This window comes from Triticum aestivum, chromosome 2A (genome assembly GCF_018294505.1).
Source record: "Triticum aestivum cultivar Chinese Spring chromosome 2A, IWGSC CS RefSeq v2.1, whole genome shotgun sequence".
Lineage (NCBI taxonomy): Eukaryota > Viridiplantae > Streptophyta > Magnoliopsida > Poales > Poaceae > Triticum > Triticum aestivum.
The window spans coordinates 716532826-716604757 of NC_057797.1; the positions used below are offsets into that span (position 1 = coordinate 716532826).

The 71932-nt window shown below is 43.6% G+C and overlaps 7 protein-coding genes and 1 pseudogene across 7 annotated transcripts; 2 read left to right on the top strand and 6 right to left on the bottom strand.

Moving 5' to 3' along the window:
- The first annotated feature begins 575 nt into the window (after positions 1-575).
- LOC123190493 (probable CDP-diacylglycerol--inositol 3-phosphatidyltransferase 2) lies at positions 576-4135 on the top strand. The gene is made up of 11 exons (XM_044603146.1): positions 576-820; positions 1061-1193; positions 1669-1753; positions 1847-1896; positions 2166-2205; positions 2300-2344; positions 2438-2503; positions 2774-2888; positions 3205-3261; positions 3351-3449; positions 3677-4135. Exons 2-11 carry the CDS (start codon positions 1133-1135, stop codon positions 3728-3730), a joined length of 672 nt encoding a protein of 223 aa, XP_044459081.1. The 5' UTR covers positions 576-820; positions 1061-1132; the 3' UTR covers positions 3731-4135.
- Positions 4136-4693: 558 nt separating this feature from the next.
- On the top strand, positions 4694-9754 carry LOC123190494 (uncharacterized protein KIAA1522-like; annotated as a pseudogene).
- A 4422-nt stretch (positions 9755-14176) lies between these two features.
- LOC123186133 (histone H4) lies at positions 14177-14793 on the bottom strand. The gene has a single exon (XM_044597922.1). It carries the CDS (start codon positions 14727-14729, stop codon positions 14418-14420), a length of 312 nt encoding a protein of 103 aa, XP_044453857.1. The 5' UTR covers positions 14730-14793; the 3' UTR covers positions 14177-14417.
- A 14764-nt stretch (positions 14794-29557) lies between these two features.
- Positions 29558-30451, bottom strand: LOC123186134 (hevamine-A-like). Its single transcript, XM_044597923.1, has one exon. It carries the CDS (start codon positions 30449-30451, stop codon positions 29558-29560), a length of 894 nt encoding a protein of 297 aa, XP_044453858.1.
- Positions 30452-35681: 5230 nt separating this feature from the next.
- LOC123186135 (acidic endochitinase-like) lies at positions 35682-36575 on the bottom strand. Its single transcript, XM_044597924.1, has one exon. It carries the CDS (start codon positions 36573-36575, stop codon positions 35682-35684), a length of 894 nt encoding a protein of 297 aa, XP_044453859.1.
- A 3992-nt stretch (positions 36576-40567) lies between these two features.
- LOC123186137 (hevamine-A-like) lies at positions 40568-41461 on the bottom strand. Its single transcript, XM_044597925.1, has one exon. It carries the CDS (start codon positions 41459-41461, stop codon positions 40568-40570), a length of 894 nt encoding a protein of 297 aa, XP_044453860.1.
- Positions 41462-46686: 5225 nt separating this feature from the next.
- On the bottom strand, positions 46687-47580 carry LOC123186138 (hevamine-A-like). The gene has a single exon (XM_044597926.1). The coding sequence runs from the start codon at positions 47578-47580 to the stop codon at positions 46687-46689; it is 894 nt and encodes a 297-aa protein (XP_044453861.1).
- Positions 47581-51576: 3996 nt separating this feature from the next.
- Positions 51577-52470, bottom strand: LOC123186139 (hevamine-A-like). The gene has a single exon (XM_044597927.1). The coding sequence runs from the start codon at positions 52468-52470 to the stop codon at positions 51577-51579; it is 894 nt and encodes a 297-aa protein (XP_044453862.1).
- Positions 52471-71932: the final 19462 nt, after the last annotated feature.

Here is a 71932-nt window from a genome sequence, read left to right on the forward strand (position 1 = left end):
CGATCTATGAATCAACAACCAACGCAGGAAAAAAAATTCTAAGAATTATAATCCTCCAACATTTCTATGAAAATCCTTTGAATCAAATAAGCCCTTAGTAGGATTCGAACAATTATAAAAGTTTACTTCACCAAAATATACCTATTTTAATGTTGGAACCCAAACCACAAATATCATCAATCATTCAGACTTCATTAAGACATAAAAGTCTACAACAAAACACAAGGCTCAACACCACAGGCCCCACCGTCCAGCGAGACATCAAGGGAAAGAACGGACGAGAGAGCTCCACACGCCGGAGAACATTCGTGGCCACTTTATTCTGGTTCTAGCTGCACCCCAGCACACAAGTCAAGCGGTGCGATGTGATGGACCGAGAGTTGCAATTTGCACAAGCAAGGGATGGGATAACAGCATAACAGCATACTTTGAGATTTGAGATCTCGCCAAAGCGAATTATATTCCCTTAACAGAAAAAGAAAAAGAGAAAGCGGGGGTCAAAAAAGAACGAGCCGCCTGTCACGACCTTAGCCGCGTCCGTCCCCTCTCGAGTCCTCGCCCCCCTGCCTCGCCGCTTCCACCGTGCTCCTCCCACCGCCGCTCCCCAACCCCCGCCCCTCCCGCCGCGCCGCCCCCCTGCCGCTCCTCCCGCCGCGCCGTCTCCCTGCCGCTCCTCCCCACCCCGCCGTCCACCGTACCGCCCCAGCCGCGCGGCCCTTCCCCACCGACGGCATCGATTGTGCTACGACGGTGCTCCAGCGGCGGCGGCGACGACGCGGTCGGGCGCTGCTGGTGACCACGAAGCCTTCGAGGCCCCGCGGTACGTTGCCCCTGCCCCGTGTTCGTAGCGAATCGAACAGTTAATTAGGAGCGAGCCCCGATCTGGATCGATCGAGACGAGACGAGGGTTACACGGTGGTGTGAACGAATTACGTAGGTAGCTATGGCCAGCAACGTCAACACGTAGCGGTACCGTTTTGTTGCCTGGAGATGACTTATTGCATTGCACGTGAGAGGGTATTGTTGGACAATTCTGTGAAATGATGCAATGATTTTGCAGGAATCTCGACAAGGATTCCCGTTTCAAGTAAGAAACTGCCAGTCTTCTAGCAGTCGGTACATCTGACCTTCAATGGCGCAGCCTCCAGCTAAAAAGACGCTGTCGGTGTACCTGTACATCCCTAACATCATTGGTAAACCTCTGGATGATCGGCTGTTTACATATCAGTATATCATGGACTCATGGTGCTGTTGACCATATCCAGTGTGCAAATGCTATGTTAGAAGAATTATCATCACTATGCCGATTATATAACCCCACCAGTCCACATTTAACTTGCTGGATGATTCTATTATGGTCATTTGCAACTCGAGATACTGTCACCTTGCCACCACTGGATTGTTTGCCTCTCTAATCTAAGTTATTATATCTACAATAGATGTATCATCTTTTCCTGCACCAGCTTCACCATTTTGCACTAAGTAGCATCACACAGAAAAAATAGCAACCAAAAGGAAGCATGGAACAGATAATAGCAAAAAGTCGATGACATAAAAAAGCATGCCATGGAATATTCGGAAGAGTGCAATGTTTTCCCACATACAAATTGTTGCTGGCGTGTGGATTGGATGTGTATGTTTTAACATATGATTACTGTTATTCTGCAGGATATTTCAGGATCATCATAAACTTCATTGCATTTGCTGTGTGCTATACCAACAGAACACTCTTTGCTATCCTGTACTTCTTCAGGCAAGCGTCATAAATTTATCTAAAATCAGTTGTGTTAATGATCTTATCCAATTACTTTGTCTCTATGATTCTAACACTTTTGGAATATACCAGCTTCTTCTGTGATGGCTTGGATGGTTGGTTTGCGAGGAGGTTCAATCAAGGTAACAAGTCACATCCCTTTTATGTTCAAGCGTCGTAATGTAGTCTGTCCTTCTACAGCGAAGAGGGATTTGTGGCCTTTTCTGTATGTTGAAACTTTGCATTTATTCAGTGAACTTTGCAAAAGTAGATGGTAATTAATGATCACAAAAATATCTGCTTATGTCCTGTTTGAAAGAGATTTTTGTTCTTATTTAATTTCCCTGTATATATAACACAATAGGCAACTTTTTGAAACTATCTGACAACTTTATCCTTTTGCATGTATCAGCATCAACATTTGGAGCTGTGTTGGACATGGTAACAGATAGGTACTCTTTGAATAAATCATTTAATGATGTATACGCCAGGTGTAAATATTCTGCAGCACGAACTAGTTTCATTTCTCATATTGATCTACTTCAGGGTTAGCACTGCTTGTTTGTTGGCGCTTCTCTCACAGTTTTACAGGTATACAAAATTAGAGCTCAAAGCACTTCGATCTTAATTTACTTACATGCCACATTGTTCCTTGAAAGTGCTCTGTATACAATTTCTTTTCAGACCTGGCTTGGTTTTCATACTGTTACTTGGGTTGGACATCACAAGCCACTGGTTTCAAATGTACAGGTTAGTTTCTCTATCAATTTGTACAGCTCATGCCGGATTTCTCTTTTGTTCTCCTAGTAGGTACCTAATCCTGTATCTAAAGGCACCAAAAGGAAGATAATGAATATAAACACCAACTATGCTAACTGTGCAAGTATTATGTGATGGTTTTATGGTGCATAGAATTTTCGCTCATTGTTCAAGAGCTTCATTTGCTATATTTCGTTTTCTGTCTCTAGTTCAATTATGCATCAATTGCTAACCATCTTATGATATAAATTTCTCTACTAGTTCTTTCCTATCAGGTAAGACTAGCCACAAGGATGTGAAGCACACAGGCAATGGGCTTTTGAAGTTATATTATGGATATCGGCCGTTCATGGCGTTCTGTTGTGTTGCTTCTGAGGTAAATGGTTGTTCACACTTGAAACAGCTTGAATGATGAACACAAATCAAGGAATACAACATGAGCGCATTTTGGGATGTTATTTGGTTGAGTGAGCTGAGTAACACATGGGGCGTAGCATGGATAGGTGTGGGTTTTAACAGCTTGATACATGACATATTTGTGTAACGCCACCCCAATGAACAAGCCCATCATGCATCTGCAGTTATGCCCATGGAACTGATTTAACAAACATTATATATCCATCGGAACGCCATATCTGCACATCGAGCACCAATTATTCCATCTTCTCACATGCAAAAATTTCAACTTACAGGTTCTGTACATTATCCTGTTTCTCTATGCTGACGCGAAGTCCACAAGCTTGCTTAATGTAAGATAACATAATGTCTATAGCTTTCTTCTCTAATCAAGCAATTAGCATGCATGTTGCTTAGCATCTGGCATTCCTGTATGCTACAGACGTGCAGAGGTATTCTGAAGGAAAGTCCCCTCGTTGTCTTCATGTTCATTTCAACTCTAATTGGGTGGGCACTCAAACAAGTGATCAATGTCATCCAGGTATTGAACAACAACTTTAGTGGAACTAACTATTATTTGCACATGATCATATATGCAGAGCTGTTTTTTTTTTTTTTGCAATTAGGCTAACACTCATGTGCTTGTGTTCTGCAATGGTCAAGTTTTAGGCATATGTATATCACTAGAACAATGTGTTACTCCACATAATTCTGACAGTAACAATGATATCCTTTGATGCGACATTCATGTACATTTCCTGTTTGCAGATGAAAACAGCTGCAGATGCTTGTGTGGCGTACGATTCGAAAAGAGGCAAGTGAGCAAAAAGGACCATGTTTTAGTTTTCATTTGCGCGGGCATATTCAAGAAAAACATATCGTCAGGCGGGCTTGGTTGTAAGGCACATATGGCACATATGGTAGCTCCTTGATGTATCTTTTAACATGTCTCCGGTCCGAGGGTCGACATTCTGGGGGGAAAGCAGCATGTGGAAAGAAAAGGGAGAACTGCTTTTTTAACAAAAACACAGGGATCGACAAGCTCTGTATTGTGTATGTCTTTTCTACATGATGATTCGATCTTTCTTTGCGTAGCAGCCTCGTGCTTTGGTTACTAGTACTAGGCCAGAAATGATGATGGTGCCTCCCCTCCCGTTGTACCAGTGTACATGCCAACATTTACTTGGTCGTTTTCTTTGTGGTTTCAAATTTGCTTCATTCGCATAAGCTGCCTGGGAATTATTTTTCTTCATTCTGCATGTAAGTTTGGTTTGGAATTTTCTTTAGAAATCGTGTGTTTCAATGCATGCCTAGTTTCCATTTATTCACAGAAAGTATCATTTGCACCAGAAGGGAAACAAAGCCCTGCCCGTTCAACAGCTCACTGGCAATGGCCCAATGGTACTGTACACCTTCTGTGTGATGTTGTTCCGTTCAGGGGACGGTCCGGAACAACACAACAAATTTCACATGAATTTAGTCGATTGCACTCGGCGTCGAAGACATCAAACGGATCGCCGTCACATGAAAGGCGCATAGAGAAAATTAACGTCACATCAAAAGTGCAGCACCATATGGAAATAGACATCACAAGTCCACGTAGGTAGAAACGCACGGCGCACAACAAATTTCACACGAATTTTGGCCGATTTCCGCCAAACAGGTCGAGAGCAGCACGGAGATCCGTTCGAATTTCCACGGTTCCCTCCACTGAAATTTACGAAACAAAGCTCTCCCGCCACCGAGTGGCCCTCTTAATCGACCTCCCCGCCGCCAGATCTCCATCCTGCGGTCTCTCGCAGTCGCCCCCATCCTCCCCTGCTCTGAAACGCCAAATCCCACCTGGCCACCTCCCCTGCGTTCCCTCCATTCCCCCAAATCCCGATCCCCCTAACCCTAGCCAGCTTCTCCCGCCGCGCCGTCGCCATGGATTTCACGGCCCCCTCCTTCTCCCTCGGCCTCGACCTCGACGACCCGACCCCCGCCGACGCCGACGACGGAGGCGACCCGCGCGAGGAGGCGCGAGGGTACGAGGCGCCCGACGCGCCGTCCTTCTCTCTGGGTCTCGATTTCGAGTGCTACGACGACGACGACGGCGACGAGCCCCGGATCCCTGCCGGGGGCCGCTCTGAGGGGGTCGCGCAACGGTACGAGGCGCCTGACGCCCCCTCGTTCTCGCTCGGCCTCGGCTTCGACGACGACGACGGGGGCGCCGGCGAGCCCCAGATCCCCGCTGGAGCCCGCCGGGAGGAGCGGCCGCGGCGTTACGAGGCGCCCGACGCGCCCTCGTTCTCCCTCGGATTGGACGACGACGACGACGGGGGGGGGAGCCAGCGAACCCCACCACCTCCCCGCTGGAGGCCGCCGGAAGGAGCAGGCGCCGCGCTACGAGGCGCCCGACGCGCCCTCGTTCTCCCTCGGACTCGACGACGACGACGACTTTGCCGGCGGAACCCTTGACCCGGACCCCCTGCCTCCGCAACCGGAGACGAATCGACTGAAGAGGTTGCGGAGGGGTCCTGCGCCGGGTTACGAGGCGCCCGACGCGCCCTCGTTCTCACTCGGAATCGACGACGACGACAACTTCGTTGCCGGCGGAGCCCTTGACCCGGACCCCCTGCCTCCGCAGCCGGAGACGAATCGACTGAAGAGGTTGCGGAGAGGCCCTGCACCGCGTTCTATGGCGCCTCCTCCTCCTCCTCCTCCTCCTCCTCCTCCTCCTCCTCCTAGGGCAGCACCGCCCCTGGCTACGGAAGCATCTCCGGATTTCAGCCGGAAGGCGGCACCACTTGGGGATATTGGGAGCTACGAGGACGAAATTGAAGATTTCAGTGACGAGGAGCCACCACGAGGTGAGGGAAACGCTGGTCTCTATTTGTGGAATTTCTGTTCAATTCTCTTACTTAAGAGGTGTTTGTTACTAATCATGCAATTGTGATTAATTATCTCCACATGCCTGTGTAAATCAGTGAATCTATTGCTGGATATCTTCCATAGAAATATGCATAGTTGATTCCTTGTGTAGTCTACTAGTATGTGAAAAAATTGAATGAACAATGGAAATGCTGACTCTATTTGTTCAATTTTGTGGCAACGTAGTTCGTTTTTGTACACATAACCAGGTAGTGTAGCATCTAGATATTTAAACATACCTTCAGAAATCATGGGATCATTTTTGGTTATTTTTAGTATTAGTATTGAAAATTGATTCATTCTGGATCTGTATGGTGACAAAAACAGCTGAAATTTACCTAATCTGCCTTGCACACAGATTGATTTCACAATATCATCTGCTGTTTCCCTCCTAGACCAGACATTTTCAGCATAAGAAGAAAGAAACAGTTTCATATATTATGTCTGCTTGATGAACAATGATTAAAATCCATTCAATTGCAATTTTGATCCATGACAGCAAAGTGCCCAACAAGCAACTGCTAGCCCAATATACATGCAAAGTTTGCTCCGGTAAATAGTTATTTTCCACCATTTTTTTTGCGCACGTCGGTAAACACAGTTTTGCTCAGTGCTGTTATTTAACACACTTCATTTGCTAGAGCAAACTGCCTCTACTAAAAAAATCTTTTCCTAGCCTAAGCATTTCAGAGAAATTATGTAAACAGCACAGTTTCTTGCCTATTGTGGCTTAGACCACACTTGAACTGACTGAATCGACCTGCTTCATTTCTCTGGTGATATTATCAGCATTCTGTTATTATGTGGATGAACCTTTAACTACTTTCTATGCGATGTAGCTGAAACTGAATCATCTGAGTATGTTGAACCTTAATAATATGCAGTGTTTTCATTTGGTGCTCACATGCCCTGTGCCAACTTTTTTCCTGAAACGTGGCTGCAAAAAGTTGAATTATTCATGCTGAAATGTTCTCATTTTTTTGGTTAAAAATGTGTTTTGTTTAGCTTGTAGCATTCTGAAATGAAATTATCAACAGCCACTGTGAGCAAATCCTGATATGAACGAAAAAAATTAAGTGTTTTCTCTCAACTGTTAGGTTAGGAAGAGATTTTAAATTGAGGTGCTGTGTTCCAGAAAATGAATTTGTTTCGTAGTGTACTGAGCAGATATGTGTTTTTGTGTTGTCAGTAAAGGGAGTAAATAGCGGTGTGCTCAAACAAATTTTATGTAGACATGATCCTTTTCCTTTAGCTCCCTGTTTTTAATCCATGCATTGACAACATCGGCAATAAAGTTGTTGTTATGTTTTTCCTTTGAGAACCTTTAGCACTTGTATTTAAGTCATCTTCTCTTATCTACTTGCAGGCATGACACCATCAGTTGGTAGTTGCAGGACTTCTAGCAATTCAAAATTCTCTCTTCTGAACCGCAGTGTACTGATGACTCAATCAACAAGCAAAGCCAAGACAACAAAATCTACACCAATGTCAAATTCTGTTGCTTCAAAACCCCTAGAAGAAAGCTGCACGAAGAAGCTACTTCCTAAGATAACAATAAGCCCACTGAGGAAAATTTATTTTGTTGATTCGGACACTGATTCAGATGATAACAGGAAACAAAGTAAACCAAAGAAGCCCATGAGTCCTATCAAGAAGAGACAGGAATCCGTGCACAAGTATATGCAGAAGAAGCCTGTATCGCAGCAAAACAGTAAATCTGAAGGGAGCACTGTTGTCCAGAAGAGTGAAGATATACTGAAGGACAGTTGGGCGACACCTGCTCTTGATGACTTCTGCAGCGAGTATTTCAAATCTGTCCAACACTCAACACCATCCCAGCAGACAAAAACCAACAGTTTTTCTGGCTCCAAGGTTTCACGACCATACAGCTCTGTTAGTGAAATTGGGGAACATTTCCAGCATGAAAGCACTTCAACCGGAGTTGTACTCGAAGAGAATCTGACGGACAACCATCCACCTGCCATGCATTATTTCTGTCACCGTGATCAGATGGTGCAGAACCTGGTCCGTGAAAGATTAAAGCACTTTGTTCCCATTGGGGCTGGCACTTCCGAGGGAAATGAGTACATTGTAGAAGAAAATCTGAACTACAGGTAAGACACATCATAATCCATGCTTTAATTTCTTGGTAGTGTCATTTGCTAATTGTTGTTCTTTTGCTTCTTTTTAGTAGGAGCCGGTTTGGCCAGAGTAGTGGTGCTAATGATCGGTGGGTGACTCCCAACAGTAGGACTTCTGTCCCAACAGATTTTGGCAAAAGAAGGGTACATGCTGGGGGAAGTCAGTCTGGCTCTGGCCATTGGTTCACTGGAGAGGATGGCAGGAAGGTAAGAATGTTTAATTTTCAGAGTTCCAGTTAATTTTCTGTAAGAGCTTGTTTGATTGCTACCCTGCGTGCTTCATGCTGGGCCTGGAGGCCCCCTGGAACCTGCCTGAGAGCTGTTAATGTCCTGAACAAGTTTTTGATAAAATGAAGGCCTTCTAGCCACTTCTGTTTTAGTGCTATGCATTCATCACTTGCTTCATTAATCTTATTATTGCTGCAGGTTTATGTCTCTAAAAATGGACAGGAGTTAACTGGCCGTGATGCCTATAAACAATACAGAAAGGTAAAATGCTTCTCTATTCTGAAAATTAACAAAGATACATCTACTTTCTCCTGGTTTATTCTGTGCTCATATATCCGTTTTGGGAAAAAAATCTGTGCTCATATATGAAAACCATTTATCCGCCATTCTGCCTTATTATAGCCCTAGGAAATGAACTTCTTTGCAATCTTAATACGGTTACTGTAGGGATTGTTTATTCTATAGCTTCAGCATGGTAAGCTAGGAGAAGATAAATCAGTTGAGCTGCACCCCAGTGTGGCTGGGATGATTGTTTGGCTCCTGCGCTCTAAAACCTAAGCTGAAAATACTTATAATATTGAGGTTAATTTCTTCGTTAAATATTTTAGTACTTTCAGTTGAAGCTATCCAGATTCACTACATGTAATCTTGTCGGAGTAAGAAAAGTAGGGAGGATATTACCAGTTGGATGCTTACCGTAGATATGATCTCTACATGAGATTATTTAACACCTAAACATGTTGTCTGCCAGACTAGGTGAGATTTTCTCTGCTCCCTTGCTGAATGGGGAGAATTGATCTGGTTCTCCTTTCCAGGCAAGGATATGTGGGCGGTTATGAGCATTGAACAAACTTGCTTAGGAAAGCTTGTTTTCTTTGAAAAAGTATTGTTCTCTTTGCTAAGCAAGGCTAGAATTTAGCCTGTTTGAGATTCAAACAAACCACACATGTGTATATGTGATGGTGTGTGTTATTTGGGTTCCATGGAAATGTTTAAGAAAAACATTGGTCAATCAATCCTAGAATCTTTCCTGGAAGTGATAAAACCAGTGTTTTTTAGAGTAGCGTGATGCCAACGGGTCAATGGAAATAACCTTATTCCCTTCACTGCATTATTGGTACTGCTATCTGACTAAATGTTCCCTGCAGGAAAGCGGCAAGGGATTTCGCAACTTCAAGAAGAAGAAAAGTACAGTCAAGAAGGAAGGTTCTGCTAGAGCCAAACGGGGTTCTTCTACGGCAAACAAGGCCAGTTCCAGTTCCACAGCAAAGCGAAGCTCAGGAGCCAAAAGGAAGCGATGAGGTGAAGAGGTCGGTTGGTGGCCCAGTTTTTTTTCCCCCACAATAGAGAAGAGGTCACTGTAATTAGTTGCTTTGCCCTGTGCATTTCATCTCTCAGAGATACAAAAGATTATGCTACGGTCGCCTGTTCTCCTCTGTCAATATGAACACACTACAACCTTTGGTCGAAACCCTTCTTTGTTATTAAGGTGATCCGAACCACTCAACTGTGTAAACTGCTGTTGTTAAGGGACGAAAGGACGGGCGTGTTTGCTCTTTATGGAGGTGATGGATAGGACATTATGGGTCTTAATGCATGTTTTGTGATAATTTGTATTCCTTTATACTCTGCAGTATGTAAGTTTGAGTTAATATCAGTAGTTCAACGCAGCTGAACTCAGCATGGAAAATGATGGAAGTATGATAGACTCGAGGAACCGTTTTCGTTTGACATTGGAATATTTTATTGCAACTTTGAAAACGTTTGACTGATCTGCCATTGACCACACAAATAATTGTAAATCTAACAAACATCAACCACCACTAAAATTTTAAAATATTACTCCCTCTGTAAACAAATATAATAAGATCAATAAAGTACCTTCACATGGAGAAACACTGAAGCCGTCATCGGCCTTGACAAAAGTACCTCCACCATTTCTCCAGCATTCTTCACCAATATTTTGAACAGCTGTAAACTGTTGCAACATATTTCCCATTGCATTGAATAATAAAATCCTTTTGTTTTTAATCCCGCTGTTTTGATAGCCTGAGATGCCTGCTCAATGAAAAACCATCCATGCCTTCATACAACGACCTGGGAACTTTCCCCCAAGCTGATACCGTGGAAGCTAATAATTAATGCTAAAAACCGTGATGGTCGGCCGATTGCCGGTTCTTTTGAAGTCATCACCACTTTAGCATACGTTAGACGGTAAGAAAGGAGTATAATCCAAACCGTGCAAAAGCATCCCGATGACAGGAATTCAGTGATTTCAGTTTTCAAAGGACCGGAATTTCCATTTGAATTTGATTGAGATCTAACTAATATTTTGCTTTATAAACTAATTTGATCATTTGCGTACTACTGCGATTGCTGAAACAACAAAGGTTGTAGAGGGCAATGCTTCTCAACACAGCAATCCCACAAACAAAACGGGATCATTTGCTTGGGGGTCCTATAAAAAAGGTCATTAAGAGATAAATGGGCTCTAAAGGCCAGAACGAAAACCTTGTATTTATTTTAGAGTTCAATGGCTGCCCAAAGCTGGTGCAACTCGTCACTTACCCCTGTCTCCATGCCCTCGGCCACCATCTCACCAAGGTGAATGCTTTCGTAGCCATCATATCCATTGAAGTATTGTGCCGAGTCTTCCATTATGAGAAGACACCGAGAAATACTTTGCACACGCGTTGATGGAGAATGTGGATGAGGAAACAACGACAAAGGTAATGTGCGCTCCCGGTAGGCCAGGCAGTGTTGCTAAGGCCCTCAGGCACGTAGACTGGTCGAAGGCAGCATGGTATCTTCTCAAGCCTTCGCACCCCGAAGTCTCCTGTTTCCATTTCATATTGATTGTTCCTTTCCCGATGTCTCCTACTCTTAAGCTATAACCTGATCCCTTTTTTTGGTGTTGTTTTGCATTACTTTTGCTAACAATTGATGACGAGGGTGTCGAGCCTCAGTGACTGGAGAATGGAGGCAGCACACTTGATCGGTGGTCGTAATGAATTGTTTTCCCTTGCATTTTTCTATTGGTAGCTTGAAATAGAAAAAGGATGGTGAAATGACTCGTGATGCATATAGTGGATGCACCCGATCACTAGTGGTATATATAACTAGTTGGTTCTGCAAGGTGCGGTTGCTGAAACCATTTATCGTTTATCAATGTCACACTCACACACACACACAGAACTACCCCAAACACGAGTGCCATTACGTTGCGAGCCTGTGCCGATTCATTCCTCACATGTCATGTTCTTACAAACACAGGTTATGAAATGAAAGAGAAGACAACTACCAATATAACAAAGCTCACAGAAAAAAGAACACTCAACTAGAAATGCCCGGCCATTCGCTTCGCTGCAAAAACAGTGAAACGCTATGCATACTCCATCGGCTAGATTACGAGCCATCTAAGTCAAATGTCCATATTGTCCAACAACATAAAGGCCCCACACTGCCGCGCACACACACACACACACCAACAGTCGCAGCACACTAGTTCTACTGAAAAAGAAGCCATGGTTGGCAAGAGGAAGGAGATCGATAGAGGCGAAAAAGTCGAAGCGGCCAGCATTGCCGCACTATGCATTTTCCTCGTCTGATGTTGTCCTGGCAGCAGCAGGTGGCCGCCATGTCCAAGTTATATGGCCGCCATGGCTATGCCTGATCCACGATAGTGTGTTAATTTGACTTCAATTTGGCCTATCCTTGCATGGATGATCCAAACATATTGTGTATATTTATTTGCGAGGAGTGAGAAATCTCATTTTAATATATTTAAAGAATAAATCAAAATCCAAATGCTTGCCAACTCATTGAAGCTGGAGGAGGGCAAGGGGACAAAGTAGCATAAGATGATTGTGAGTTTCTTTCTTTCTTTTTGCGACTGAAGAACATGTTAAAGTTGTTGGCCTGGAGCTCACTTGATCCAGGATGGAAAATCACAGAAACATCACAGATAACTTTTTGTTGACCAAAAAGGTAACTGTGTAGCCATTAATTTGACTGAATCTAAAATTCAGATGCTATTTTATTACTTCAAACTCGTGTCTCCAGAGTTTCAGAACACAGATCAGTATGACTGATGAAAAAAAACACTACTTAAATTCAGGGAATGTTTCTGCATATAACCAAATAGAAACGCAACTCTGCATCAGATCAGTATCCCCCTACTCATTTTGACCTCAGCGCGCTGCGTGGTATAGACAGAAATTTTGGTGCCCATTCAGCAAAAAAAAAAAAAAAAAAAAAAAACTACGTCACTGAATTTGACAAGCAGCAAACAATGAGGCACGGAGGTTCATTTCTGTCTTCCTGAAGTAATGCAACAACGTCTGACCGAAACAGTGAAGAACTGAAGCTGATCATCAATTGCACTACGGAGTTTCTTGTTTCCATTTGATATTGATTGTTCGTTTCCCAATGTCTCCTACTCTTAAGCTATAACCTGATCCATTTTTTGTGTTGTTTTGCATTATTTTTGCTAATAATTGATGACGAAGGTGTCGAGCCCAGCACACTTGATAGGTGGTCGTAACTCGTAACTAACTGTTTTCCCTTGCATTTTTTCTACTGGCGGCTAGTGTGATAGAAAAGAATGATGAAATGACTCGTGATGCATATAGTGGATGCACTCGACCCCTAGTGGTATATAAATGGTTGGTTCTGCAAGGTACGGTTGCTGGAACCATTTATCTTTTATCAATGTCACACTCACACACACACAACTACTACAAACACGAGCGCATTTACACTGTGGGCCTGTCACAATTCATTCCTCACATGTGACATTCTTACACACACAAGTTATGAAATGTTTGCATATATCAATACTAAAAGTTGAGATTGCTAACCAGACCTACTGCCCGGTTACACAAGTTATGAAATGAAAGAGAAGACAACTACAAATATAACAAAGCTAGCCACATGTGTAAAAGACCGCACATGTATCAAAGTCAAGATTCTTGAGTTCAAGGCCCATCGGACACAATGAAGAAGTTGTAGCGTACTTCGGTTGAGATTTAGGTTTGAAAGAGCCATATGTGAGGGGAGTGTTCAATTGTACGTTTCTCCAACAATTTGAGATTACATTTTAACTGGCTGGCCTCATTGCATCAAAACCGTATTCAGTTTTCTTTTAATATCAACACAGGCAGCCTCATAAGGAAGTGCTATTTCAGATTCAACAAAATCTGAGTACCATGTGCTTGTGTTACCGGTTTAAGATTCAAGATTTTATTTTCGGGTGCACCATTAGAGGCTAGCTTGTGACAGTAAGAAAACAAAGCCCCATTTTGTTCCAAAAAACTGACTACCATGGCAAGAATTGGCTAGAGAACACTCAACTAGAAAATGGCGACCATTCAATTTGCTGCAAAAATAGTGAAACACTATGCATACTCCATCGGCAAGATTATGAGTCATCTAGGTCAAATGTCCATATTGTCCAACACTACATAAGGCCCCACACTGCCTCACACAGTCACACACACGCACCAACAGTCGCAACACACTAGTTCTACTGAAAAAGAAGCCATGGTTGGCAAGAGGAAGGAGATCAATAGAGGCGAAAAAGTCGAGAGCGGCCACCATGCTATTTTATTACTTTCGAACTCAGGTCTCCAGAGTTTCAGAACACAGATCTGAAACAAAAAGCAAACAAAAAGATACAAATCACTATTCAGTATGACTGATGAAAACGCACACTTAAATTCAGAGAACGTTCCTGCATGTAAAAAAATAAAAAACAGAAACACAACTAATTTTGACCTCAGCGAACTGCATGGTAGAGACAGAAATTTTGGTGCCTATTCAGCAAAACACACACGAAATTCTACATCAACGAATTTCACAAGCAGCAAACAATGAGGCACGCAGGTTCATTCCTGTCTTCCTGAAGCAATGCAACAATGTCTGACAAAAACAGTGAAGATCTTTCTGTAAGCCCAAATATCATTCACACGACACACCCATAGCAGTCTACTGTAATGTTTGCTTAGAGATTGATTCATGAATTTCCGATATTTACCTCAGCTAGTAGATTATCTCCTAATCTTTCTTGCTGGGAAGAATTTAACAAGCTTACAGAAACATATCGAGAGATGCGTCCAAGATAACTAATGCCGACTCTGATTTCATTGCATTCATATTCATGGCGTCCACTACCACACAGACCGATGGAACAGCAGCTGGCAGAGACTGGACGGAGCAGCAGCAGCAGATCAGCCGCCGAAGCCGTAGAGGGTGCGGCCCTGTCGCTTGAGCGCGTAGACGACGTCCATGGCGGTGACGGTCTTGCGGCGGGCGTGCTCGGTGTAGGTGACGGCGTCGCGGATGACGTTCTCGAGGAAGATCTTGAGCACGCCGCGGGTCTCCTCGTAGATGAGCCCCGAGATGCGCTTCACGCCGCCCCGCCGCGCCAGCCGCCGGATCGCCGGCTTCGTGATGCCCTGGATGTTGTCCCGCAGCACCTTCCGGTGGCGCTTGGCGCCGCCCTTGCCCAGACCCTTCCCGCCCTTGCCGCGGCCGGACATGATGGTGGCTTGGAGCGCCGAGCAGATGCAATTGGGTGGAGACGGCGGAGCGGCGGCGGCGGCGGCTGCTGCTCCGGAGTGAGAATCGAAGGGGAATTTAACAAGGGAGGAGGGTGCGGCCTGCCCTTGGATCCGGACGAAAATGGACGGCCAGGATCTCGATCCGAGGAGAGATGGCGCGGATCGCTGACGCGGTCTCAAATGTCATCGTCCAGCGAGGCGGGAGGGAGCTCAAAATATTGGATTTTGCCGGTTCCAAGCGCGCCATTTGCTTTCTTGCCACAAAATTCGTGTGTTCGTTCATCATCTGAGAACTGACAACCAAGGAAATTATAGATTTCATGGCATTTATAATTGCCGGCACTCTGAGGGTGCTGGTCTGCCTCATTCATAGGGATTTATTAGGGCAAAGCTTCCTTCTCTCGATCTCCGCTGGCAAACATGTAGATTTGCCCATCCAGATCTTCATCGGCAAACACGTGGATTCGCCCACCCTCTATCTGCCGTTTCAGCGGGTGGTGGCAGGGAGGGGAATCCTTGTGCCTCGGCTCCCATAAGTACATACTTCATATATTTTCATCTACTCCTTATATTAGCTTTGACCAAATTTATTGAAAACAATCTAAACTTTCACATTAACAAATATATATGTTATGAAATGATTCTAATAATATTGATTTGCTATTGTGGATGTTAACAACGTTTTGTATAAACTTAGTCAAAGTTTATAAGTTTGACTCGAGACAAAGCTAATATGTCAAGTAAATGGAAACAAAATGAGTAGGTTGGATTTTAGTCCTTTTAGAGTAACTCTAGCAGATTCCCGCAATAATTGACCCGCAAAACGCGTTCGCAGTTTCACGAAGATCGCGTTTGCGGGTCGAAAATATGCACAGGCGATCAGATACCGTATCTAAACTTGCATAATTTGAGAAAACACTTTCGCGGGAGAAATTGCACAAATATAGTTCATCACATCACATACTACAGAGTTCATACATACTACATGATCAACAAATTAAGCATACATCATCCTACATGCTACGTTAACTAGTAGTAGAGGGGGTCGGATCTGACGGCGGCGAGGTCGCGGCAAAATGGACGACGCTGTGGAGGCCGAGCGATGCTCAATCCTCCTCGCCGGAGCTGCACAGGTCGACGTACTTCGCCGCCTGCTCCGCGCGGATGCGGCGCCACTCCTCAGCCTTCTCGTTGGCGGCGAAGTTGTCGGCGACCGCCTGCCGCCACTCGAGGGCTTCGATCTCCTCGGTGTGGCGCCGGCGCTCCGCCTCCTCGCGCACGCTCCGCTCGGCGATGGCGGCAGCAACGGCGTCGAAGTCCGTGACGTAGTCCTCAGGCCCGACGACTCCGCGACGGCCGAGCGGAGCGGGCTCCTCGGGCTCCTCCTTCACCGAGACGAAGGCGAACGACGTCGGCTCCTCCGGCTCCTCCTCGTCGTCCGACCACTCCCTCTTCATGGGGAGAAAGCCCGCGCTGGAGGACGATGAGGATCTGGCGTAGGAAGACCTCATGGAGGAGAAGGACGCGCGCCGGCGGTCGTACTCCTCCATCTCGCGGTGGTTGAAGCTCGCCAGCGGCGACATCCCGTGGTTGGTCCACTTCCGGGCGCCGCGCTTCCTCACGCCGTCCGACCGGACGCGCCGCTCGCGCTCCGGGTCCCTCTCACGGCCGGATCTGCTGCCGGAGCCTCGTCCGGAGCTCCACATTCGGCCACACATGGCGGCTGGAGGCGGGGCGGGTGGTCACCGGCGGCGAGAAATGTGGAGAGGGGAAGGGGAATCGGGTGGCTCGCGGCGGTGGGGGATAGGGTTTGGACCCACAAAAGGGTCGCGAAACCGCAATTATAGTGCTCGGGGCGTGCGGTTTGCGGGCTGCGGCAAAAAAAATTGCGGGCCGGGCGAGTACGCGGGCTCTGTTCTGACCAAAAAATTGGGCCGAGCCCGCATACTCGCCGAAATTTTTGCGGGCTGGGCGTTTTGCGAGGTCTGCTAGAGTTGCTCTTAGAGGCGACACTTTATCTTTGAGTCAATTTTTGAGCTCCGATCCTCCTTAAGTTCGTCCTTTGGGGCAGATTAGACGGAGCTTCGACATAGATTCCCGTCGACTCGTCGAGGCGGCAAAGTTAGGATTCTGGTTGTGCGTACTCTGTGACGAGATTTGGCGTCAGGTTCTTTGGGCCGATTCAAGGGTTCAACGGTGACGACTACACCTCCGGAGACTTCTTGGCTATTATTGGTAAGGCCAAGCAGGCTCTGGTATGGAAGCGTCAACAACAGCGCATCAGCAACGACAATAGTCGGTCAGTAATCCAGAGCCTTCAATGTAATTTTTTATTATATTTTTATGATGATTTGTGCTTTGGTGAACATTTATGATAGATCTAAGTCACTTTCGTAAAATAAAAATAAAAATCCACCCCACACCCCCATCCTTGCGGATGAAGAAATACTATTTGGCGCTATTGTAATTATCTTTAGACGAACGGACATAGACTATACACGGACTCTCTGCCGCGCAATGGCGAAGGTTACATTATGGCGACCCTGCGGCATTTGCTAATTGTGGCCTATAGGTATGGGATAGATGAAGGAAATATGCCCTAGAGGCAATAATAAAGTTATTATTTATTTCCTTATATCATGATAAATGTTTATTCATGCTAGAATTGTATTAACCGGAAACATAATACATGTGTGAATACATAGACAAACTTGTGTCACTAGTATGCCTCTACTTGACTAGCTCGTTAATCAAAGATGGTTATGTTTCGTAACCATGAACAAGGTGTTGTTATTTGATTAACGAGGTCACATCATTAGTTGAATGATCTGATTGACATGACCCATTTCATTAGCTTAGCACCCGATCGTTTAGTATGTTGCTATTGCTTTCTTCATGACTTATACATGTTCCTATGACTATGAGATTATGCAACTCCCGTTTACCGGAGGAACACTTTGTGTGCTACCAAACGTCACAACGTAACTGGGTGATTATAAAGGAGCTCTACAGGTGTCTCCAAAGGTACATGTTGGGTTGGCGTATTTCGAGATTAGGATTTGTCACTCCGATTGTCGGAGAGGTATCTCTGGGCCCTCTCGGTAATGCACATCACATAAGCCTTGCAAGCATTGCAGCCAATGAGTTAGTTGCGAGATGATGTATTACGGAACGAGTAAAGAGACTTGCCGGTAATGAGATTGAACTAGGTATTGGATACCGACGATCGAATCTCGGGCAAGTAACATACCGATGACAAAGGGAACAACGTATGTTGTTATGCGGTCTGACCGATAAAGATCTTCGTAGAATATGTAGGAGCCAATATGGGCATCTAGGTCCCGCTATTGGTTATTGACCGGAGACGTGTCTCGGTCATGTCTACATTGTTCTCGAACCGTAGGGTCCGCACGCTTAACGTTACGATGACAATTATTATGAGTTTATGCATTTTGATGTACCGAAGATTGTTCGGAGTCCCGGATGTGATCATGGACATGACGAGGAGTCTCGAAATGGTCGAGACATAAAGATTGATATATTGGAAGCCTATGTTTGGATATCGGAAGTGTTCCGGGTGAAGTCGGTATTTTACCGGAGTACCGGGAGGTTACCGGAACCCCCCGGGAGCTGTATGGGCCTTAATGGGCTTTAGTGGAAAGGAGAAGGGGCAGCCCAAGATGGGCCGCGTGCCTCCCCCCTCCCCTAGTCCTATTAGGACAAGGAGAGGTGGCCTCCCCCCCTCTCTCGCTCCCCCTCAGCAAATCCTACTCCAACTAGGATTGGGGGAGGAATCCTACTCCCAGAAGGAGTAGGACTCCCTTGGCGCGCCCTCCTTGGCCGGCCGGCCCCCTCCCCTTGGCTCCTTTATATACGGAGGCAGGAGGCACCCCTAGACACACAAGTTGATCATTGAGATCGTTCCTTAGCCGTGTGCGGTGCCCCCTGCCACCATATTCCACCTCGATTATATTGTAGCAGTGCTTAGGCGAAGCCCTGCGATGGTAGAACATCAAGATCGTCACCACACCGTCGTGCTGACGGAACTCCTCCCCGACGCTTTGCTGGATCGGAGCCCAGGGATCGTCATCGAGCTGTACGTGTGCTAAGAACTCGGAGGTGTCGGAGTAACGGTGCTTGGATTGGTCGGATCGGGAAGACGTACGACTACTTCCTCTATGTTGTGTCAACGCTTCCGCAGTCGGTCTGCGTGAGTACGTAGACAACACTCTCCCCTCTCGTTGCTGTGCATCATCATGATCTTGCGTGTGCATAGGAATTTTTTTGAAATTACTACGTTCCCCAATAGTGGTATCAGAGCCTAGGTTTTATGGTTTGATGTTATATGCATGAGTAGAACACAAGTGAGTTGTGGGTGATATAAGTCATACTGCCTACCAGCATGTCATACTTTGGTTCAGTGGTATTGTTGGACGAGACGACCCGGACCAACATTACCGTACGCTTACGCGAGACCGGTTCCCCCGACGTGCTTTGCACATAGGTGGCTTGCGGGCGACTGTCTCTCCAACTTTAGTTGAACCGAGTATGGCTACGCCCGGTCCTTGCGAAGGTTAAAACGGAGTCAAATTGACAAACTATCGTTGTGGTTTTGATGCGTAGGTGAGATTGGTTCTTGCTTAAGCCTGTAGCAGCCACGTAAAACTTGCAACAACAAAGTAGAGGACGTCTAACTTGTTTTTGCAGGGCATGTTGTGATGTGATATGGTCAAGGCATGATGATGAATTTTATTGTATGAGATGATCATGTTTTGTAACCGAGTTATCGGCAACTGGCAGGAGCCATATGGTTGTCGCTTTATTGTATGCAATGCAATCGCGATGTAATGCTTTACTTTATCACTAAGCGGTAGCAATAGTCGTGGAAGCATAAGATTGGCGAGACGACAACGATGCTACGATGGAGATCAAGGTGTCGCGCCGGTGACGATGGTGATCATGACGGTGCTTCGAAGATGGAGATCACAAGCACAAGATGATGATGGCCATATCATATCACTTATATTGATTGCATGTGATGTTTATCTTTTTATGCATCTTATCTTGCTTTGATTGACGGTAGCATTATAAGATGATCTCTCACTAAATTATCAAGAAGTGTTCTCCCTGAGTATGCACCGTTGCCAAAGTTCGTCGTGCCCAGACACCACGTGATGATCGGGTGTGATAAGCTCTACGTCCATCTACAACGGGTGCAAGCCAGTTTTTGCACACGCAGAATACTCAGGTTAAACTTGACGAGCCTAGCATATGCAGATATGGCCTCGGAACACGGAGACCGAAAGGTCGAGCGTGAATCATATAGTAGATATGATCAACATAACGATGTTCACCATTGAAAACTACTCCATCTCACGTGATGATCGGTTATGGTTTAGTTGATTTGGATCACGTGATCACTTAGAGGATTAGAGGGATGTCTATCTAAGTGGGAGTTCTTAAGTAATTTGATTAATTGAACTTAAACTTATCATGAACTTAGTACCTGATAGTATCTTGCTTGTTTATGTTGATTGTAGATAGATGGCTCGTGCTGTTGTTCCGTTGAATTTTAATGCGTTCCTTGAGAAAGCAAAGTTGAAAGATGATGGTAGCAATTACACGGACTGGGTCCGTAACTTGAGGATTATCCTCATTGCTGCTCAGAAGAATTACGTCCTGGAAGCACCGCTGGGTGCCAGGCCTGCTGCTGGAGCAACACCAGATGTTATGAACGTCTGGCAGAGCAAAGCTGATGACTACTCGATAGTTCAGTGTGCCATGCTTTACGGCTTAGAATCGGGACTTCAACGACGTTTTGAACGTCATGGAGCATATGAGATGTTCCAGGAGTTGAAGTTAATATTTCAAGCAAATGCCCGGATTGAGAGATATGAAGTCTCCAATAAGTTCTATAGCTGCAAGATGGAGGAGAACAGTTCTGTCAGTGAGCATATACTCAAAATGTCTGGGTATAATAATCACTTGATTCAGATGGGAGTTAATCTTCTGGATGATTGCGTCATTGACAGAATTCTCCAATCACTGCCACCGAGCTACAAGAGCTTCGTGATGAACTATAATATGCAAGGGATGAACAAGACTATTCCCGAGCTCTTCGCAATGCTGAAAGCTGCGGAGGTAGAAATCAAGAAGGAGCATCAAGTGTTGATGGTTAACAAGACCACTAGTTTCAAGAAAAAGGGCAAAGGGAAGAAGAAGGGGAACTTCAAGAAGAACGGCAAGCAAGTTGCTGCTCAGGAGAAGAAACCCAAGTCTGGACCTAAGCCTCAAACTGAGTGCTTCTACTGCAAGCAGACTGGTCACTGGAAGCGGAACTGCCCCAAGTTTTTGGCGGATAAGAAGGATGGCAAGGTGAACAAAGGTATATGTGATATACATGTTATTGATGTGTACCTTACTAGAGCTCGCAGTAGCACCTGGGTATGTGATACTGGTTCTATTGCTAATATTTGCAACTCGAAACAGGGACTACGGATTAAGCAAACACTGGCGAAGGACGAGGTGACGATGCGCGTGGGAAATGGTTCCAAAGTCGATGTGATCGCGGTCGGCACGCTACCTCTACATCTACCTTCGGGATTAATATTAGACCTAAATAATTGTTATTTGGTGCCAGCGTTGAGCATGAACATTATATCTGGATCTTGTTTTATGCGAGATGGTTATTCATTTAAATCAGAGAATAATGGTTGTTCTATTTATATGAGTAATATCTTTTATGGTCATGCACCTTTGAGAAGTGGTCTATTTTTGATGAATCTTGATAGTAGTAACACACATATTCATAATGTTGAAGCCAAAAGATGCAGAGTTGATAATGACAGTGCAACTTATTTGTGGCACTGCCGTTTAGGTCATATCGGTATAAAGCACATGAAGAAACTCCATACTGATGGACTTTTGGAACCACTTGATTATGAATCACTTGGTACTTGTGAACCGTGCCTCATGGGCAAGATGACTAAAATACCGTTCTCCGGTACTATGGAGAGAGCAACAGATTTGTTGGAGATCATACATACAGATGTATGTGGTCTGATGAATATTGAGGCTCGTGGCGGATATCGTTATTTTCTCACCTTCACAGATGACTTAAGCAGATATGGGTATATCTACTTAATGAAACATAAGTCTGAAACATTTGAAAAGTTCAAAGAATTTCAGAGTGAAGTTGAAAATCATCGTAACAAGAAAATAAAGTTTCTACGATCTGATCGTGGAGGAGAATATTTGAGTTACGAGTTTGGTGTACATTTGAAAAATTGTGGAATAGTTTCGCAACTCACGCCACCCGGAACACCACAGCGCAATGGTGTTTCCGAACGTCGTAATCGTACTTTACTAGATATGGTGCGATCTATGATGTCTCTTACTGATACCGCTATCGTTTTGGGGTTATGCTTTAGAGACGGCCGCATTCACGTTAAATAGGGCACCATCAAAATCCGTTGAGACGACGCCTTATGAACTGTGGTTTGGCAAGAAACCAAAGTTGTCGTTTCTTAAAGTTTGGGGCTGCGATGCTTATGTGAAAAAGCTTCAACCTGATAAGCTCGAACCCAAATCAGAGAAATGTGTCTTCATAGGATACCCAAAGGAGACTGTTGGGTACACCTTCTATCACAGATCCGAAGGCAAGACATACGTTGCTAAGAATGGATCCTTTCTAGAGAAGGAGTTTCTCTCGAAAGAAGTGAGTGGGAGGAAAGTAGAACTTGACGAGGTAACTGTACCTGCTCCCTTATTGGAAAGTAGTACATCACAGAAAACTGTTTCTGCGACACCTATACCAATTAGTGAGGAAGCTAATGATGATGATCATGAAACTTCAGGACAAGATACTACTGAACCTCGTAGATCAACCAGAGCGAGATCCGCACCAGAGTGGTACGGTAATCCTGTTCTGGAAATCATGCTGCTAGATCATGATGAACCTACGAACTATGAAGAAGCGATGGTGAGCCCAGATTCCGCAAAGTGGCTTGAAGCCATGAAATCTGAGATGGGATCCATGTATGAGAACAAAGTATGGACTTTGGTTGACTTGCCCGATGATCGGCAAGCAATTGAGAATAAATGGATCTTCAAGAAAAAGACTGACGCTGATGGTAATGTTACTATCTACAAAGCTCGACTTGTCGCAAAAGGTTTTCGACAAGTTCAAGGGGTTGACTACGATGAGACTTTCTCACCCGTAGCGATGCTTAAGTCTGTCCGAATCATGTTAGCGATTGCCGCATTTTATGATTATGAAATTTGGCAGATGGATGTCAAAATTGCATTCCTGAATGGATTTCTGGAAGAAGAGTTGTATATGATGCAACCGGAAGGTTTTGTCGATCCAAAGGGAGCTAACAAAGTATGCAAGCTCCAGCGATCCATTTATGGACTGGTGCGAGCCTCTCGGAGTTGGAATAAACGCTTGATAGTGTGATCAAAGCATTTGGTTTTATATAGACTTTCGGTGAAGCCTGTATTTACAAGAAAGTGAGTGGGAGCTCTGTAGCATTTCTGATATTATATGTGGATGACATATTACTGATTGGAAATGATATAGAATTTCTGGATAGCATAAAGGGATACTTGAATAAGAGTTTTTCAATGAAAGACCTCGGTGAAGCTGCTTACATATTAGGCATAAAGATCTATAGAGATAGATCAAGGCGCTTAATAGGACTTTCACAAAGCACATACCTTGACAAGATTTTGAAGAAGTTCAAAATGGATCAAGCAAAGAAAGGGTTCTTGCCTGTGTTACAAGGTGTGAAGTTGAGTCAGACTCAATGCCCGACCACTGCAGAAGATAGAGAGAAAATGAAAGATGTTCCCTATGCTTCAGCCATAGGCTCTATCATGTATGCAATGCTGTGTACCAGACCTGATGTGTGCCTTGCTATAAGTTTAGCAGGGAGGTACCAAAGTAATCCAGGAGTGGATCACTGGACGGCGGTCAAGAACGTCCTGAAATACCTAAAAAGGACTAAGGATATGTTTCTCGTATATGGAGGTGACAAAGAGCTCACCGTAAAAGGTTACGTTGATGCAAGCTTTGACACTGATCCGGACGATTCTAAATCGCAAACCGGATACGTGTTTACATTAAATGGTGGAGCTGTCAGTTGGTGGAGTTCTAAACAAAGTGTCATAGCGGGATCTACATGTGAAGCAGAGTACATAGCTGCTTCGGAAGCAGCGAACGAAGGAGTCTGGATGAAGGAGTTCATATCCGATCTAGGTGTCATACCTAGTGCATCGGGTCCAATGAATATCTTTTGTGACAATACTGGTGCAATTGCCTTGGCAAAGGAATCCAGATTTCACAAGAGGACCAAGCACATCAAGAGACGCTTCAATTCCATCCGGGATCTAGTCCAGGTGGGAGACATAGAGATTTGCAAGATACATACAGATTTGAATGTTGCAGACCCGTTGACTAAGCCTCTTCCACGAGCAAAACATGATCAGCACCAAGGCTCCATGAGTGTTAGAATCATTACTGTGTAATCTAGATTATTGACTCTAGTGCAAGTGGGAGACTGAAGGAAATATGCCCTAGAGGCAATAATAAAGTTGTTATTTATTTCCTTATATCATGATAAATGTTTATTCATGCTAGAATTGTATTAACCGGAAACATAATACATGTGTGAATACATAGACAAACTTAGTGTCACTAGTATGCCTCTACTTGACTAGCTCGTTAATCAAAGATGGTTATGTTTCCTAACCATGAACAAGGTCACATCATTAGTTGAATGATCTGATTGACATGACCCATTTCATTAGCTTAGCACCCGATCGTTTAGTATGTTGCTATTGCTTTCTTCATGACTTATACATGTTCCTATGACTATGAGATTATGCAACTCCCGTTTAACGGAGGAACACTTTGTGTGCTACCAAACGTCACAACGTAACTGGGTGATTATAAAGGAGCTCTACAGGTGTCTCCAAAGGTACATGTTGGGTTGGCGTATTTCGAGATTAGGATTTGTCACTCCGATTGTCGGAGAGGTATCTCTGGGCCCTCTCGGTAATGCACATCACATAAGCCTTGCAAGCATTGCAGCCAATGAGTTAGTTGCGAGATGATGTATTATGGAATGAGTAAAGAGACTTGCCGGTAACGAGATTGAACTAGGTATTGGATACCGACGATCGAATCTCGGGCAAGTAACATACCGATGACAAAGGGAACAACGTATGTTGTTATGCGGTCTGACCGATAAAGATCTTCGTAGAATATGTAGGAGCCAATATGGGCATCCAGGTCCCGCTATTGGTTATTGACCGGAGACGTGTCTCGGTCATGTCTACATTATTCTCGAACCGTAGGGTCCGCACGCTTAACGTTACGATGACAATTATTATGAGTTTATGCATTTTGATGTACCGAAGATTGTTCGGAGTCCCGGATGTGATCATGGACATGACGGGGAGTCTCGAAATGGTCGAGACATAAAGATTGATATATTGGAAGCCTATGTTTGGATATCGGAAGTGTTCTGGGTGAAATCGGTATTTTACCGGAGTACCGGGAGGTTACCGGAACCCCCCGGGAGCTGTATGGGCCTTAATGGGCTTTAGTGGAAAGGAGAAGGGGCAGCCCAAGATGGGCCGCGCGCCTCCCTCCTCCCCTAGTCCTATTAGGACAAGGAGAGGTGGCCGCCCCCCCTCTCTCTCTCCCCCTCAGCGAATCCTACTCCAACTAGGATTGGGGGAGGAATCCTAGTCCCAGAGGGAGTAGGACTCCCTTGGCGCGTCTTCCTTGGCCGGCCGGCCCCCTCCCCTTGGCTCCTTTATATACGGAGGCAGGGGGCACCCCTAGACACACAAGTTGATCATTGAGATCGTTCCTTAGCCGTGTGCGGTGCCCCCTGCCACCATATTCCACCTCCATTATATTGTAGCAGTGCTTAGGCGAAGCCCTGCGACGGTAGAACATCAAGATCGTCACCACGCCGTCGTGCTGACGGAACTCCTCCCCGACGCTTTGCTGGATCGGAGCCCGGGGATCGTCATCGAGCTGTACGTGTGCTAAGAACTCGGAGGTGCCAGAGTAACGGTGCTTGGATCGGTCGGATCGGGAAGACGTACGACTACTTCCTCTACGTTGTGTCAACGCTTCCGCAGTCGGTCTGCGTGGGTACGTAGACAACACTCTCCCCTCTCGTTGTTGTGCATCATCATGATCTTGCGTGTGCGTAGGAAATTTTTTGAAATTACCACGTTCCCCAACAATAGAGACACTCAAGATGTGATATGCGAAGAAAAACCGTGCAAGAGCGTGGATATGATGACCGTCACCGCAACATTGGCATTGGCGTAACAACAACACTGAGGTCGGCTTAAGGATGTGTGTTTTAAATTTATTACATCATCATAGGAAGTACTACTTAGCATACTAGCGGGTACAAGCACATCATGGCGAGTAGCCCCTTGGTTTTGGAGGAGGTTCTTGAGCGTAAAAAAATCGATAGAAACAAAACAAATGCACCTTGAAACTCAAATGATTTTCTGAGGTGTTTGATATTCTTAAAAAATTATGTTTCTTCTAAAGTAGAAGTCCAATCATTGTACTAGTAGTCATGTACATCCAAATGCACATTTTATACAATTCATTACATCATACCGATATGTAATGACATTTGCAAACAAGATGAGGGAGAAAGTCTTGCTTGCATTAATTGTTGACATTGGACAGAGGCTCGATGGCTTCAGGAGGCAACTATGTCGGCTTCCCTACCTCTGAGAAAATCTATCCACCGATTCCAGGGCGAGCAACCAGATTTCTTTCTTGTATGAGATCATGGTACAATGTTTTTTTCTTTTTGCGGAAGAAGCCATCTAGCATAGTGTTGTCTGTGAGCAAGCACCGAAAGGTAGAGATGGTGGATGATGGCTTTGGCGAATTGAGAAATGAGTTTGTCCTTTTGCTGGTGAAAACTTGTGATCTAGCTATAACGTACATGTGACGACGATATTCTTCTTGAAGGTGTTAGCTTGAGGGTGAGAAACCATAGACAAACTTTTTATTGGGTTAGACCAAATAGCATCCCTGAATGATCACCTATTTCTTAGTGAAGTTGTTGTCTTCAAGTACAATCCTCTCGGGTATTTTATGTATTACTGTGCTAGTGTGTTTTGGACCTTGGCGTTAAGATTGTGCGAAATGATGGAGAAAATGACTGCCATGAGGCCAATTATGAAGATGATAGACTGAAATTTGGTTTCATTTTTGTAAAAATATTTCTTCATCTTCATGCCTAACCATTTCCAAATTTCCTAGCTAAATAATTCTACTTCCAGGAATATAAACAACAATAACTTAGTTCCTTGTACATATGCACACATTATAAAGAGTGGTCAGTTTTGTGTTGGATGCTTGAGTATGATGAATAGTTCAATTGTATGGTTCTTAATTTTGTGTCAACCATGTTTGGGTGAATTGCGATTATATTTTTGTGAGTTGTCTACGACACTAGACATATCGTAGACGGTTTTGAGAGTTATGGTACGTGATATGAAGATATCCATATGGTTAAAAAGTCGCCTGTAATATTATGGAGATATCACATACTGTCAACCGTGGACGGCTCGAGGAACCTTTTTTTTCCTTCAGGAAGAGTGTATTGTTCTTACAAAACTGTATGCGATGTCACACACATGATAGTGCACCATTGACCATATAAATAAACATAAGAAAAAAAACACCCACTATGTAATTTGCAAGACATCCTATATATGATCGGAGATTGCCTTCTAGTAGAGTTTCCTTCCACGATCTTCTCAAGAGGAAGAATGCCGACTATGCGTTCTATCCTCAGCCTTGAAAATAATGACCCCGCCATCTTGCCAACATTCTTTAGCAATATTTCAACAACCGTAACATTCTCTAGCACTACTTCTCATAGCATTGAATAATAAGATCGTTTTTCTGTAATCCCATTGTTCTCAAAGCTCGACAAAAACCATTGATTCATACCTATATGTGAGACCAACAACCTTCACCAATAAACAAATACATCCCTACCTATATGTGGGACCAACAATCTTCGAAGAAAGATAAATAAGTAAATATACTTTTACTCACATGTGTGAACTAACACAAATAAACAACTACAATAATATTTTTAGTTTCTCTTCTCAACTGAGTTCTTCCAGTTCTATATGACACAACAAGAGAGTGAAAAAATTGTAATCGGTTAGAGCTTGTCCTCCTACCCGGTCCACGGCCTTGTCCAATCAACTTACTAATGCATATTCTCATATGTTTCAACTTATGAAATGTTGTGTCTTGTAAACAACCTACTATGACCATTTAAAATTCTCAATTGACTGCAACAAGATCTGGCATTGCATGTTTTGCTTTTTTTAATCATGAACCACATGCAAAGGTTATAGGGTATGAACATATTTTAACGACTTCTTAAGGTAGTGACCTATCTAATTGTATTTTATAGTTTCATAGCAATCCACAGACATCATGCTAGTAGAACATAATATGGTGTTTTTACTATGAGGCTATGCAACAAATGAGCCAAAATGATATGATGCATTTTGGACTCATTAGGGGTAGCAGGGGATTTTGTGAGGTGCACAAGCGAGATGTCGAGACAACGATGAGGATGTATGATGATTCTGGTTGTCTCAGTGCTCGATGGTCATGGTGTCAACACGCCCTTCACCACAACGGATCGTCCAATCACCTCAACGAGAACTAATGCTACTCATGAGGTCTATCAACATATATACTCGTTTTTTTATAAATATGATTATACACATGAGACATCAAACCCACGGAAGGCATATCCATGTACAAGTCCTAAACAACTATGGAACCTCCCCTTCCGACATGTGTGGCTTATGGAAACTGGAGCAGATAAGAAAGATTGCGTGGTTGAGTGCACATTCATCAAGATTAAGGAAGTTATGCCTTAATCCTTTGTCGGTAGGAGTTAGGTCTAGGTTCCTCATCTTGGATACCACAGTAGAACACCTACATATAAGGACCCATAGGTAGAAGCAGGAGAACAAGCTATTTTAACACCAGTATAACACCATGATGTAGATGGATGCAGAGAAGCGCTTTGCATCGGCATTGTGGCAAGATATGTAGATCTATTGCAGGAATCTAGATTGTTATAGTTTCACTCATGTTAGCCACCATCATACTTTTGCATTAAGATCATAATGGAAGACAAAGAAAATAAGTAGGATTCTTACCCAACCCAGGTAAAATCGTGCATCCCTGACTTCATCCTCATCCGCATACGCACGCGAGTTTGTTTCCGAGATCCTTGCAGCCTTAGCATTGTTCATTTGAGCATTCTAAGATTTTAACAGCTCTAGATTTGGAGTGTGTTTTGACTTTGGTCGATCCCACCATAGGATGGGGTGAGTAATTTTCTATTATTTATGGGCGTGGGTGGGGATTGGGTTTGTTGTGTTGCCTCTTCAATATTTCTTTGCTTTTTGCAGCTTTGTTCAAAAGAGGCTTTGCATTTGTTCTCTGTGCACCCAACGCCATTTAATATAAATGAAAACCAGCCATGACATGCAAAGCTTTTCATGTTGAACTAATTATCATTAGTCCACATTTCCTCATTTGAAAATGCTAGTAGATAATGGAATGAAAGATCGAAGTAAGTAAAAATTTATTTATATTACACACGACAATCCAGCACCACATAATAACTTAAAAATCACAAGGGGAAATAAAATAAATCCTCACACAACACAAGAAAGTTCCAATCATATGGATCAGATGAAAGGCAAACCTCTCAAACATCATTCTTCACCGAAGAGCTATAGCCATCCTGGTCATCATAATACTTGGACCACAACATGATCCCACCATACTTCCCCGCACTCTTGATCAATGGGAGAACATCAGACTTTAGGTCATCAGCCGGGATGAACCCGCTCCCAGCAGCCTCAGGTGATGCCGGGAGACCAAGGAAGATCTGCTTTGCAGGAACGGTCAACCACTGCTTCCATGAATCAGCTAGATTGGAAGTGCTTCCTGAAGTATATTGGCAAGGAGCATTGTTGTAGAACTGCACCCACACATAGTCAAAGAGACCGGTGTTGAGGGCGCCTCCCACCCATGCATCAGGGAAAGGGCACTGTGGCGCGGCAGTCAAGTACACTCTCCTGCCGGAGTTGCTATACCCTTTTAGGAACCTTGCAAGATCGTCCCAGTGCAGGGGTGTACCGCCCTCGATATCGAAGTCGATGCCATCGAGGACTGCATCACCGAGAGGCCGCGAAGGTGACGTACCTCCTAAGAAGTTGTTCCACAGGTACGTCGCGACATTCTTAGCGTCCTGGGACGAGGAAAGGTAGTAACCGCCTGCTCCGCCACCGATGGAGAGCATGACCTTGACGCCGTTGCTCTGGCATGACTTGACGTCGGAACTTAGACTAGCGCACCCGCCGTTGGTTGGGACGCAGTGGCCTGCCAGGTTGAGGACTGGCGGCTGGCCATTGCCGAAGGAGGAAAGGAAGGCGATGTTGACAAATTTGTAGTTGCCAGTGGCGCAGGTTGCAGCCAGCGTGCCCTCTCCACCATTCTGACCCCAGTAGATGGAAATGCCGCCGGCTTCCGACCCGAGAAACTGCGCCGCGGCTACTGCCACGACCAACAGTTGCAGCAGAGATGACCTAGTAGCCATCTCTGGGGCAATATTTGTTCCTATTGGACTCTTCTCTCCACTGTTGATGTCTTCAGATGTAGGAGTATTGCTTTTGTTTTGCTGCGTGTGGTGAGTTTGTGCTGGGATGGTTGGCTTATATACGAGGGCACTCTTCGTGTGAAATCTGGCACCCCCGTATTGTGTATGCTTATGCGTGACTTGTTGGGCACATGGATGAACACTTGTGAACGCGCTCTGCTGGCAGCTTCGATTTAACGGCGACGGTGTTCGTGATTTTGTACTACACCATCAACTTGTAAGAGATTATCTTGTACTAGTTGAACAGAAGGACGTGCAAGGCACCTGTATAGAATAAGAAGAGGCGTACAACAGCTCTGTGTTGGCGACGGCAAACTAAGCGATTAAGAACAGAGTAATAATCAGAAAAGCGATTAAGAACAGAATAATAGAAGCCGTACAATATACTCCCTCCGTTTTTAAATATAAAATAAATACTTTTAAAGGTTTTTATATAGACTACATACGAACATACGAATATATATAGACATATTTTAGAGTATTTTGCTTCATTTGTAGTCAATATTAGAATATCTAAAAGAAATTATATATAGAAACGGAGGGAGTAAGAGATAAATCTTGTACAGTTCACGTTCGTCATGTCGTGTTTTCTTAAGGGTATATTTTCGTCTCTTCGTCTTTCTTTGACATAGTATAGAGGCAGACATTCATACATATGCATATGCACTCATTCTTACAAACACACACACGCTCACCTTATCTTATGAGCATCTCCGAGAGACTGAGCCAATACATCATTTTGAGATTGATAAAGTCGCCACAGACATCTTTGTAGTCGACCATAACGTCTCCTCGCACTAAAGGCACGTCACCGGTAGGTCTGTAATAAATCTAGAAAAATACGAACTCCGATGTCAAGTCTAGAACTTGAAATCTGATGGGCCGAGAATACCATTATTCTCCTAACCATCCAACCAGATATTAGTTTGCTACTTTCGCCTGTCTGGCGTGCTCAAAGCCTAATGAGTGGTCTCACATGAAGGGTACGGGGGCACGCCTATATCTTGCTTCTTGTAAGTCAAATAATACATATATAATATTAACCATTGTTCTAACACTTTACAGATGTTTGCATGTTTAAAAAATAATATTGATGACATTTTTGAAAATGCTGACCATGCGTTTAAAAATGTTAGCTTTGTATTTAAAACATATTTACCACGTATTAAAAAATTATTCAATGTGCGTTCAATACGTATTTTGCTAAATGTTCAACATGTATCTAAAAAATGTTCAACCTGTATCTAAAAAATGTTCTACTGTTATGCAAAAATGTTCAACACGTGTTTGGTCAGTAGATGCGCATGAACAATGGTTGTCACATCCGAAACCGACATTGAAATTAGATTTCAAAAAGCGCATCAGGGGCAAAGTAGTCATTGTACATATTCATATGCCCCTGTGCCTTGTTCATTCAACACTCGATGTCCATTTATTGAACCCTTAAAGTTAAGAACATGCTCCTCCTCACACATTTCTTTAAGTATCGCCCCCATCATTGTTGTTTCATCCTCATCTTCGTCATCATCGGGCAAAGACAAATCCATGAATCCGACGTGAAAGTACTCATCCTCCTTAGATCTGTGCTCAAGGCCACATCCGAAGCATGGGTGCCTCCGAGGCCCTGTCCCGAGATTGAATCCGGTGTTAGGGCGGCAATGTTGGCAGTATCCTCCGACCGGTCTGACAGCCAGTCCGAGAAAGCAAGTTTTCCACGGATATCCGTGGCGTACTCCAGATTGCCGAACCTGATGATCTGGCCTGGAGGAAGGTTCTCAATTTGGCTGAGGTGGCCCGTCGAGTTGGCGTGCAACACAATGTTGTCGAAGGCAAAAAGTTGGCCGTGGAAAATGATATTCCCACAATCGATGCCGTCGCTGATCTGAAGGCGAGCCATCGAGCCTTTGTGACCACACAACGAGACCTGCATGGGCCACCAATGTCGGTACTAAAATCGGCGGATGTCGGGTAGGGGTCCCAAGCTGGTGATCTTGGCACGATGGTAACGAGAAGAAAGGGGACACGGTATTTACCCAGGTTCGGGCCCTCTCGAAGAGGTAAAACCCTATGTCCCGCTCTTGTTATATTGATCATGGATGGGGTACAAAGTACATGATGATATACCTCGAGACATATACATGACCTCTAACCTCTCAAAATCTTTCCTGTACAGACTAAACTCCTCGGCTTTATAGGCACCAGGGGTATGTAGGGTTATAAGGATGTCGGCTACAACTAGGGATAACATGTAGATCATTTGAATATGCCTTGAAGTATACACCAAGTCTTTGGAGGATCCCATCTTGAGCACGCCGAGGGCCAGAGCATGTGTGTCCCATTCTTCAGTTGTTGTTGGGTCCTCGGCCGACCCATGAATGACAGGCCGACGTGGTGTGCACCCCTAATCCAGGACACCATCACATGGGAATTTGAAAACACACAGAAAAGATAAAGCAAAACTAACAAAACCTATAAAAACTAAGGATTATGCAGTGCTCTGGTTAAAATGCCTGAAAACTAGTATTTATGCAAAACAGACATAAACAAGCGTTCGGTCTTTTCCAACTATAAAGGTTGGCGTTGGCGGTCAGTCCACATGTGAGACCAACAATCTTCACCAATAAACAGATGCATCCCTACCTATATGTGGGACTAACAATCTTCGAAGAGATATAAATAAATAAATATACTTTTACTCACATGTGGTTCCTAACACAAATAAATAACTACACTAATATTTTTAGTTTCTCTTCTCAACTGAGTTCTTCCAGTTCTTTTTTTTGCAGTTTAAACTTTGTATTACTCAAGTGGTAAGTCCACAGTCTGCATTACAAAGTTCAATGACCTCTGATAAACCAGAGTTAAGCCACACTACTGTTCTACTCTTGGTTCTAGCAAAATTTGCCAAAAAATCACTAACATTATTTTGACTACGATGAACATACTTGAAAATAGTATTACGAAGACTCCTCAGGTGCTTGATTTCCTTTACCAATGATGAGAACAGTGACCTATCAGGCGAATCATTTGTGATCATGTTCAAGGCCTCCCGTGAGTCCATTTCGACCTGAATAGGTAGCTCCGTTCTCTTAATTGCTAGTGAGAGACCCTCCATACATGCACTTAGTTCAGACTCCAATGCATTCCTGCATGAAAAGAGCTCCCTGCATGATGTATATATGATCTGGCCCTTGTTGTCTCGGAGGACCATGCCAGCTCCTGCCTTCCCATCTAAAGACCAAGAACCATCAACGTTGAGCTTTGACCAACCCTCCATAGGAAAAACCCATGCGATGTTGTGAGCAACAGATGGTATCACTTGCGGTTCGGGCAAACAATATGCAACAACCTATTTACCTTTCAGAAGCTCCTCATCTGAATATTTGAGCGATATCAAGGAGTCCAAATATCCCATCAAAAACCGTTTCGATGCCTCCATCGGAGGTGGTTCTTTGTAGTCGAATAGTAATCGAATATCCCATCAAAAACTGTTTCCAGTTCTATATGACATAACAAGAGATGAAAAAATAGTAATCGAATTGAGCTTCTCCTCCTACCCGATCCACAACCTTGTGCAATCAACTTACTAATGCATATTCTCATATGTTTAAACATTTGAAATATTGTGTCTTGTAAAGAACCTACTATGACCGTTTAAGATTCTCAAATACCTGCAGCAAGATCTGGCATTGCATGTTTTCCTTTTTCTTAAATCATGAACCACATGCAAAGGTTGTAGGGTATGAACATGTTTTAACGACTTCCTAAGCTAGTGACATATGTCCTCGTGTGTTATAGTTTCATAGCAATGCACGCACATCATGCTAGTAGAACATAATATGGGAGCCTAACTATGAGGATATGAAACAAACGAGCCAAAATGATGTGATGCGTTTTGGACTCATTAGCGGTAGTTCGGGATTTTGCGAGGTGCACAAGCAAGATGTCGATACAACATTGATGATGTATGGTGAGTCTGGTTGTCTCAATGCTCGATGGTCATGATTTCAACACGCCCATCACCACAAAGGATCGTACAATCGCCTCAACGAGAACTGATGCTACTCATGAGGTCTATCAACATTTATACTCGTATTTCTTATAAATATGGTTATGCACACAAGACATCAAGCCCATGGAAGGCATATCCATGTACAAGTCCTGAAGAGCTATGGAACCTTCCCTTCCGGCATGTTTGGCTCATGGAAACTGGAGCAGATAGGAAAGATTGCATGGATGAGTGCGGGTTCATCAAGATTAAGGAAGCTATGCATTATTCCTCTATGGTTAGGAGTTATGTCGAGGTTCCTCATCTTGCATACCATAGTAGAACACCTACACACAAGGACCCATAGGTAGAAGCAGAAGAACAAGCTAGTTTAACACCACTACAACACCACGATGCAAGAAGCGCTCTGCATCGACATTGTGGCAAAATATGTAGATCTATTGCAAGAATCTAGATTGTTATGGTTTAATTCATGTTAACCACCATCATACTTTTGGATTAAGATCATAAGGGAAGACAAAGAAAATAACTAGGATTCTTACCCACATGGGGGCCTCAACCCAGGTAAAATCGTGCATCCCTGACTTCATCCTCATCCGCCTACGCACGCGAGTTTGTTTATGAGATTCTTGCCGCCTTATCATTGTTCATTTGAGCATTCTATGATTTTAACAGCTCTAGATTTTTAGTGTGTTTTGACTTTGTTCGATCCCACCATGGGATGCGGTGAGTAATGTTCTACTACTTAAGTTAGTACAAAGTTGAGTCACTTATTTTGGGACAGAGGGAGTATTATTTATGGGCGTGGGTGAGGATTTCTCTTATTGTGCTGCCTCTTTGATGTTTCTTTGTTTTTTTGCATCTTTTTTCGAAAGAGGCTTTTGCATTTGTTCTCTGTGCACCCAACACCATTTAATATAAATGAAAACCAGCCATGACATGCAAACCTTTTCATGTTGAACTAATTATCATTAGTCCACATTTCCTCATTTGAAAACGCTACTAGATAATGGAATGAAAGATCGAAGTAAAAATTTATTTATATTACACACGACAGTCCGGCACCACATAATAACTTAAAAATCACAAGGGGAAATAAAATAAATCCTCACACAACACAAGGACGTGCCAATCATATGGATCAGATGAAAGTCGACCCTCTCAAACATCACTCTTCACCGAAGAGCTATAGCCATCCTGGTCATCATAATACTTGGACCACAACATGATCCCACCATACTTCCCCGTACTCTTGATCAATGGGAGAACATCAGACTTTAGGTCATCAGCCGGGATGAACCCGCTCCCAGCAGCCTCAGGTGATGCCGGGAGACCAAGGAAGATCTGCTTTGCAGGAACAGTCAACCACTGCTTCCATGAATCAGCTAGATTGGAAGTGCTTCCTGAAGTATATTGGCAAGGAGCATTGTTGTAGAACTGCACCCACACATAGTCAAAGAGACCGGTGTTGAGGGCGCCTCCCACCCATGCATCAGGGAAAGGGCACTGTGGCGCGGCAGTCAAGTACACTCTCCTGCCGGAGTTGCTATACCCTTTTAGGAACCTTCCAAGATCGTCCCAGTGCAGGGGTGTACCGCCCTCGATATCGAAGTCGATGCCATCGAGGACTGCATCACCGAGAGGCCGCGAAGGTGACGTACCTCCTAAGAAGTTGTTCCACAGGTACGTCGCGACATTCTTAGCGTCCTGGGATGAGGAAAGGTAGTAACCGCCTGCTCCGCCACCGATGGAGAGCATGACCTTGACGCCGTTGCTCTGGCATGACTTGACGTCGGAACTTAGACTAGCGCACCCGCCGTTGGTTGGGACGCAGTGGCCTGCCAGGTTGAGGACTGGCGGCTGGCCATTGCCGAAGGAGGAAAGGAAGGCGATGTTGACAAATTTGTAGTTGCCAGTGGCGCAGGTTGCAGCCAGCGTGCCCTCTCCACCATTCTGACCCCAGTAGATGGAAATGCCGCCGGCTTCCGACCCGAGAAACTGCGCCGCGGCTACTGCCACGACCAACAGTTGCAGCAGAGATGACCTAGTAGCCATCTCTGGGGCAATATTTGTTCCTATTGGACTCTTCTCTCCACTGTTGATGTATTCAGATGTAGGAGTATTGCTTTTGTTTTGCTGCGTGTGGTGAGTTTGTGCTGGGATGGTTGGCTTATATACGAGGGCACTCTTCGTGTGAAATCTGGTAGAACATCAAGATCGTCACCACGCCGTCGTGCTGACGGAACTCCTCCCCGACGCTTTGCTGGATCGGAGCCCGGGGATCGTCATCGAGCTGTACGTGTGCTAAGAACTCGGAGGTGCCGGAGTAACGGTGCTTGGATCGGTCGGATCGGGAAGACGTACGACTACTTCCTCTACGTTGTGTCAACGCTTCCGCAGTCGGTCTGCGTGGGTACGTAGACAACACTCTCCCCTCTCGTTGCTGTGCATCATCATGATCTTGCGTGTGCGTAGGAATTTTTTTGAAATTACTACGTTCCCCAACAATAGAGACACTCAAGATGTGATATGCGAAGAAAAACCGTGCAAGAGCGTGGATATGATGACCGTCACCGCAACATTGGCATTGGCGTAACAACAACACTAAGGTCGGCTTAAGGATGTGTGTTTTAAATTTATTACATCATCATAGGAAGTACTACTTAGCATACTAGCGGGTACAAGCACATCATGGCGAGTAGCCCCTTGGTTTTGGAGGAGGTTCTTGAGCGTAAAAAAATCGATAGAAACAAAACAAATGCACCTTGAAACTCAAATGATTTTCTGAGGTGTTTGATATTCTTAAAAAATTATGTTTCTTCTAAAGTAGAAGTCCAATCATTGTACTAGTAGTCATGTACATCTAAATACACATTTTATACAATTCATTACATCATACAGATATGTAATGACATTTGCAAACAAGATGAGGGAGAAAGTCTTGCTTGCATTAATTGTTGACATTGGACAGAGGCTCGATGGCTTCAGGAGGCAACTATGTCGGCTTCCCTACCTCTGAGAAAATCTATCCACCGATTCCAGGGCGAGCAACCAGATTTCTTTCTTGTATGAGATCATGGTACAATGTTTTTCTTTTTGCGGAAGAAGCCATCTAGCATAGTGTTGTCTGTGAGCAAGCACCGAAAGGTAGAGATGGTGGATGATGGCTTTGGCGAATTGAGAAATGAGTTTGTCCTTTTGCTGGTGAAAACTTGTGATCTAGCTATAACATACATGTGACGACGATATTCTTCTTGAAGGTGTTAGCTTGAGGGTGATAAACCACAGACAAACTTTTTATTGGGTTAGACCAAATAGCATCCCTGAATGATCACCTATTTCTTAGTGAAGTTGTTGTCTTCAAGTACAATCCTCTCGGGTATTTTATGTATTACTGTGCTAGTGTGTTTTGGACCTTGGCGTTAAGATTGTGCGAAATGATGGAGAAAATGACTGCCATGAGGCCAATTATGAAGATGATAGACTGAAATTTGGTTTCATTTTTGTAAAAATATTTCTTCATCTTCATGCCTAACCATTTCCAAATTTCCTAGCTAAATAATTCTACTTCCAGGAATATAAACAACAATAACTTAGTTCCTTGTACATATGCACACATTATAAAGAGTGGTCAGTTTTGTGTTGGATGCTTGAGTATGATGAATAGTTCAATTGTATGGTTCTTAATTTTGTGTCAACCATGTTTGGGTGAATTGCGATTATATTTTTGTGAGTTGTCTACGACACTAGACATATCGTAGACGGTTTTGAGAGTTATGGTACGTGATATGAAGATATCCATATGGTTAAAAAGTCGCCTGTAATATTATGGAGATATCACATACTGTCAACCGTGGACGGCTCGAGGAACCTTTTTTTTCCTTCAGGAAGAGTGTATTGTTCTTACAAAACTGTATGCGATGTCACACACATGATAGTGCACCATTGACCATATAAATAAACATAAGAAAAAAAGCACCCACTATGTAATTTGCAAGACATCCTATATATGATCGGAGATTGCCTTCTAGTAGAGTTTCCTTCCACGATCTTCTCAAGAGGAAGAATGCCGACTATGCGTTCTATCCTCAGCCTTGAAAATAATGACCCCGCCATCTTGCCAACATTCTTTAGCAATATTTCAACAACCGTAACATTCTCTAGCACTACTTCTCATAGCATTGAATAATAAGATCGTTTTTCTGTAATCCCATTGTTCTCAAAGCTCGACAAAAACCATTGATTCATACCTATATGTGAGACCAACAACCTTCACCAATAAACAAATACATCCCTACCTATATGTGGGACCAACAATCTTCGAAGAAAGATAAATAAGTAAATATACTTTTACTCACATGTGTGAACTAACACAAATAAACAACTACAATAATATTTTTAGTTTCTCTTCTCAACTGAGTTCTTCCAGTTCTATATGACACAACAAGAGAGTGAAAAAATTGTAATCGGTTAGAGCTTGTCCTCCTACCCAGTCCACGGCCTTGTCCAATCAACTTACTAATGCATATTCTCATATGTTTCAACTTATGAAATGTTGTGTCTTGTAAAGAACCTACTATGACCATTTAAAATTCTCAATTGACTCCAACAAGATCTGGCATTGCATGTTTTGCTTTTTTTAATCATGAACCACATGCAAAGGTTATAGGGTATGAACATATTTTAACGACTTCTTAAGGTAGTGACCTATCTCCTTGTATTTTATAGTTTCATAGCAATCCACAGACATCATGCTAGTAGAACATAATATGGTGTTTTTACTATGAGGCTATGCAACAAATGAGCCAAAATGATATGATGCATTTTGGACTCATTAGGGGTAGCAGGGGATTTTGTGAGGTGCACAAGCGAGATGTCGAGACAACGATGAGGATGTATGATGATTCTGGTTGTCTCAGTGCTCGATGGTCATGGTGTCAACACGCCCTTCACCACAACGGATCGTCCAATCACCTCAACGAGAACTAATGCTACTCATGAGGTCTATCAACATATATACTCGTTTTTTATAAATATGATTATACACATGAGACATCAAACCCACGGAAGGCATATCCATGTACAAGTCCTAAACAACTATGGAACCTCCCCTTCCGACATGTGTGGCTTATGGAAACTGGAGCAGATAAGAAAGATTGCGTGGTTGAGTGCACATTCATCAAGATTAAGGAAGTTATGCCTTAATCCTTTGTCGGTAGGAGTTAGGTCTAGGTTCCTCATCTTGGATACCACAGTAGAACACCTACATATAAGGACCCATAGGTAGAAGCAGGAGAACAAGCTATTTTAACACCAGTATAACACCATGATGTAGATGGATGCAGAGAAGCGCTTTGCATCGGCATTGTGGCAAGATATGTAGATCTATTGCAGGAATCTAGATTGTTATAGTTTCACTCATGTTAGCCACCATCATACTTTTGCATTAAGATCATAATGGAAGACAAAGAAAATAAGTAGGATTCTTACCCAACCCAGGTAAAATCGTGCATCCCTGACTTCATCCTCATCCGCATACGCACGCGAGTTTGTTTCCGAGATCCTTGCAGCCTTAGCATTGTTCATTTGAGCATTCTAAGATTTTAACAGCTCTAGATTTGGAGTGTGTTTTGACTTTGGTCGATCCCACCATAGGATGGGGTGAGTAATTTTCTATTATTTATGGGCGTGGGTGGGGATTGGGTTTGTTGTGTTGCCTCTTCAATATTTCTTTGCTTTTTGCAGCTTTGTTCAAAAGAGGCTTTGCATTTGTTCTCTGTGCACCCAACGCCATTTAATATAAATAAAAACCAGCCATGACATGCAAAGCTTTTCATGTTGAACTAATTATCATTAGTCCACATTTCCTCATTTGAAAATGCTACTAGATAATGGAATGAAAGATCGAAGTAAGTAAAAATTTATTTATATTACACACGACAATCCAGCACCACATAATAACTTAAAAATCACAAGGGGAAATAAAATAAATCCTCACACAACACAAGAAAGTTCCAATCATATGGATCAGATGAAAGGCAAACCTCTCAAACATCATTCTTCACCGAAGAGCTATAGCCATCCTGGTCATCATAATACTTGGACCACAACATGATCCCACCATACTTCCCCGCACTCTTGATCAATGGGAGAACATCAGACTTTAGGTCATCAGCCGGGATGAACCCGCTCCCAGCAGCCTCAGGTGATGCCGGTAGACCAAGGAAGATCTGCTTTGCAGGAACGGTCAACCACTGCTTCCATGAATCAGCTAGATTGGAAGTGCTTCCTGAAGTATATTGGCAAGGAGCATTGTTGTAGAACTGCACCCACACATAGTCAAAGAGACCGGTGTTGAGGGCGCCTCCCACCCATGCATCAGGGAAAGGGCACTGTGGCGCGGCAGTCAAGTACACTCTCCTGCCGGAGTTGCTATACCCTTTTAGGAACCTTGCAAGATCGTCCCAGTGCAGGGGTGTACCGCCCTCGATATCGAAGTCGATGCCATCGAGGACTGCATCACCGAGAGGCCGCGAAGGTGACGTACCTCCTAAGAAGTTGTTCCACAGGTACGTCGCGACATTCTTAGCGTCCTGGGACGAGGAAAGGTAGTAACCGCCTGCTCCGCCACCGATGGAGAGCATGACCTTGACGCCGTTGCTCTGGCATGACTTGACGTCGGAACTTAGACTAGCGCACCCGCCGTTGGTTGGGACGCAGTGGCCTGCCAGGTTGAGGACTGGCGGCTGGCCATTGCCGAAGGAGGAAAGGAAGGCGATGTTGACAAATTTGTAGTTGCCAGTGGCGCAGGTTGCAGCCAGCGTGCCCTCTCCACCATTCTGACCCCAGTAGATGGAAATGCCGCCGGCTTCCGACCCGAGAAACTGCGCCGCGGCTACTGCCACGACCAACAGTTGCAGCAGAGATGACCTAGTAGCCATCTCTGGGGCAATATTTGTTCCTATTGGACTCTTCTCTCCACTGTTGATGTCTTCAGATGTAGGAGTATTGCTTTTGTTTTGCTGCGTGTGGTGAGTTTGTGCTGGGATGGTTGGCTTATATACGAGGGCACTCTTCGTGTGAAATCTGGCACCCCCGTATTGTGTATGCTTATGCGTGACTTGTTGGGCACATGGATGAACACTTGTGAACGCGCTCTGCTGGCAGCTTCGATTTAACGGCGACGGTGTTCGTGATTTTGTACTACACCATCAACTTGTAAGAGATTATCTTGTACTAGTTGAACAGAAGGACGTGCAAGGCACCTGTATAGAATAAGAAGAGGCGTACAACAGCTCTGTGTTGGCGACGGCAAACTAAGCGATTAAGAACAGAGTAATAATCAGAAAAGCGATTAAGAACAGAATAATAGAAGCCGTACAATATACTCCCTCCGTTTTTAAATATAAAATAAATACTTTTAAAGGTTTTTATATAGACTACATACGAACATACGAATATATATAGACATATTTTAGAGTATTTTGCTTCATTTGTAGTCAATATTAGAATATCTAAAAGAAATTATATTTAGAAACGGAGGGAGTAAGAGATAAATCTTGTACGTTCACGTTCGTCATGTCGTGTTTTCTTAAGGGTATATTTTCGTCTCTTCGTCTTTCTTTGACATAGTATAGAGGCAGACATTCATACATATGCATATGCACTCATTCTTATAAACACACACGCTCACCTTATTTTATGAGCATCTCCGAGAGACTGAGCCAATACATCATTTTGAGATTGATAAAGTCGCCACAGACATCTTTGTAGTCGACCATAACGTCTCCTCGCACTAAAGGCATGTCACCGGTAGGTCTCTAATAAATCTAGAAAAATACGAACTCCGATGTCAAGTCTAGAACTTGAAATCTGATGGGCCGAGAATACCATTATTCTCCTAACCATCCAACCAGATATTAGTTTGCTACTTTCGCCTGTCTGGCGTGCTCAAAGCCTAATGAGTGGTCTCACATGAAGGGTACGGGGGCACGCCTATATCTTGCTTCTTGTAAGTCAAATAATACATATATAATATTAACCATTGTTCTAACACTTTACAGATGTTTGCATGTTTAAAAAATAATATTGATGACATTTTTGAAAATGCTGACCATGCGTTTAAAAATGTTAGCTTTGTATTTAAAACATATTTACCACGTATTATAAAATATTCAATGTGCGTTCAATACGTATTTTGCTAAATGTTCAACATGTATCAAAAAAATGTTCAACCTGTATCTAAAAAATGTTCTACTGTTATGCAAAAATGTTCAACACGTGTTTGGTCAGTAGATGCGCATGAACAATGGTTGTCACATCCGAAACCGACATTGAAATTAGATTTCAAAAGCGCATCAGGGGCAAAGTAGTCATTGTACATATTCATATGCCCCTGTGCCTTGTTCATTCAACACTCGATGTCCATTTATTGAACCCTTAAAGTTAAGAACATGCTCCTCCTCACACATTTCTTTAAGTATCGCCCCCATCATCGTTGTTTCATCCTCATCTTCGTCATCATCGGGCAAAGACAAATCCATGAATCCGACGTGAAAGTACTCATCCTCCTTAGATCTGTGCTCAAGGCCACATCCGAAGCATGGGTGCCTCCGAGGCCCTGTCCCGAGATTGAATCCGGTGTTAGGGCGGCAATGTTGGCAGTATCCTCCGACCGGTCTGACAGCCAGTCCGAGAAAGCAAGTTTTCCACGGATATCCGTGGCGTACTCCAGATTGCCGAACCTGATGATCTGGCCTGGAGGAAGGTTCTCAATTTGGCTGAGGTGGCCCGTCGAGTTGGCGTGCAACACAATGTTGTCGAAGGCAAAAAGTTGGCCGTGGAAAATGATATTCCCACAATCGATGCCGTCGCTGATCTGAAGGCGAGCCATCGAGCCTTTGTGACCACACAACGAGACCTGCATGGGCCACCAATGTCGGTACTAAAATCGGCGGATGTCGGGTAGGGGTCCCAAGCTGGTGATCTTGGCACGATGGTAACGAGAAGAAAGGGGACACGGTATTTACCCAGGTTCGGGCCCTCTCGAAGAGGTAAAACCCTACGTCCCGCTCTTGTTATATTGATCATGGATGGGGTACAAAGTACATGATGATATACCTCGAGACATATACATGACCTCTAACCTCTCAAAATCTTTCCTGTACAGACTAAACTCCTCGGCTTTATAGGCACCAGGGGTATGTAGGGTTATAAGGATGTCGGCTACAACTAGGGATAACATGTAGATCATTTGAATATGCCTTGAAGTATACACCAAGTCTTCGGAGGATCCCATCTTGAGCACGCCGAGGGCCAGAGCATGTGTGGCCCATTCTTCAGTTGTTGTTGGGTCCTCGGCCGACCCATGAATGACAGGCCGACGTGGTGTGCACCCCTAATCCAGGACACCATCACATGGGAATTTGAAAACACACAGAAAAGATAAAGCAAAACTAACAAAACCTATAAAAACTAAGGATTATGCAGTGCTCTGGTTAAAATGCCTGAAAACTAGTATTTATGCAAAACAGACATAAACAAGCGTTCGGTCTTTTCCAACTATAAAGGTTGGCGTTGGCGGTCAGTCCACATGTGAGACCAACAATCTTCACCAATAAACAGATGCATCCCTACCTATATGTGGGACTAACAATCTTCGAAGAGATATAAATAAATAAATATACTTTTACTCACATGTGGTTCCTAACACAAATAAATAACTACACTAATATTTTTAGTTTCTCTTCTCAACTGAGTTCTTCCAGTTCTTTTTTTTGCGGTTTAAACTTTGTATTACTCAAGTGGTAAGTCCACAGTCTGCATTACAAAGTTCAATGACCTCTGATAAACCAGAGTTAAGCCACACTACTGTTCTACTCTTGGTTCTAGCAAAATTTGCCAAAAAATCACTAACATTATTTTGACTACGATGAACATACTTGAAAATAGTACTACGAAGACTCCTCAGGTGCTTGATTTCCTTTACCAATGATGAGAACAGTGACCTATCAGGCGAATCATTTGTGATCATGTTCAAGGCCTCCCTTGAGTCCATTTCGACCTGAATAGGTAGCTCCGTTCTCTGAATTGCCAGTGAGAGACCCTCCATACATGCACTTAGTTCAGACTCCAATGCATTCCTGCATGAAAAGAGCTCCCTGCATGATGTATATATGATCTGGCCCTTGTTGTCTCGGAGGACCATGCCAGCTCCCGCCTTCCCATCTAAAGACCAAGAACCATCAACGTTGAGCTTTGACCAACCCTCCATAGGAAAAACCCATGCGATGTTGTGAGCAACAGATGGTATCACTTGCGGTTCGGGCAAACAATATGCAACAACCTATTTACCTTTCAGAAGCTCCTCATCTGAATATTTGAGCGATATCAAGGAGTCCAAATATCCCATCAAAAACCGTTTCGATGCCTCCATCGGAGGTGGTTCTTTGTAGTCGAATAGTAATCGAATATCCCATCAAAAACTGTTTCCAGTTCTATATGACATAACAAGAGATGAAAAAATAGTAATCGAATTGAGCTTCTCCTCCTACCCGATCCACAACCTTGTGCAATCAACTTACTAATGCATATTCTCATATGTTTAAACATTTGAAATATTGTGTCTTGTAAAGAACCTACTATGACCGTTTAAGATTCTCAAATACCTGCAGCAAGATCTGGCATTGCATGTTTTCCTTTTTCTTAAATCATGAACCACATGCAAAGGTTGTAGGGTATGAACATGTTTTAACGACTTCCTAAGCTAGTGACATATGTCCTCGTGTGTTATAGTTTCATAGCAATGCACGCACATCATGCTAGTAGAACATAATATGGGAGTCTAACTACGAGGATATGAAACAAACGAGCCAAAATGATGTGATGCGTTTTGGACTCATTAGCGGTAGTTCGGGATTTTGCGAGGTGCACAAGCAAGATGTCGATACAACATTGATGATGTATGGTGAGTCTGGTTGTCTCAATGCTCGATGGTCATGATTTCAACACGCCCGTCACCACAAAGGATCATACAATCGCCTCAACGAGAACTGATGCTACTCATGAGGTCTATCAACATTTATACTCGTATTTCTTATAAATATGGTTATGCACACGAGACATCAAGCCCATGGAAGGCATATCCATGTACAAGTCCTGAAGAGCTATGGAACCTTCCCTTCCGGCATGTTTGGCTCATGGAAACTGGAGCAGATAGGAAAGATTGCGTGGATGAGTGCGGGTTCATCAAGATTAAGGAAGCTATGCATTATTCCTCTGTGGTTAGGAGTTATGTCGAGGTTCCTCATCTTGCATACCATAGTAGAACACCTACACACAAGGACCCATAGGTAGAAGCAGAAGAACAAGCTAGTTTAACACCACTACAACACCACGATGCAAGAAGCGCTCTGCATCGACATTGTGGCAAAATATGTAGATCTATTGCAAGAATCTAGATTGTTATGGTTTAATTCATGTTAACCACCATCATACTTTTGGATTAAGATCATAAGGGAAGACAAAGAAAATAACTAGGATTCTTACCCACATGGGGGCCTCAACCCAGGTAAAATCGTGCATCCCTGACTTCATCCTCATCCGCCTACGCACGCGAGTTTGTTTATGAGATTCTTGCCGCCTTATCATTGTTCATTTGAGCATTCTATGATTTTAACAGCTCTAGATTTTTAGTGTGTTTTGACTTTGTTCGATCCCACCATGGGATGCGGTGAGTAATGTTCTACTCCTTAAGTTAGTACAAAGTTGAGTCACTTATTTTGGGACAGAGGAAGTATTATTTATGTGCGTGGGTGAGGATTTCTCTTATTGTGCTGCCTCTTTGATGTTTCTTTGTTTTTTTGCAGCTTTTTTCGAAAGAGGCTTTTGCATTTGTTCTCTGTGCACCCAACACCATTTAATATAAATGAAAACCAGCCATGACATGCAAACCTTTTCATGTTGAACTAATTATCATTAGTCCACATTTCCTCATTTGAAAACGCTACTAGATAATGGAATGAAAGATCGAAGTAAAAATTTATTTATATTACACACGACAGTCCGGCACCACATAATAACTTAAAAATCACAAGGGGAAATAAAATAAATCCTCACACAACACAAGGACGTGCCAATCATATGGATCAGATGAAAGTCGACCCTCTCAAACATCACTCTTCACCGAAGAGCTATAGCCATCCTGGTCATCATAATACTTGGACCACAACATGATCCCACCATACTTCCCCGCACTCTTGATCAATGGGAGAACATCAGACTTTAGGTCATCAGCCGGGATGAGCCCGCTCCCAGCAGCCTCAGGTGATGCCGGGAGACCAAGGAAGATCTGCTTTGCAGGAACGGTCAACCACTGCTTCCATGAATCAGCTAGATTGGAAGTGCTTCCTGAAGTATATTGGCAAGGAGCATTGTTGTAGAACTGCACCCACACATAGTCAAAGAGACCGGTGTTGAGGGCGCCTCCCACCCATGCATCAGGGAAAGGGCACTGTGGCGCGGCAGTCAAGTACACTCTCCTACCGGAGTTGCTATACCCTTTTAGGAACCTTGCAAGATCGTCCCAGTGCAGGGGTGTACCGCCCTCGATATCGAAGTCGATGCCATCGAGGACTGCATCACCGAGAGGCCGTGAAGATGACGTACCTCCTAAGAAGTTGTTCCACAGGTACGTCGCGACATTCTTAGCGTCCTGGGACGAGGAAAGGTAGTAACCGCCTGCTCCGCCACCGATGGAGAGCATGACCTTGACGCCGTTGCTCTGGCATGACTTGACGTCGGAACTTAGACTAGCGCACCCGCCGTTGGTTGGGACGCAGTGGCCTGCCAGGTTGAGGACTGGCGGCTGGCCATTGCCGAAGGAGGAAAGGAAGGCGATGTTGAAAAATTTGTAGTTGCCAGTGGCGCAGGTTGCAGCCAGCGTGCCCTCTCCACCATTCTGACCCCAGTAGATGGAAATGCCGCCGGCTTCCGACCCGAGAAACTGCGCCGCGGCTACTGCCACGACCAACAGTTGCAGCAGAGATGACCTAGTAGCCATCTCTGGGGCAATATTTGTTCCTATTGGACTCTTCTCTCCACTGTTGATGTATTCAGATGTAGGAGTATTGCTTTTGTTTGCTGCGTGTGGTGAGTTTGTGCTGGGATGGTTGGCTTATATACGAGGGCACTCTTCGTGTGAAATCTGGTAGAACATCAAGATCGTCACCACGCCGTCGTGCTGACGGAACTCCTCCCCGACGCTTTGCTGGATCGGAGCCCGGGGATCGTCATCGAGCTGTACGTGTGCTAAGAACTCGGAGGTGCCGGAGTAACGGTGCTTGGATCGGTCGGATCGGGAAGACGTACGACTACTTCCTCTACGTTGTGTCAACGCTTCCGCAGTCGGTCTGCGTGGGTACGTAGACAACACTCTCCCCTCTCATTGCTGTGCATCATCATGATCTTGCGTGTGCGTAGGAATTTTTTTGAAATTACTACGTTCCCCAACAATAGAGACACTCAAGATGTGATATGCGAAGAAAAACCGTGCAAGAGCGTGGATATGATGACCGTCACCGCAACATTGGCATTGGCGTAACAACAACACTGAGGTCGGCTTAAGGATGTGTGTTTTAAATTTATTACATCATCATAGGAAGTACTACTTAGCATACTAGCGGGTACAAGCACAGCATGGCGAGTAGCCCCTTGGTTTTGGAGGAGGTTCTTGAGCATAAAAAAATCGATAGAAACAAAACAAATGCACCTTGAAACTCAAATGATTTTCTGAGGTGTTTGATATTCTTAAAAAATTATGTTTCTTCTAAAGTAGAAGTCCAATCATTGTACTAGTAGTCATGTACATCTAAATGCACATTTTATACAATTCATTACATCATACAGATATGTAATGACATTTGCAAACAAGATGAGGGAGAAAGTCTTGCTTGCATTAATTGTTGACATTGGACAGAGGCTCGATGGCTTCAGGAGGCAACTATGTCGGCTTCCCTACCTCTGAGAAAATCTATCCACCGATTCCAGGGCGAGCAACCAGATTTCTTTCTTGTATGAGATCATGGTACAATGTTTTTTCTTTTTGCGGAAGAAGCCATCTAGCATAGTGTTGTCTGTGAGCAAGCACCGAAAGGTAGAGATGGTGGATGATGGCTTTGGCGAATTGAGAAATGAGTTTGTCCTTTTGCTGGTGAAAACTTGTGATCTAGCTATAACATACATGTGACGACGATATTCTTCTTGAAGGTGTTAGCTTGAGGGTGATAAACCACAGACAAACTTTTTATTGGGTTAGACCAAATAGCATCCCTGAATGATCACCTATTTCTTAGTGAAGTTGTTGTCTTCAAGTACAATCCTCTCGGGTATTTTATGTATTACTGTGCTAGTGTGTTTTGGACCTTGGCGTTAAGATTGTGCGAAATGATGGAGAAAATGACTGCCATGAGGCCAATTATGAAGATGATAGACTGAAATTTGGTTTCATTTTTGTAAAAATATTTCTTCATCTTCATGCCTAACCATTTCCAAATTTCCTAGCTAAATAATTCTACTTCCAGGAATATAAACAACAATAACTTAGTTCCTTGTACATATGCACACATTATAAAGAGTGGTCAGTTTTGTGTTGGATGCTTGAGTATGATGAATAGTTCAATTGTATGGTTCTTAATTTTGTGTCAACCATGTTTGGGTGAATTGCGATTATATTTTTGTGAGTTGTCTACGACACTAGACATATCGTAGACGGTTTTGAGAGTTATGGTACGTGATATGAAGATATCCATATGGTTAAAAAGTCGCCTGTAATATTATGGAGATATCACATACTGTCAACCGTGGACGGCTCGAGGAACCTTTTTTTTTCCTTCAGGAAGAGTGTATTGTTCTTACAAAACTGTATGCGATGTCACACACATGATAGTGCACCATTGACCATATAAATAAACATAAGAAAAAAAAAACACCCACTATGTAATTTGCAAGACATCCTATATATGATCGGAGATTGCCTTCTAGTAGAGTTTCCTTCCACGATCTTCTCAAGAGGAAGAATGCCGACTATGCGTTCTATCCTCAGCCTTGAAAATAATGACCCCGCCATCTTGCCAACATTCTTTAGCAATATTTCAACAACCGTAACATTCTCTAGCACTACTTCTCATAGCATTGAATAATAAGATCGTTTTTCTGTAATCCCATTGTTCTCAAAGCTCGACAAAAACCATTGATTCATACCTATATGTGAGACCAACAACCTTCACCAATAAACAAATACATCCCTACCTATATGTGGGACCAACAATCTTCGAAGAAAGATAAATAAGTAAATATACTTTTACTCACATGTGTGAACTAACACAAATAAACAACTACAATAATATTTTTAGTTTCTCTTCTCAACTGAGTTCTTCCAGTTCTATATGACACAACAAGAGAGTGAAAAAATTGTAATCGGTTAGAGCTTGTCCTCCTACCCGGTCCACGGCCTTGTCCAATCAACTTACTAATGCATATTCTCATATGTTTCAACTTATGAAATGTTGTGTCTTGTAAAGAACCTACTATGACCATTTAAAATTCTCAATTGACTGCAACAAGATCTGGCATTGCATGTTTTGCTTTTTTTAATCATGAACCACATGCAAAGGTTATAGGGTATGAACATATTTTAACGACTTCTTAAGGTAGTGACCTATCTCCTTGTATTTTATAGTTTCATAGCAATCCACAGACATCATGCTAGTAGAACATAATATGGTGTTTTTACTATGAGGCTATGCAACAAATGAGCCAAAATGATATGATGCATTTTGGACTCATTAGGGGTAGCAGGGGATTTTGTGAGGTGCACAAGCGAGATGTCGAGACAACGATGAGGATGTATGATGATTCTGGTTGTCTCAGTGCTCCATGGTCATGGTGTCAACACGCCCTTCACCACAACGGATCGTCCAATCACCTCAACGAGAACTAATGCTACTCATGAGGTCTATCAACATATATACTCGTTTTTTTATAAATATGATTATACACATGAGACATCAAACCCACGGAAGGCATATCCATGTACAAGTCCTAAACAACTATGGAACCTCCCCTTCCGACATGTGTGGCTTATGGAAACTGGAGCAGATAAGAAAGATTGCGTGGTTGAGTGCACATTCATCAAGATTAAGGAAGTTATGCCTTAATCCTTTGTCGGTAGGAGTTAGGTCTAGGTTCCTCATCTTGGATACCACAGTAGAACACCTACATATAAGGACCCATAGGTAGAAGCAGGAGAACAAGCTATTTTAACACCAGTATAACACCATGATGTAGATGGATGCAGAGAAGCGCTTTGCATCGGCATTGTGGCAAGATATGTAGATCTATTGCAGGAATCTAGATTGTTATAGTTTCACTCATGTTAGCCACCATCATACTTTTGCATTAAGATCATAATGGAAGACAAAGAAAATAAGTAGGATTCTTACCCAACCCAGGTAAAATCGTGCATCCCTGACTTCATCCTCATCCGCATACGCACGCGAGTTTGTTTCCGAGATCCTTGCAGCCTTAGCATTGTTCATTTGAGCATTCTAAGATTTTAACAGCTCTAGATTTGGAGTGTGTTTTGACTTTGGTCGATCCCACCATAGGATGGGGTGAGTAATTTTCTATTATTTATGGGCGTGGGTGGGGATTGGGTTTGTTGTGTTGCCTCTTCAATATTTCTTTGCTTTTTGCAGCTTTGTTCAAAAGAGGCTTTGCATTTGTTCTCTGTGCACCCAACGCCATTTAATATAAATGAAAACCAGCCATGACATGCAAAGCTTTTCATGTTGAACTAATTATCATTAGTCCACATTTCCTCATTTGAAAATGCTAGTAGATAATGGAATGAAAGATCGAAGTAAGTAAAAATTTATTTATATTACACACGACAATCCAGCACCACATAATAACTTAAAAATCACAAGGGGAAATAAAATAAATCCTCACACAACACAAGAAAGTTCCAATCATATGGATCAGATGAAAGGCAAACCTCTCAAACATCATTCTTCACCGAAGAGCTATAGCCATCCTGGTCATCATAATACTTGGACCACAACATGATCCCACCATACTTCCCCGCACTCTTGATCAATGGGAGAACATCAGACTTTAGGTCATCAGCCGGGATGAACCCGCTCCCAGCAGCCTCAGGTGATGCCGGTAGACCAAGGAAGATCTGCTTTGCAGGAACGGTCAACCACTGCTTCCATGAATCAGCTAGATTGGAAGTGCTTCCTGAAGTATATTGGCAAGGAGCATTGTTGTAGAACTGCACCCACACATAGTCAAAGAGACCGGTGTTGAGGGCGCCTCCCACCCATGCATCAGGGAAAGGGCACTGTGGCGCGGCAGTCAAGTACACTCTCCTGCCGGAGTTGCTATACCCTTTTAGGAACCTTGCAAGATCGTCCCAGTGCAGGGGTGTACCGCCCTCGATATCGAAGTCGATGCCATCGAGGACTGCATCACCGAGAGGCCGCGAAGATGACGTACCTCCTAAGAAGTTGTTCCATAGGTACGTCGCGACATTCTTAGCGTCCTGGGACGAGGAAAGGTAGTAACCGCCTGCTCCGCCACCGATGGAGAGCATGACCTTGACGCCGTTGCTCTGGCATGACTTGACGTCGGAACTTAGACTAGCGCACCCGCCATTGGTTGGGACGCAGTGGCCTGCCAGGTTGAGGACTGGCGGCTGGCCATTGCCGAAGGAGGAAAGGAAGGCGATGTTGACAAATTTGTAGTTGCCAGTGGCGCAGGTTGCAGCCAGTGTGCCCTCTCCACCATTCTGACCCCAGTAGATGGAAATGCCGCCGGCTTCCGACCCGAGAAACTGCGCCACGACTATTGCCACGACCAACAGTTGCAGCATAGATGATCTACTAGCCATCTCTGGGGCAATATTGTCCCTATTGAACTCTTATCTCCACTGTTGGTGTCTTCAGGTGTAGGAGTATGCCTTTTTGTTTGGTGCTGAGTTTGTGCTTGGACGGTTGGCTTATATACGAGGGGAATCGTCGTGTGAAATCTGCCACCCCATATTGTTTATCCTCATGCGTGGCTTGGTGGGAACATGGATGAACACTTTACACTTGCGAACGCGCTCTGCTGCCAGCTTCGAATTAACGGCGACGGTGTTCGTGATTTTGTACTATTGGACATAATAACGTGCATATAGAATAAGAAAAGGTTTACTCCAGTTGTGCGTTGGCGACGGCACATTAAGAATACTAGAGAATACCCTGCGCGTTGCCGTGGGAACCGATTACACTATATTTTAGTAATTTAATTGTATGAAACTTTCATAGTTAAATTAAAGCTAAAAATAAATATTATATATTGTATTTGATTATTGTGTAGTTAGATTTTTTTAATATAAGTGGCATAACGTAATGAAAAAAAATCATGCATTTTGAGTGGACCTTTGATAAGGTGACATGTGTGATGTGGTAAAAGGTATGCATGAGATCAATTAATAATGAAAAACTTTTCCTCATGTATGTAGTGGTGGACCTTTGATGAGGTGGCATGCGTGCATATTAAGATAAATAGAATAATGAGGATCAACTTCTTATGTACTCCCTCTGTAAACTAATATAAGAGTGTTTAGATAACTAAAGTAGTGATCTAAACGCTCTTATATTAGTTTACGGAGGGAGTATATAGAATAATAATACTCCTTCCGTGCCTAATTAGTTGACTCAATATTTGTTTGAATATAGATGTATGATACATCCGTATCTAACAAATTTAAAACAACTAAGTTGGGCGGAGATAATAAAATAATACTAAAAAGGAGAATAAGAGATAATCTTGTACTGTTCGTCCTGTCGTGTTATTTTGGGTACTTTCGTGTCGTCCATCGTGTGCTCGAAGTCACACATAAAGAAAACAGCCGCGTATATCTCGCTTCTAGCGACACAAAAAGTTGGCTCGGTTTAGGCGAGGAGGCAGTGGGACGGTCCAGTAGCGCACTCTTCTTTCGTTCCGTTTGCTTTTTTGTACGTTAGCTTCTAATGTATACATTAAAAATGTAACACCTTTTGATGAATAGTTAACATTTTTATGAAAATTGAAAAATTTCTCTATAAATTAACAGTAAAAAGTGTTTTTTCGGGAATTTTAAAGTGTTTTCAAAAAATATGAACATATTTTTTGAAATATTTTAAAACTATTTTTATGTGTTAAAGCTTTGGGCATTTTTGTTTGGTAATTTTACAGATAGTTGGTTGTTTTGATGGGAAGATTTTTTTTTATTATCTGAGCTTTGCCCAAACAAATTAGTTAACGTACACAGATAGACCCATGAACTCATCTTCCTACCCCCGCTCTAGTACTACTTGTGTTCTACTAAAAAATAGTACTCCCTTGTGCGCCGTCGTGAGGACACTTCCTTATTTTTTTTCATTCTCCAATACTCCCTTGTGCGCTTCCGTGAGGGCACTTCCTTATTTTTTTTCATTCTCCAATGGAAAAAGTCCAAAACAAACCTTCAATTTGTAGGCGAAAGCTAAATCAAACCCCAAACTCTTAATCCCTGAAATCAGCACACCAAACTCTCTAATCCCGGTCTATTTTAAACCTTACAGAACATGGCCGGGATTTAGTGAATTGGGCCGGCCCAGTAGCGCAATTGCTCGCGCGCGCGCACTAATCTGGTTTTTTCTTAGTTTCTTCCTTTTGCGTTTTCATTTCTTTTTTCATTTTTACACATGTCTAATTTTTCTCAGTACCCAATGTACATTTTTAATGCACACATTAATTATTTTTGGATAAACTTTTGATATTTTCAAATATATTATGTACATTTATAAATTACATGTTTTCAAAACTTTTGAATACATGGTAATATTTTTTCAACTACAGGTTTTACATTTTATTAATGATGATAAACATTTTATAAAACTACACAGCACTCTTTTACGTGGTTCAACATTTTTAAATATGCATACACTTTTTTCAAGGACATGCCACATATATTCTGTTAAGGTTTTGACACATTTTTTTACATCACGCAAACATTTTTTTACATTGTAAACACATTCTTTTAAAAATGTCACAAACACATTTTTTGGAACTCGTGATCATTCTTTAAATGTTACAGTTTTAATCTATAAAACATTTTTTGAATCAAACAAATATTATTATACAATGTATAAACATTTGGATTGGCCCATACATTTTTTAAAACTTGTGATATTTTTTAGATGTCACAAAATATTTTCAGGTTTCAGAAAATGTTTATGTATCAAAACGTGTCCGCACTTTAATATTTTGTTCAGGTTGCAGAAAAAAAATTATGTTTCAAAAAGCATTTGCACTTTAAAAATTTGTTCAGGTTTCAAAAAATGTTTACAGAGGTGTTCGCTTTTTCAAAGTTGTTGGTTTTTTAAAAGTATTCGAAATTTTCAAAAAGGTCTCACACTTTATAAAATGTTCAAAGATTTCATAAATAAATAGGTTTTCAATAATCTTTACAATGTTCGGCGCTTTGGTTTCTGATTAAATATTTCGGGCCTCTGCTACGTCAGTCATTGTCGTCTGGTGTAGTGGCTACCAGGTCCCAAGTTCGAGTCCACAACATGTTTTTTTGTTTTGGAATTATTACGTCCCCCATTAAGAAAAAGAAAGAAAGAATTTTTTACGTCGCGTGTTAAGGAAAAAAAACTCGCTTCATGTCTGGTGGGCTGGCCCAGTGGAGTCCACTGCCAACAATCCGAAATATTTTTTAAATACATTATTTATGAAAGAATTTACAAAGTTCCAAAAACAGTATTAAAAACGTGACACAAATTTGAAAATACGAAATATTTTTCATAGGATGTGAAAAACTGTTTGAATTCTGAACATTTTTTGATAAATGTGGTTTTTTTAAATCGCGAACAGTTTTTTAAAATGCTAATAGAGTTGATTTTGTGCGAAACACGAAATTCCAAACAGTTTTTAAAAACACAAAACGAATTGAATTTCTGCGAAAAATAGAAAACAGAAACATTTTTAACTTTTGAACAATTTTAGAAATATGCGAACATTTTTTAAACCTCGTGAATTCTTGTTGTGTTATAGTGGGCTGGCCCAAATTCTAGTCCGTGAGAGTAGCTGGAATCCCGGCCGGGATTGTATTCTTCCCAGCGTGCCAAACAGGTCTAGGGTCCAAAATAGGGCGGGATTACAAGTTCAGAGTGCCAATTTCCGGAATTCAAGACTTTCGTCTACAACTTCAAGGTTTATTTTGGACTTTTTCCTTCTCCAATACTCCCTTGTACGCCACCGCCGCCCTCTCTCCCGCTCCCTCTTTTCTCTTCTCTCTGTGATCCCCCATCTGGTCCGTACCAGCACCAGCTAGCCCGCCCCGTTTCCCTTTTGTGTGCCTCCTCGTGTGTGCACGCTGCAGGTTGATATAAACTTGCGATTGTATTTAAATCGGCAATAATTCATTCAATGAAGCGAGGTGGTACCATTCCAGAGTACCTTGATTAGTGGTGCGTAGATTCTACATAAAATTTACCATGGGCACAGGCGCAACCAGGCCCGTATGAGCGATAGAAGAAGCTAGGTGATAACCCAAAATCTGGAGTGCGGGTTAATTACTTAAAAGCACAGGGTTTTTTTGTGCAAAAACACTGCAATGATGAACCCGACAGAAGCAATCTGTGCTTTATTAGTAGGTAAAGATTGGTTTTGTACTTATTTTCCTTTTGCTTAGAATTTTAAAATATACTGAATCTATATATTTCATAAATTAATTTGGTTAATATTTTTAAAAGTTCACCTCACCTTATAAAAGTATTCATGATGTAAAATATTTAGTCGCACAATTTAAAGTTTTCTCATATCATTCAGAAAAATGTCCATGACATTCAAAATATGTTTACATGTTTATACTTTTTCTCATGTCTTTATTTTAGAATTTTCATTAAAATTTTAAATTTTATCTATTTTGGAAAAATGTGCGTACCATTTCAACCAATCGTTAATGAATTTTAAAAATATTCATGTGTTTAAAATACATTTTCATGTTTTTAAAAGAAATCTCACAATTTTATAAAAATGTGCATAATACAAAAATATTTGTTGATGCCATTTTAATAACATGTTCTTACACATAACAAATGTTTGGACGGTTTCCAAAATAATATTCATGCCATTTTAGAAAAATGTTGAACATGCATTTAAAAATGTTAGCTTTGTATTAAAAACATATTCACTATGTAATTAAATATTGTTTAGTGTGCATTTCACAAATGTTCAACACATATTTTGGCGAAATGTGTATCTCAATACGGTCAACCATTATGCAAAAATGTTCAAAGTTTATTCAATAAGTTGATGCGCATGAACAAGAGTAAATTGCAGAAAACCACCAGTTTGAGGGCTAGGTTAGCAGAAATCACTACGTTACAGTTTCTTGGCAAAAAACACCAACTCTCCCGTAAACAATTTGCAAATACCACTGATCGGCGGATCGGACACCGATAAGTGGATTTATGACAAGTGGGGCCTGGTTTTTGCCGACGTGGCGCTGTCAGCTGGTCCGACAGCCGTTAGACGCCGTCAGAGGGCGCTCTCGCACGTGAACTTAAGTGATTCACTCCTCTGTCTCTCACTCTCACTCTCACTTTGCTCTCGCACGCTCTCGCTCTCGCTCTGTTCTTGCTCGCCGCCGCCGGCCGCTCTGCTCTGCGTCGCGCCGCCACCGCATCATCATGGTGTCCTGGAGTGAAAGCGACGACAACAGCGAGCACACTAGGCAGTACATCAGCTCTGATTCTAACGACGGCAGAATGCAGGTATGCATTTGGGGATATTTTCCTAGGGTTAGGGTTAGGGTTTGTTATATGATTTGGGGATATTTTTCTCAAAGGAGCTTGTGTGTTAGCTGATGAAATGTTATGCATTTCTTTGCACTCCCAGGTCCCTGCTTCAACTGAGGACTCCGATTTCAAGGGCCCTGAAGATGAAATGCAGGTTTTGTGCCATGGTCACGGGAAGTTAGCAGAGAGGCGCGTTGCTTTTGAAGGAATTCTAACTGGGAGGAGGTTTCTCTGTTGCACTGAGAAGGTATATGCTTCTAAGTGAGACACAATCATTGTTAGGATTTGGCCATTGTTTATTTATTGTTAAGTTGGGAGACTGTTGAGGCAGTCATTGTTTACTCTTAGGAGAGTGTTGAGTCAGTCATTGTTTACTCTGAGGAGAGTGTTTAGGCAGTCATTTTTTACTCTGGCAACAATGTTAATTAGATTAAAGTACATTGGATGCATGGGTTAGTTTATTCCTAACAACATCACATAATTGTATAATTGAGAGCAGAACATCAGTGCTTTCTTCTTGAAATATAATATCTTTAGCTTTGGTTGTGATGAAAGGTTTTAATATGGTTTTGAATACTACCTTATTTCAGGAAGGTAGAGACTGTGGACTAGTTAAATGGATTGATCCTGCTTGGCCCAATACCCTTGAGAATGCATTGCACAAGTTATGGTTGATGTATGAAGACAACAAGAGACAGAGGGCTGAGGACACTCTGATGAATTCTTTTGAAGTTCATAACCTGACACAAGAGAAGAAAAAGTTGCAGGCCAGCTATGAGAAGCTGGTTGAAGATGTCAATGCACTTGTGAATGCCCAACAACGTAGGGTAGAGATAGAAAAGACAAATGCTGATACCAAGAAGTTGGAGGAGAAGTATGAGATGGTGAAGAACCTGGCAGCTGCTCAGGCCAGTGTCATTAGGAACATGAAGCTCAAGCTAGCTGAAGAGAGGAAGAACTTACAAATCCAAATTGATGAGCTGCAGAAGAGTGTTGAAGAGAGCAATGTGAAGCTGCATGAGAGCAATGTGAAGCTGCAGGAGAGCAATTTGAAGCTGCAGGGGATCAAGGCCATCCTAAATGAATGATCACCTAGCTGTGGAAGAGGGCACTATCATTTGGCATTTGCTTACCTTTTGTATGGTGTGGTTGGCTGTGCTGTAATGAGATTATGGTTTTAATTTCCTGAACTATGGATCTGTAATGTACTAATCTAGTACTATGATTATCTATGGATTTGAATTAATGCTAAATGTGATGGTATTTAGAGTATTTGGATGAAATATGATCTTTTTAGAATTTATGTATTTGAGCCATCAAATAGGGTTTGTAGCCATCTTTGGGGGTTTTGTCGACATCTAGCCTTCACTAGGGTTTTTAGGCATCTTTGATGATTTTGTCGACGTTTAGCCATCAAATAGGGGTTTTAGGTATCTTTGGGGGTTTTGTCGACATCTAGCCTTCAACTAGGGTTTTTAGGCATCTTTGATGATTTTGTCGACGTCTAGCCATCACCTAGGGTATTTTGGCATCTTCGATGGTTTTGTCGACATCTAGCCTTCACTAGGGTTTTTAGGCATCTTTGATGATTTTGTCAACATCTAGCCTTCACTAGTGTTTTTAGGCATCTTTGGGGGTTTTGTCGACATCTAGCCTTCACCTAGGGTATTTTGGCATCTTCGATGGTTTTGTCGACATCTAGCCTTCACTAGGGTTTTTAGGCATCTTCGATGGTTTTGTCGACGTCTAGCCATCACCTAGTGTATTTTGGCATCTTCGATGGTTTTGTCGACATCTAGCCTTCACTAGGGTTTTTAGGCATCTTCGATGGTTTTTTGGCATCTTTGATGGCTTTGTCGACATCTAGCCTCATCATCACAAAATGTATGATAAACTCATCATCACAAAATACCAGAAAAGATGTATGATAAACTCATCATCATCACAAAATGTATGATAAACTCCTCATCATCACAAAATGTATGATAAACTCATCATCACAAAATACCATCGAAGCATTATAGTATCACAACTTAACTTAAACATCTCAACTACATGACCATCATCACAACCAAACTGATCAAATTGACAGTATTTTGACACAACCAAACTGATCAAATTGACAGTATTTTGACACAACCAAACTGACCATCATCACAAGAGTTTTCACACACCTAAAATGCATCATTCTCATGGAGCACCTGAAGCAGTCAAGTAATCTCTAATTTTCTGGGTGGGCTTCCTGATTCTTTGGGAAACACCAGTTGGCCTTGGAGGCAAGAAAGATGCCCTTGCTCCCTTTGCAGCAGCTGAAGATCTAGTTACTGCTGTTTTACCCTTTGCAGCAGATGATGAACTACCAGCAGCTGTCCTCAGTGGTGGTGCAGCAGAAGTGGCCCTCTTCTTTGGTGGTCCAGGTGCTGTTGCAGAAGTAGAAGATGCCCTCTTCTTTGGTGGTCCAGGTGTTGTTGCAGAAGAAGAAGAGGCCCTCTTCTTTGCTGGTCCAGGTGCTGTAGCAGAAGAAGAAGATGCCCTCTATGCTGGTGATGGTGCAGTAGCAGCAGCACCAGCAGCAGAAGAGGCCCTCCTTGCCGGTGATGGTGCAGTAGCAGCATCACCAGCAGCAGAAGAGGCCCTCCTTGCTGGTGATGGTGCAGTAGCAGCAGCACCAGCAGCAGAAGAGGCCCTGCTTGCTGGTGTGGCTGCATCAAGTTCATAGGAGCTGCTGCTTGGCTACAAAAAGATCAAATAGTGTAAGAACAGGAAGATGGATTCAAACCAGCAACAAATAGTCAATATTAGGACATTGGTTACCTCATGCCTATTCTTTCTCATTGCCAGTGATGGATTCAAAGCAACATTACAGTTGGTGTATCTATGGCCAACCTTTTTGCAATTAGAGCAGGTAATTGAGGCCATTCTTGAGGTGTCTTTGGGAGCTGGCTTCTCATATTGGCCCTTTCTCCTCTTAGTCTATGCCCTTCCCTTGTGTTCTTTGAAAATTGGAGCCTCAATGTCCATACTGTCTGTCCTTGGCCACATATCAGGTCCAGGTACAGGATATATAATGGGACTGTAAGCTACCAGGTACATCTTTTTTTTGAAGAAATCATGAACAAAGTCCTCTGGCTGAAGCTTAGCCTTGTGTATGGCAGAAATATCATGATTGCAAGGAACTGCTGTCATATCCCACTTCTTGCACCCACAAGTCCTATGTTGTAGGTTCACATCATAAGTTCTCTCCCCACTAGTGACTTGGTAAAGATTGGGCCCAGCCATCAAAGCATGACAATTCCTTGCAAACTTCTTTGCTTCCTCTAATTTCTCAGCATATGTTGGACAAATTTCCCATCTTACAATCTCAGTCTTTGTTCTATTTGCATCGAACTTGACCATTAACTTTGTCCTAATTCCATCCACCATGGTCCTAATTGGTTTAGCCCTGACATCTAGAATCCACTTGTTGAAAACCTCACTTATATTGTTAACAACTAAGTCTGTTTTGCAGTTCATATCCATTGCATGTCTGGCCCAAGTGTGTTTAGGTATTTTGCTTAGCCATTCCCAAGCAGCCTCACTCTCATTCTTTAATGCAGCCATTGCAGTTTTAAAACCATGTTCAGTATATGAATAACTAGCTGCATCCATGTATTGCTTTAATTCAGGCCCTCTAAACCCAGCATTTTGAAAGTTCTGGTAGATATGTCTAAGACAAAACCTTTGGGGACAATTGGGAAACACTCTGGTAATGGCTTTTAAAAGGCCCTGTGTGTACAATAAGTAAATACAAAAAAGTAAATACAAGAGAGTAAATAAAGAAAGTAAATAAAGAAAGTAATTACAACTGATTACCTTCTGCCTATCTGAAATTATTGTGTAGTTCCCAAACTTCCCAGATTCTCCACCTAATGCTTGTCTCAACTGATATAAAAACCAGGTCCAGGTGTTAGTGTCCTCCTTATCAACAATTCCAAAAGCAATGGGAAAAATATTATTGTTCCCATCTCTTCCAGTTGCAGCTAGAATTTGTTGACTAGTAGTGAGCTTGATGAAACAACCATCCAGACCTACAACAAATAAATGAAATCACAATTGATTAGCACATGAAATCAAACATTAGTAGCACTTAGCACAAATATTATTGACTTACCTATGAATGCTCTGCAGCCATTGAGAAACCCTTCTTTGCATCCATTCAAGCATATGAACAGTGCATGAAACCTAGGGTTAGTGCTTGGATGCTCCTTCAGATATCTTGTTGTCACAATGCATCTTGAACCTGGATTTGTATCCAACATAGCCTGTAAATAATCCCTAATCCTAGTGTATTGGGCTTTCTGGTCTCCTAACACAACAGCCTTTGCTGCCCTCTTTGCCCTGTATGCCATGTGTGTTGATATGTCCACACCATACTTGCTCTTTGCCGTATTAATAATACTTGTGATTATTGTGCATGGGTCATTTCTGATAGCCTCCTCACAGAATTTTGAAACCCACTTAGCAGTGACTTTAGTGTTCTCTGACATAGAAGGGCATGTGTGCACTAAATACACCTTCCTAATTGTAAATGACTTCTCATTTGCAATCTGAGAAGCTGCTATATAGAAGGGACATTGTTCATCTATGCATTGTGCTATCACCCTATCACTGCAGTTTCTATGGTAGACAAAGTTCCTGTTTTGAGCAATGTGCAGGGTTTGAAGTGCAGTTCTAAACTGATACACATTTAAGAAGCAAAGATGCTTCACAAATTGCTCCTCTGGATGAGCTCTATGCTCATCAAACCATAACCTCTTCTTCATCTTCTTTACTCTACTTTTTCTACCATTGGGCAACACATATGCCAATGCCTCAGCACCATCATCATCTTCCACACCAAGGTCTTGTGGTTTCTTGTCCTCATCAGATGATGGAATCCAGTCCTCCTCAAACATGTGTTCTATACTCCCATGTGAATTGCTTGTTGGGCCTTTTCTTTGTCTCTTGGCCCTTCTCTTGTTTGGTACATCTTGCCCTAGCTCATCCTCTTGTTCCTCTTCCTCCAATTCCTCCTCCTCTACATCCTCTTCTTCACCTTGTGGCACATACAGCTCATCATCCACCTTTGAGTCACACATTTCATCAACATCTGTGTCCCATTCAAAATGAAGTTCTGGGTCATTCCTCTGTCTTCTCATCTCCTCAAGCCTAGCTAAGATATCACCATATTCTACTAGATCATCATCATCACTATCCTCTTTATTGTCCATCACTGCTGCTTTCCTGTTCAAACAAGTCTCCTTCACTCTTTCCTTCTTGTTCAAACAAGTCTCCTTCACTCTTTCCTTCTTGTTCTTCCTAAACATTTCAATTTCATTTCTCCTTTTCTCCTCCATTTCTTGCTCTATTAACAGTTGCTCCTCTGAATTGTCAGTCACATGGTATTCTTCCACTACTGCATCACCTAAAGCAGGTTCCAGACTCACATTTATTCTGCTCTGCTGTGTGTCAAACTGCAAGGGCATTGGCTCTTGTTCTCCTCCTGCATCACAACTCTCAGCTTCTACATGCACATTTTCAGTATTGAACAACACTCCTTCATCATCAATCTGATACAGTTTGGGCTCTCCAATTTGTTCTATTGGGCTCTGCATCTCAATGACATTAACACTGGTATTTATATTGGGAACTTTCTCTGCACTGGCCCTAACTATTGTCACATTCAATGTCTTGTTATTCTGCTCTGCTATGTGGTCTAAAATTTCCTCTAACTTATCATCATCATCTATTTCTTCCATTCCTTCAATCCCTAGCCCAGGGTCCCTCACATAATACATATAATCTCTAAAACCATACCCTTCTGTCTCCATCAGTGCTACCAAATTGTAATATGTGATGTCTGACATCATCATACTCCTTCCAATATTATCTCTATCATGAAAATGCATCCTCAATTCCCAAACCTCATCTTCAAGACTGCAAATAATAATGCAATAGTGCACTATAAGTACTTAAGGGAAACTGAAGCAAGCTAGTGCAGACCAGAGCAGAACATCATTTGAGTGCAACAATTCATATCCTTTTATTTACAGAAACCCTAGTTGTAAGCATCTAATTAAAGAACTATATCATTCTAATTATAGAACTATAACACACACAAACCCTAGAACTACATTAACCCTAACCCTAGCAACAGAAGGGGAATGTGATTAGGGAAGGGAATGGGATTGGGATCTCACTAGACGCCGCCGAAAGCTGAAGCAATGTGCTGGCTTCCAACTGGATTTGCCTTCACCGCCGCGACGAAAGATCTGGCTGCCCTGAATTCCACCGAGTACTACGAGTCCTCCTCCTCCTCTTCTTCTGCCGTCGCCTTCGTAGGGTTCGAGCTCCCGCACATCTCGCAAGTGGACGGCTGGGCGCCGCTACCAGCATCGCTCGACTTCGCCGGACTCATGGCTGCGACGGGGGGCGGGGACGGTGCGCCGCACGATCGGGAACAGGGGAGAAGAAGGGGGAAACGGGGGAAGAAGACGGGGGAAACGAGGGATAAGAGGAAACAGAACGAACGGCGCCGTCTAACGGCGTCTAACGGCTGTCGGACCAGCTGACAACGCCATGTCGGCAAAAACCGGGCCCCACCTGTCATAAATCCACATATCGGTGTCCGATCCGCCGACCAATGGTATTTGCAAATTGTTTACGGGAGAGTTGGTGTTTTTTGCCAAGAAACTGTAACGTAGTGATTTCTGCTAACCTAGCCCTCAAACTGGTGGTTTTCTGCAATTTACTCCATGAACAATGGTTGCCGCATATGAAACCGACATCGAAAGTAGCTTTTGAATATCGCATCAAGGGCAAAGTAGTCATCATACAGATTCATATGCCCCAATGCCCCATTCTAATTCAACACTCGATGCCCCTTTATTGAAGCCTTGGAGTTGAGAACATGCCCCTCCCCATGCTTCGTTTCTTTAAGAATCGCCCTCATCATTATTGTCTCATCCTCATCTTCGTCATCATCAAACAAAGACAAATGAATGAGCTCGGCATAGAAGTACTGCTTGTCCAAATCCATCATATTTGTTTCAAAAGTAAGCAATGAGAAGTTAAAAAAAATTGCACTAGGCATTTGTCTGAATACTTGTTGGGCGCGGTATTTGCCATGGACGGCGTCAGCAAGGGTTGGAGGGTACCTGGGCGGCAACCAGATCCGAGGGAGTACATTGTCGGTGTCCGACAAGGCTTGGGCGGCGCCTAGGGGCTACGACAGTGGCGACGGACTCCGGGAGCATGAGATGAGATAGAGAGCGGCAAGAGGAGAGCATGCCGTGAAATTGCATGGGCTCCAAGTGGGGTTTTGGGTGGATATGAAGTTGCAGAGTCCGACATAGACGTCCGGATTCCCTAGAGCTCCCCTCGTATTAGAGTTGGCTTGTGCAATTGCGGACGTTCAGACCAGCCTGTGCCAAATTGGTGATCCGCGTTGGATGGCTAAAACTGTACAAGCGGCCTGGTCCGGAGAGTTGAGGCACCTTGAAGATCCGTATTGGAGATGCCCTAAACATCGGGTCTCTTCCACGAGGCATTACCAGGAGCAAGGGTGGAGCCCAGATTTGAGATTATTTTGAGGGGGGGAGGGGAGGGGGTGGGTCCGGGGGTGGCAAGACACAACAAGCAAAAAAAAAAATCTTGCATTGCAAACATGATAATTATTTCAGACCGGAATAGACTGCTTGGAATAAAAATACGGATTACACCTTTTATGAAAGTATGAAAACTTTTTCAGATTTAAAACAGTACTGGGCTAAACACACATAAACTCAATCGGTACAAGTTTCATATAGTATGTAAAAGCAGTTACTACAGCATCAGTCTTGATTTGGCAACATCTCACGCACGACGGGGGTTGCGATTGTTGGGTCAAACCTTGTCTCGGAGGCATGCATGCAGCGGCAGCAGCAGCAAATACTTTGCTAGGAAGTATTGGGCATGTCGGCAGCATGCAGCACCAGCGGCAGCAGTAAAAGAGGAGAGAAGTTACTTCAGTTGCCGTAACTTAGTAGCTAAGCAAATGCTAGATGTAAGCAGTGACGTGTCATAGGATATGACGTATGTGCTTAGATCAATTAGAACAGTAGGTCGGTTTGTAAGTGCTATATAAAGAGCACCACTCCACCCAGTTGGAGAAGGCCATTCCAATTTCATTACAAGGCATTTCCTCCTTCTAGTACCACCGTGTGTGCTCCAAGCCTCAAGTGCTATGTACTAGTACTACTACTACTACTACGTGTGTGTGTGTGATACACTAGTGAGTGTGTGAGTAGTACGTGTGTGTGCTCATCCACCGGTCATCTATCAGTGTACTCGAGTGCTAGCGAGTAGTTCTGGGCTGACAATTGGCATCAGAGCCTCTGGTTGTGGTAGCCATGGCCGGTGGTAAAGGAGTTCAGCAGCGCACCACCTCGGGTGGTTCCCAGGCGCGGCCATCACAGGACGGCTCCCAGTCGCCGGCTCCGGAGGAGCGGCGAGGGCGCAGCCGCTCCAGGCGCGGCCATCGCGGTGAGGTCGTGGTTAGGGAGGTCGTGCGCGAGACCGCGGTCAGTGGTAGCGTACCCATCACCTTCCCGATGCTCACACGCTCGAACTACAGCGAGTGGGCGTTGATCATGGAGTGCAACCTCCATGCGGCGAGCCTCTGGGCTCCTATGGAGGACGACCTGGTGGAGAGAAAGGAGGACAGGAAAGCGGTGGCAGCACTCATGCGCGCCACGCCGCCGGAGATGCACGGCATGCTCGCGGCGAAGGCAAGCGCCAAGGAGGCGTGGGAAGCCATCCGTACCCAGCGCCTCGGCAGCAACCACGTGCGCGAGGCGAACGCGCAGAAGCTGCGGGCGGACTTCGAGAACATCGCCTTCAAGGAGGGCGAGCTCGTCGACAACTTCGCCATGCGGATCTCCAGCCTTGCGTCACAGCTCCGCGCGCTCGGCGACACCATGGACGACGCGAGAGTCGTGCGGAAATTTCTCCGCGTCGTTCCATCTCGTTTCGCTCAGGTAGCGGTCTCCATCGAGACTTTGCTTGACCTGAGCGAGCTCTCCATCGAGGAGCTCACGGGCCGGTTGCGGGTGGTCGAGGACCGCCTTGATGACGGCCGCGAGAGCTTCGGCGGCGGACAACTCCTATTCTCGAAGAAGTGGGAGGCGAGGAAGCGTCAAGGACGTGGTGGCGGTGCCCAGAGCAGCGGAGGCGGCACCGGCAGAGGCGGCGGTCGCACCCAGGGTGGAGCCGGACGAGGTGCCGGCAACGACGACCGAGACAAGTGCCGATATTGCAGCATCAAGGGCCACTGGGCCCGTGAGTGCCACAAGAGGATGGCTGACGAGGATGCCGCGGCCGCGGCGAACCTCGTCGAGGCTGAAGAAGACGGTGGGCCAGCAATGATGATGGCTTGCGTCGAGACCATGCAGGAGGGCGGAGTGCCTCCGGCGACCATGGTCCTGATAAGCATCGAAGCCGTGCAGGAGGGCGCAGCACCTCCGGCGACCACGGTGCCGACAACCGTTAAGTCCGTGCGGGAGGCACGGAGCTCTTCAAGTAATCCCCTCTCGACATCGGTAGCGCTCTCCTCGGCAACAACGTTCTCGGGAGGCTACGATTGGGAGGAGATGAAGACCCGGGTGTGGGGGAGCCACACCCCGGAAACCACGTCCCCTGCGACGCTGGTCAAGCCCGTGCAAGTTGGCACGGCAAAGGCGTACCCGACATCCTCGGGACCCAATAAGCCCGTGTCAGGAGGCACGGCAACGACGCATATGGTGGGCCATGTCCCAACCATGATGCTGGTGACCAGTGAGACCGTGCAAGAGGCACGACACTCTCAGGTCGGCCATACCCCGACAACCAGGTTCTCGGGGTTCTGCAAGCCCGTGTGGGCAACACGGCACTCTTCGACGGGCCTCAACAGCTGGGAGGCCATGAAGAGAAGGTCATGGGGCGGCAAGGCCTCGACCGTGACTCTGGCGACCATCGAGGCTGTGCAGGAGGCGCGGTGCTCTATGGTCAGCCACGCAGCAACCCTGACGCGCTCGGGGTCCATCGAGTCCGTGCAGAAGGCACGACTCACAACTGTCGGAGGAGATCCGACAAGCAAGTCTGATGGGAAGAGCACCAAGGACTCCGCTACCCTGAGAGGAGCCACTCCGGTCAGTGTGGCGTCCGGCACAACGACCCCGGGAAGGGAGTTCCCGGGCAGTGCGGTGTCCGGCACAACGACCCCAGGAAGGGAGTTCCTGGGTAGTGCGATGTCCGACAAGTCATCCCCGAGAAGGGAGTTCCTGGGTAGCATGACGTCCGACACGATGACCGCGGGAAGGGAGTTCCATGGCATTGTGACGTCAGGAACTACGTCCCCAGGAACACTGACGCCCACAGGCGAGGTGGTTCCCGGGCATGTCATGTCCCCGCCAACAGCGTGGTCGGACCTGTTCGATGCCGACAACAACGTTGGCACTCCACACAGGTTCCGACGCCCAGAGGGTTATTCTCGGCGAGCCTGCGGGACGATCGCAGCACTGCGAGATCAAGAAGGACGAGCACGGCGTACGGGCTACACAAACCATGAGAAGGCTGACATCCCAAAGAAGGCACTTGGTCGCATTCGGTTCCGGGAACCACGCGACAAGATCGGGATCATGGAAACAAGCTCCTTCGACAAGGTTGAGGAGGAGATTGTTGGGTCAAACCTTGTCTCGGAGGCATGCATGCAGCGGCAGCAGCAGCAAATACTTTGCTAGGAAGTATTGGGCATGTCGGCAGCATGCAGCACCAGCGGCAGCAGTAAAAGAGGAGAGAAGTTACTTCAGTTGCCGTAACTTAGTAGCTAAGCAAATGCTAGATGTAAGCAGTGACGTGTCATAGGATATGACGTATGTGCTTAGATCAATTAGAACAGTAGGTCGGTTTGTAAGTGCTATATAAAGAGCATCACTCCACCCAGTTGGAGAAGGCCATTCCAATTTCATTACAAGGCATTTTCTCCTTCTAGTACCACCGTGTGTGCTCCAAGCCTCAAGTGCTGTGTACTAGTACTACTACTACTACGTGTGTGTGTGATACACTAGTGAGTGTGTGAGTAGTACGTGTGTGTGCTCATCCACCGGTCATCTATCAGTGTACTCGAGTGCTAGCGAGTAGTTCTGGGCTGACAGCGATGACGGTCAAATCACACCTGATGGTGAAGCAGTCTCCTCGCAGCTTGGACTTCTTTATAATCATCATATTGCCCCAGCCAGTACCCGTCGTCTCAAAGGTCCGGGTGATGATCGGAGCGTTGGAATCTCTGTGTACTTTGCCATCTTGCTTCAGCAAACTTAAGGTGAACTTTACCGTCACACCCGCCGGTGCCGCTTCTTCCCCGACGAGATGCAAGAAGGCTGCCACATAGCCAGGCGCCCGGCTGTCGCCGTCAGGGTAGAAATCGATCCACCAGTCGTAGCCCCCGACTCTGAACGTGCTCGATGTGACGTACTTGTCGGCGCCCATGCCGTCGAGCAGCGAGTAGTTCACCACGAACTTGTGCACCGCGGTGGTGGCCTCCGTCGTGCATACGGACGAGGTCATGCTTACCGGCGGCTGCGGGTGCGTCGCCCAGCAAGAGTTGATGTTTCCCATGGCGAACTCAACTAACGCAGGCGACGAATCAAAGGCAAACGGGTGAGCCTGGCTCGATCTATCTGTTGGCTTGAGGGGAACCTGGCCGTATTTGTAAGCTGAGGAAAGCGAAGGAGTATACGACGAGGATTCCAAACTGAAAACTTGAGAGTTCGGACTTTACTTCAGAGATTGGAACGCAAAAAAAGGACTTTACTTCAGAGCCGTACACCACGATCTAAGCTGCGGCACCTTTTAGTTGGTTCGAGTACGTGCGTGCAGAGCTCCTTATTTCCATTGATCGCGTAAGCTAGCGACGACGCATCCATCCTAGCATAAACCGACGATTTGACAGACTAGGATGGCCGCGTCGGCTAAAGCCCTTCACTGGCCGCCGTCGCCGCCCCTACACCCGTCGGACCTTGTCTTTCAGCATTACCATTATCTCCGCCCAGGCGACGCAGGCGGCGATGATTCCGACGAGGCGACGAACTGTCCTTGCCTCCACCTCCACGACCGTCGATCCTGAACGAGTTTTTCTCTTTGAGTCTTCCCGAACGAGCTGATGCCCAGTAGAAGGGGGCGCGTCTATTCCTCGCCTACAGCGATTCCAGAGGCAGCTGCACATGTGGCCGGCCCAGGTTCCCTGGAGGGCACATTCTCATTTTTTTACGTTTTACGTTTTCTGCTTTCTTTTTTTCTTTTATTTTTGTACATTTGTTTATACTTTAAAATATTATAAATATATATTACCAAAAAATATTAAAAAACATTTGAAAAATGTTGAACCAGTATTTGAAAAATGTTGAACAAGTATTTGCAAAATGTTGAGCACATATTTGAAAAAATGTTGATCATGTATATAAAAATGTTTAACAAATATTTGAAAAACATTGACAAGTATTTGAAAAACTGTTGATCATGTACACAAAAATGTTGAAAAAGTATTTGTAAAAATATTGAACAAGTATTTGAAAAAATGTTGAACTAATATTTTAAGGAAAAACCAAAAAATAAAAAATGGAGAAGAAAAAACAAAATAAAGCAAAAAATTGAAAAGGAAAAAAGAAACTAAACAAAAGGTGGACAAGAAAAAATAAAATGTAAAAACCAAAGACAAAACAAAAACAAAGAACAGAAAAAAAATTGTGACAACAAATGGAAAACCGGCTTCACACGTCACAACTACGGAACGCGTAGCAGCACTAGCTCTCCCCAAGGAGACTAGGGATCGAGTCCCGCTTCCCGCAGTTCTCAACATCACACAATAAGATACCTGAATCTTTTGTCGTCTAAAAAATGATACCTGAAGAAGGTCTTGTTTTTTAACCTGAAGCTTTGATCAATGAATTAATTCGCTTGGATCTCACGGTTACGGCGGTGACACTCTCTGTCTCCTATTTTCCATTTTCCGCTTTCGTACTTCTCGGTTTTTATTCGTTTCTTATATTAAGTTTGTCTGAAATTATACTTTGGAAAGTTCGGTCAAGTTTATAAAAGAAAATATTTATAATACCAAATCAGTATCGTTAGATCAATCATAAAATATATTTTCATATATTTATTTGGTATTGATTTGCCAAAAAATATACATTTATTTGGTGTTATAGATGTTGATCATTTTTTAATATATAAGATGATATATATTTGGTATTGCACAAAGTGTTTGTGTGGGTAGTAGATGTGATAGAACTATTACTTGATGTTATTATTGCTTCCCTTGATTTTTTGATTTTTTTATATCTTAGCGGCATGGTGAGGTTTTGTTATAAAGTTTTGCCTACCCGCGGTCCTTCTATGCTGCTAGCAAGGCCAAAGATGTGCTTCGGTTCTTCGGGTCTCATCTTAGTTAAGGAAGATGAAATTTTGCAAACTAGAGGGCTCATAGATGTGATCTACACACGGGGTCACGTGTTTTGTGAAGTTTGTATAGGGCTCGAGATACAAAATGACTTTTTTAAACCAGCATGAACATATTTTTAATTAGTGATGTACACTTTTCTAAATATACATGAACATTTCTAATACATGGTTAACATTTTTAAATACACTTCAATATTTCTGAAATACACAATTGCCATTTCTGAATGCAGAATACATTTTAATAGGTGATAAGCCATTTTTAAATACATAATGTATAATTTTAAATATGAGATGTACCATTTTGTAATACATGATGAAGAAAAAGGAACCGAGAGAAAATATAGGAAATGAAAAGGAGGAAAATTGATTATTGGTGTATTTGTAAAACAGGAAAAATGAATAAATAAATAAAGAAACATGGAAAGAAAATAAAGTGCGAAAAAACCCTGGAAAAAAGAGGAGTTAAAGGGACAAAAAACAAAAAAAAACACTTAGTAACCAAACGAAATAATAAGAAAATGAAAATCAGAAAAACAGGGAAGCTGGCCGGTCCACACCCACTAGGAAAGTGTGATATAGGTCTCACAATACCTGAGATTTAATCCTTGAAGAAGAGCATCAAAGTGCACTTTCGATTCATATATGCATTACTAACTCTATAAGGGACTTTGCGTCCTTTCAATAAACAACACCGACGATGCAACCAGCCAGCTCCTAAGTGATAGCCCCTCTAAGATGGTTTCGTCCTCCTCCAAGTGTGTCGAAAGTCAATGTGACGGCGCAATTTCCACAAATAATAATTTTGATGCTATTAGTGTGGTTGATAGATGTCATTAGGGAATGCTCCTTGGATCCTAGATGGTGTTTCCGGGGGTAACCGAACCAACGTTTTTGGACGCTCTTGCTTGTCATGAAGCTCTCGCCCTACGAGGGACATGTTGCACCAACACTTGAGAGTCACATTTGATTACAAAGAACTTGTGAGTGACATTGTTGTGGGCTTCAGAGGTAAGCATGGTAACATTATTTTTTTAAACCTCCTCA

What these genes read in the sequence shown, in the direction of transcription:
- LOC123186133 (XM_044597922.1), bottom strand. Translation starts at nt 14,729, where the DNA reads ATGTCCGGCCGCGGCAAGGGCGGGAAGGGTCTGGGCAAGGGCGGCGCC.
- LOC123186137 (XM_044597925.1), bottom strand. Translation starts at nt 41,461, where the DNA reads ATGGCTACTAGGTCATCTCTGCTGCAACTGTTGGTCGTGGCAGTAGCC.
- LOC123186139 (XM_044597927.1), bottom strand. Translation starts at nt 52,470, where the DNA reads ATGGCTAGTAGATCATCTATGCTGCAACTGTTGGTCGTGGCAATAGTC.
- LOC123186134 (XM_044597923.1), bottom strand. Translation starts at nt 30,451, where the DNA reads ATGGCTACTAGGTCATCTCTGCTGCAACTGTTGGTCGTGGCAGTAGCC.
- LOC123186135 (XM_044597924.1), bottom strand. Translation starts at nt 36,575, where the DNA reads ATGGCTACTAGGTCATCTCTGCTGCAACTGTTGGTCGTGGCAGTAGCC.
- LOC123186138 (XM_044597926.1), bottom strand. Translation starts at nt 47,580, where the DNA reads ATGGCTACTAGGTCATCTCTGCTGCAACTGTTGGTCGTGGCAGTAGCC.
- LOC123190493 (XM_044603146.1), top strand. Translation starts at nt 1,133, where the DNA reads ATGGCGCAGCCTCCAGCTAAAAAGACGCTGTCGGTGTACCTGTACATC. An exon ending in TTGGACATGGTAACAGATAG is followed by an intron (nt 2,206 to 2,299) that starts GTACTCTTTGAA and finishes GATCTACTTCAG; the next exon opens with GGTTAGCACTGCTTGTTTGT. An exon ending in TCTGTTGTGTTGCTTCTGAG is followed by an intron (nt 2,889 to 3,204) that starts GTAAATGGTTGT and finishes TTCAACTTACAG; the next exon opens with GTTCTGTACATTATCCTGTT.